This window comes from Lycium barbarum, chromosome 3 (assembly GCF_019175385.1).
Source record: "Lycium barbarum isolate Lr01 chromosome 3, ASM1917538v2, whole genome shotgun sequence".
Classification (NCBI taxonomy): domain Eukaryota; kingdom Viridiplantae; phylum Streptophyta; class Magnoliopsida; order Solanales; family Solanaceae; genus Lycium; species Lycium barbarum.
Window position 1 is genome coordinate 331,068 of NC_083339.1, and position 69,039 is coordinate 400,106.

General features: G+C 32.8%; 4 protein-coding genes, 1 long non-coding RNA gene and 6 other non-coding genes across 13 annotated transcripts; 9 read left to right on the forward strand and 2 right to left on the reverse strand.

The window, feature by feature from the left end:
• Positions 1-8,983: 8,983 nt before the first annotated feature.
• LOC132629804 (protein ORANGE, chloroplastic) lies at positions 8,984-14,028 on the forward strand. The gene is made up of 8 exons (XM_060345170.1): positions 8,984-9,395; positions 11,123-11,240; positions 11,352-11,468; positions 12,023-12,109; positions 12,244-12,320; positions 12,482-12,609; positions 12,907-13,040; positions 13,798-14,028. The coding sequence occupies exons 1-8, from the start codon at positions 9,190-9,192 to the stop codon at positions 13,873-13,875; spliced, it is 945 nt and encodes a 314-aa protein (XP_060201153.1). The 5' UTR covers positions 8,984-9,189; the 3' UTR covers positions 13,876-14,028.
• Positions 14,029-14,600: 572 nt separating this feature from the next.
• TRNAL-UAG (transfer RNA leucine (anticodon UAG)) lies at positions 14,601-14,680 on the forward strand. Its single transcript has one exon. It is a non-coding gene; the product is annotated as a tRNA-Leu (tRNA).
• Positions 14,681-15,564: 884 nt separating this feature from the next.
• On the forward strand, positions 15,565-18,861 carry LOC132629807 (small ribosomal subunit protein uS11y-like). Its single transcript, XM_060345171.1, has 6 exons — positions 15,565-15,723; positions 15,815-15,934; positions 16,024-16,069; positions 17,008-17,093; positions 18,348-18,477; positions 18,607-18,861. Exons 1-6 carry the CDS (start codon positions 15,721-15,723, stop codon positions 18,672-18,674), a joined length of 453 nt encoding a protein of 150 aa, XP_060201154.1. The 5' UTR covers positions 15,565-15,720; the 3' UTR covers positions 18,675-18,861.
• Positions 18,862-21,763: 2,902 nt separating this feature from the next.
• On the forward strand, positions 21,764-26,053 carry LOC132629805 (uncharacterized). The gene is made up of 2 exons (XR_009578437.1): positions 21,764-21,913; positions 25,597-26,053. It is a non-coding gene; the product is annotated as an uncharacterized LOC132629805 (long non-coding RNA).
• On the forward strand, positions 23,330-23,426 carry LOC132634533 (small nucleolar RNA Z266). The gene has a single exon (XR_009580250.1). It is a non-coding gene; the product is annotated as a small nucleolar RNA Z266 (small nucleolar RNA).
• On the forward strand, positions 23,707-23,803 carry LOC132634529 (small nucleolar RNA Z266). Its single transcript, XR_009580247.1, has one exon. It is a non-coding gene; the product is annotated as a small nucleolar RNA Z266 (small nucleolar RNA).
• Positions 24,258-24,354, forward strand: LOC132634532 (small nucleolar RNA Z266). The gene has a single exon (XR_009580249.1). It is a non-coding gene; the product is annotated as a small nucleolar RNA Z266 (small nucleolar RNA).
• On the forward strand, positions 24,612-24,708 carry LOC132634531 (small nucleolar RNA Z266). The gene has a single exon (XR_009580248.1). It is a non-coding gene; the product is annotated as a small nucleolar RNA Z266 (small nucleolar RNA).
• Positions 24,982-25,078, forward strand: LOC132634534 (small nucleolar RNA Z266). Its single transcript, XR_009580251.1, has one exon. It is a non-coding gene; the product is annotated as a small nucleolar RNA Z266 (small nucleolar RNA).
• Positions 26,054-27,075: 1,022 nt separating the features above from the next.
• On the reverse strand, positions 27,076-30,397 carry LOC132629808 (beta-fructofuranosidase, insoluble isoenzyme 1-like). The gene is made up of 6 exons (XM_060345172.1): positions 30,100-30,397; positions 29,430-29,438; positions 28,318-29,333; positions 27,980-28,224; positions 27,706-27,805; positions 27,076-27,474 (listed from the first exon to the last, which is right to left on the reverse strand). Exons 1-6 carry the CDS (start codon positions 30,296-30,298, stop codon positions 27,295-27,297), a joined length of 1,749 nt encoding a protein of 582 aa, XP_060201155.1. The 5' UTR covers positions 30,299-30,397; the 3' UTR covers positions 27,076-27,294.
• Positions 30,398-39,940: 9,543 nt separating this feature from the next.
• LOC132629809 (beta-fructofuranosidase, insoluble isoenzyme 1-like) lies at positions 39,941-53,219 on the reverse strand. Of its 3 annotated transcripts, none has more exons than XM_060345174.1 (5): positions 52,978-53,219; positions 41,545-42,566; positions 41,100-41,344; positions 40,709-40,805; positions 39,941-40,291 (listed from the first exon to the last, which is right to left on the reverse strand). In XM_060345174.1, exons 1-5 carry the CDS (start codon positions 53,174-53,176, stop codon positions 40,112-40,114), a joined length of 1,743 nt encoding a protein of 580 aa, XP_060201157.1. In that variant the 5' UTR covers positions 53,177-53,219; the 3' UTR covers positions 39,941-40,111. The 3 variants fall into 3 exon arrangements, with proteins under 3 accessions (XP_060201157.1, XP_060201156.1, XP_060201159.1); XM_060345173.1 differs by lacking the exon at positions 52,978-53,219 and adding an exon at positions 44,337-44,801; XM_060345176.1 differs by lacking the exon at positions 52,978-53,219 and adding an exon at positions 42,688-43,272.
• Between the last annotated feature and the right edge of the window lie 15,820 nt (positions 53,220-69,039).

The following is a 69,039-nucleotide window of genomic DNA, read 5'->3' on the forward strand; positions in this document are numbered from 1 at the left end:
ATCTTTGCTCAAGTGTTAAAGTCTAATGTTGCGTTTTTCCTTGCTTCCTTAAACCTTTTTAGTTATTTTTGTACTCTTCACCATTGTGAATACAAACTCGTTGATGTTTATCTATGATAATTGAGTGATTGATTATGCAATCCATACTTAAATGGCTGATCTTTTAGAATTGTAATGATTATATAGTGTTTTATCTCTGCCTATCCTTTTGTTTTTTGACAGTTGTATTTAGATACTATTTTTCTGACAGTAGCCTTATGAAGTTTAGAATAGGTCCTACAAAGTATTTGAGTAAAATGAACTTAGATATCTAGCAATTCTGATTTGCTAAGAGTTGAAGTTACAGCAGTTCAATATTCTTTAAATTTCTTACATGAATTTCATCCCCTTATTGTGTTTTTTATACCAGAAACAAGAGATCTTTAGTAGTTCTTGTCCTTCTCTATTCATACATATTGAAACTAAATATCAAGGCTATTTGTGTCCCTCAGTATATCAAGTCTTCCACATCTGGAGATGTTCCCAAGGCTCATTTTACTGTGTATGCTGGGGAGAACTAAAAGAAGAGATTTGTGATTCCCATATCATTCTTAAACCACCCTACTAGTTTCCTTGTTGTATGTGTTGTCTGTGCTCGATTATCCATGCCATGAGTGCATACTAGTAAAGGTATAAGACTGATTGAGACATTCTTCCACTGAGATCCGTCTCAAGCACTTTCTTTTCATAGCCAATAGGAGAGGACTGTTGAGGTCAGTTCATCTTCAATTTTTGCTCTCCAACTGCTTCTTCTATCAATGCAGGTCTATTTGTTTCCTGCTTCTTCATCGCCCTTTTCTTTTGGACCCGTTTCTTTGTTCTTTGATAGATTGTCCTGGCCTGTATATTCTTACTCCTTTTTAGAGAACCGGTTCCTTTATATGGTTTTCCCATATCATTCTTGAGCCAACCTTTATTTTAGGAGTTCCTTCGTCAAGCTGAGGAGGGAATTGGCTTCGACCATCCAATGGGTGGTGGGACCAGGGGCGGTTTAGTGTAAGGCAAATAAGGCCTTTGCCTTAGGCCCCCAATTATTAAGGGCCTCAAAAAATAGAAATTACTATATTATTATATATATAATTTATATATTTGTTATTTAATAAGAAATTTCAAATTTTAATATTTTTTAATTGAGTCGAGGTTGCACGGTTGAACGAGTACATCACGATAATTTTTTTCCTCATTAAATTATATAGTTTTTTCTGTTTTCTCATCAATTCTATTTTTTCTTTCTCTATGTACTCTTGTTTTTCATGTTTTTGACGATGTCACTTTCTAATTTCATCTTAGTTCCTTTCAATTAGTTATTTCTTTTTGTCAATAGTGGATTGATTCATACCTGATCAGAAACACAAGTTATTTTATGTTACATATTTTTAACTAAGAATATACTAGCGCAAGTGAAGTAAAGTTCGAAATTTGGTAAATCATGCTCACCCATTTGTTCTTTTCCACTTAAATATGTTGCGTTTGTATATGAGAGTTTGAAAACGTGATGTATGCCTAACCATACACCACACTTTGTGTTCTTGCAACTAGATCGAGGTCATGTGGGCTTCGTTCTCTTCTCATTATTATATGAATTTATTTAAAAAGTGTAAGACCTTTTATATATTTTGGCTTTAGGCCACCAAACTCGTTGAGCCACCCCTGGGTGGGACAATTACATGCAGTGAGGATGTGATCTCACATCTCAAGAAAGTGAGAGGGAAACTAATCCCAATTTTTTGCTTACATAGTTTTGTAAAGCTGTAAAGCAGAATCTCTAGTGTGTAAACTTTCAGGAGCTAGAAGAAACACTATATTGATGTTGAATGAAGAGACTAGGTAGACTACATGAATATAGCTCCATTAAGAATGGATGTGATTCCCCTATCTCATGACTAAGGACTATACTTCAAAACAGCAAGTACTTCAAAACAACAGGTACTTCTGTGGTTCCGTTCAGTTACATATACTGATTCAATTGTTCATTTCAATAGAGAATTTATGCTCAAGTTTCTTGGTTTTCTAGATACAAATTAATGCAGCAGAAAAACTATTTTTAAGATGTGATTGATAAAAGCAGCTAAGCTTTGTGTCCGGTGAACTTATTGCAGATATGCACATATGAGCAAGTACATGATAACTAACACAAATTGTAATCTATTTCACAAATTGTACAGCATCTTTGTGGATAAAAGGAGACCACTTCCCGTGCCTCTAAAGATAACTCGTCCTGATTGTGCTATGCCGTCAAATTAAGCAAAAATCTGTTCAAGCAATTCAGTCAGCAGGAAAGTCATATCAGTAAACATTGGATTATATACAACCTAGTGAACATTATAACCTCGTAAACCAGGCGAAGGGCTGGGGCCATAGGTTTAACTTTTTTGGCTCATAGGATCAATGTTTTCTACTACAGAAAGAAACAAAAAACGAAAAAGAAGGCATCAAAGTTTCAATAGATGAGGGATCAGTCAAAACATAAAGCAGTATATATCAATTGTCTATATAACCAAATAGGCAGATTCTGTTTTCTCTTTTCTCTCTTTTGACTTCTTTAATATTCATTTTCCTTTCTTTCGGGGACGGGGGCGAGGGTTAGGAGGGGTAAGTGGGTTAAAGGAGTCTCTAGGTTGAGAGTAGGGTCTTGGAACATTGGGACGTTAACGGGAAAGTCCATAGAGCTAGTTAAGATTCTTAAGAAGAGGAAGATTAATATAGCTTGTGTCCAAGAGACTAAATGGGTAGGTCCTAAAGCTAAAGAGGTAGACGGGTATAAGTTGTGGTTCTCTGGTAGGTCGAAGTATAGAAATGGGGTGGGCATTTTAGTAGATAGTGATTTAAGAGACCAGGTGGTAGAGGTTAGGAGAGCCACTGATAGGATGATGTCGATTAAAGTGGTCGTTGAAGGACTCACTTTGAACATTATTAGTGCTTATGCGCCGCAAGCGGGCTTAGGCGAGGAGGAGAAGAGGCGCTTTTGGGAGGATTTGGACGAATTAGTGGGAGGCATACCGCCTACTGAGAAGTTATTCGTGGGAGGTGATTTCAATGGGCACATCGGGCCTATTTCGGGAGGTTATGATGATGTGCATGGAGGCTTTGGCTTCGGGGACAGGAATGGAGGAGGAGTCTCACTTTTGGATTTTGCAAGAGCTTTCGGGTTGGTGATAGCCAATTCGAGTTTCCCAAAGAAGGAGGAGCACTTGGTAACCTTCCGTAGTTCAGTGGCTAAGACCCAAATTGACTTTTTACTCCTTAGGAAGGACGATAAAGACCTGTGCAAAGACTGTAAGGTCATTCCGAGCGACTATCTTACAACCCGACATAAGCTCTTGGTGATGGATCTAGGGATCAAGATGCCGAGGAAGAAGAGGGTCGTGGATGACCGACCTAGGATCAGATGGGGGAGTTTGACCACGACTAGTGCCGTGGAGATGGGAGAGAAATTGAAGGTTATGGGCGCCTGGGATAGCAGTGGGGATGCGACAAGTATGTGGGATAGGACGGCTAGTTGCATTAGGGCGGTAGCAAGGGAAGTGTTGGGGGTCTCGACAGGTAGTCGTGGCCAGCATCGAGGGGACTGGTGGTGGAATGGAGAAGTTCAAGGGAAGGTGGAAGCAAAGAAGGTGGCGTATGCGAAGTTGATAGAAAGCAAGGATGAGGTGGAGCAGTGGACGAATAGGGAACTTTATAAGATGGCGAGGAAGGAGGCGAAGTTGGCGGTTTCGACGGCAAAAACGGCAGCTTTTGAACGCCTTTATGCTGAACTAGAAGAGAAAGGAGGGGATCAAAAATTGTTCAAGCTAGCCAAGGCGAGGGAGAGAAAGGCACGTGATGTGGTTCAAGTGAAGTGCATCAAGGACGAGCATGGCAAAGTATTGGTAGAGGAGACTCTCATTAGACGGAGATGGCAGTCATACTTCTCCAAACTCTTAAATGAAGAAGGGGACAGAGACATTGTGTTGGGAGATCTAGAACATACTGGAAGGCGTCAAGATTTTGGGTATTGCAGGAGTATTAAGGTTGAGGAGGTTAAGGGTGCTGTTCGTAGGATGCGCAGGGGAAGAGCGACCGGACCTGACGAGATTCCTGGGGAATTTTGGAAGAGTGCGGGCCCGACAGGTTTGGAGTGGCTGACTAGGTTGTTTAATGTCATCTTTAAGACGGCAATGATGCCTGAAGAATGGAGGTCGAGTGTAATGGTCCCTCTATACAAGAACAAGGGAGATATCCAGAGTTGCAACAACTATAGAGGTATCAAGCTACTAAGCCATACTATGAAAGTGTGGGAAAGGGTGGTGGAGATGAGGGTGAGGAAAGGCGTGTCTATTTCAGAGAATCAGTTCGGATTCATGCCGGGACGCTCAACTACAGAAGCCATCCATCTTGTGAGGAGACTGGTGGAGCAGTATAGGGAGAGGAAAAGGGACTTACACATGGTATTCATTGACCTAGAAAAGGCTTACGACAAAGTCCCAAGAGAAATCCTATGGAGATGCTTGGAGGCTAAAGGTGTACCTGTGGCGTACATTAGGGTGATCAAGGACATGTATGAGGGAGCCAAAACCAGGGTAAGGACAGTAGGAGGAGACTCAGAGCACTTTCCAGTTGTGATGGGGTTGCATCAAGGATCAGCTCTTAGTCCGTTCTTATTTGCCTTGGTGATGGATGGATTGACGCGGCAAATTCAAGGTGAGGTGCCATGGTGTATGCTTTTCGCGGATGACATAGTCCTTATCGATGAGACTCGTAGCGGAGTTAACGCTAAGCTGGAGGATTGGAGACAAACTCTGGAGTCTAAAGGGTTTAAGCTGAGTAGGACCAAGACAGAGTACTTAGAGTGTAAGTTTAGTGAAGCACCTCAGGAGGCCGGCTTGGAAGTGAGGCTTGGTACCCAAGTCATCCAGAAGAAAAGTAGTTTCAAGTATCTTGGGTCTATTATGCAAGGCAGCGGGGAGATTGACGATGATGTCACACATCGTATTGGGGCAGGGTGGATGAAATGGAGGCTTGCTTCCGGAGTGCTATGTGACAAGAAGGTGCCACCACAACTTAAGGGAAAGTTCTACAAAGTGGTGGTTAGACCGACTATGTTGTATGGGGCGGAGTGTTGGCCAGTTAAGGTTTCTCACGTTCAAAAGATGAAAGTTGCTGAGATGAGAATGTTGAGATGGATGTGTGGCCACACCAGGAGTGACAGGATTAGGAATGAGGATATTCGGGACAAGGTGGGAGTGGCCTCGGTGGAAGACAAGATGCGAGAAGCGAGATTGAGATGGTTTGGGCATGTGAAGAGGAGAGACACGGATGCCCCAGTGCGGAGGTGTGAGAGGTTGGCCATGGATGGTTTCAGACGAGGTAGGGGTAGGCCAAAGAAGTATTGGGGAGAGGTAATTAGACACGACATGGCGCAGTTACAGCTTACCGAGGACATGACCTTAGATAGGAGGGTTTGGAGGACCCATATTAGGGTAGAAGGCTAGTAGATAGTCTCATTACCCTGCCTTATTAATAGTCGCATTATCGTAGTATAATTTCTTGTGCTCTAATTTATGCTATTATGCTATTATCTGTTATTTCCTGTGCTTTGATTATTCTATGTTATCTGTGTCGCTTGCGTTACTTCATTTCCATATCGCTTTGAATCTCTTAGCCGTATCTGACCTCTTGTTATGTTTTTTATTGAGTCGAGGGTCTCTCGGAAACAGCCATCCTACCTTGGTAGGAGTAAGGTCTGCGTACACTCTACCCTCCCCAGACCCCACGTTGTGGGATTTCACTGGGTTGTTGTTGTTGTTGTTGTTGTTTCTGATGATACAAACTACAAAAGTGTCCGATTTAGCAAAGCCTTTCTCATGGAAAATGCAAAAAATCGCAGACCAAAAACTCGAATAGTTGGTGTTTTTTGGCAGAATGTTCATCAAGATGGCTTACTAGTTAAAACTTTTTATTTTACAGGTTGATAAAGTTCCTCCTGGCGCCAGAGTTTGCTTTATTACAGTTGAAGATGCTCAAACTGAAGTGATTGCATAAATAGATTTTATGGTTTTCCCTGCTACCAAGAACTCGCCCCCAATATTTCGAGCCATACGAAATGGACCTTCGAGAGATAATGCGCCTCCCGGAGAGCCAAGAATTATGAGAAGCCTTTTTAGGTGCTCTTCAGAAGTCTGTTGAGACTTAGACAGCTAGAATTTAAAAGTTGGAACACTTTTTTTTTTCTATTCCAAAAGAATGTTCTTTCTTTCAACAGCCCTTTATGTATAAAAAGGTTTCCACTCTTTAAATTCAACGGGACTTCACTACAAGTGTATAATACATACTTCAAGTGGAGAATCTTGAGAGTATACATAGGCAATGTTTGCAGTTAACTTGAAGAATGGCACTTCATAAAAACAAAAAACAAAATTAACTTGAAGAAAGGCATGCAAAAATTTATGAGAATGAGGACTGCTCGAGTTGATTTTTCATACGGTCAACTAATATTAATTATCACGAAAAGTCACTTTTTTTATTTTGTAATAGAAAAATCACTCAACTAATGGTAATTATATCATGAAGTCACTTTTCTTTTATTTTGTAACACAAAAATCACTCAACTATTGTCATTTCACCGATAAAGTCACTCAACCTATCCAGGTGATATTTTTGATATATATTATTGGGGTCAAAAATTTTTAAACCAAACTTTTAAAAATTAAAAAATCTATCAAGTTCAACTTTTGTAAAACAAATTTTAATACTACTCAAAAAACTTGCCTTTTTTTATTTTTAAAAATTAAGCAATTTTTTTCTTTAAAAGCTTGGTTAAATAACTCGACTTTCTAAAAGGTTAGGCAAAAGGGCTATTAGACAACTCCAGCAAGTTAGTTAGTATTTGGTATTTAACTAGTGAATAACCTCAATCCTAAATAAATTGAAATGACTAGTTAACTTTACTTATTTATTTACTAGTGAATTTGTTCGTGCTTCGCGCGATTATGGAAACAATAATAAGTGTGTGTGTATATATATGCATGTATATATTATTTGTGTAAATTGATGAAATCAGTAATAGAAGTTATTCATGAAAGCATGCATACGACCCAACTTTTATAAATTGACTATATTTGTATAGTTGGTATGTATTTTCTTAATCAGTTAACTCTTTGATTTCTTAAAATGTTGATGTTAATTTGTATCATTTTTATATAAATAATAATGTGTTTGTAAATATATAGTATTTAATATATGCATATCTTAATCAGATGTCTCGACTTTTATAAATGGACTATATTTGTATAGTTTATAGGTATTTCTTAATCAGTTAAACTCTATGGATGTTGATGTTTAAAGTAAATTTGTATCTTTTTCTATATAAATAATAATGTGCAATATACATTTAATATATGCATATTTAAGTCAAGGTTTTTAAATATTTTCCAATAGTTCCTCCTTACATAAAAAAATAATGTAAAATAAATAAATACAATTTTATATATACCACCCACCTAGCCGTTTCTATATAAATCCCATAAGTACAATTGAATTCCATAAAAAGGTTTAGAATTCATATGTGATTACTCTTTTATGAGTGAGAGAACACACTTTTTATTCTTATAATTTACACCGATTTTAAAATAAATCACATAAGTACACAATTTCAATTTCTAAAGTAAATGAAAAAAGAAGAAATAAATAAATCTTTAAATAAAACATAAATAATTCTTCATCATGCATATAAAACAATTTAAATTACCTTATTCTTCCTCCCCTATATAGTTTATATTCATCAATTTTCAAGCTTTGTATATTTCTTACTGATTCTACAAACTTAAAATAACAAACACCATGTATTTCAATGTTTAAATTTCTTCCATTTAAAAAATCAATTATAAATTTTGAAACTTGCTGAAATGCAACATGTTGCAAAGAAAAAACCAGCCATTCACTCACTCTCTCAACATTTGAAAGAGTTTTATTTTTTCGAAAACTTGCTGAAATGCAACATATTCCCCCTCTTTTTGTTGTCAAAATTCATGAGTATACATTTAGTTCAAACTTCAACACGAGGCATGCACCTATACCTATCTAACCAGTAAGATTCCATGCATGAAATGAACTTTTTTTATCAGACTGTCAATAAAAAAGGTTAAATGTAACACAAAAATTGAAAAGCTTCTAGCAAAATATATTTCAGCGCTTTCAATTCTGAAAGAAGATGGCCAACATGAAAATTTAAGATAAAGTTTAATTCTATAAATATTCAGGATGGTGGAAAGTTTCACTTGAATATAAACTTAACCACCCTATGCATTTCGTTGTTATTTGTTAGTAACAACAATCACAAGTCGTATAAAAGTTAAACTAAAGAGGTATTATAGAGAACATACAAAAAATAAATTAAGAGGAAAATACTACAAACACATCATTCTAACAAATTTAACCATAAAAATATAAAAGAAAAATACCAAAGTAGATGCTCCAGATTCTACCACACTGTCATTATGTAATAGCAAGAAATAGTTACCATTTAGGATGGAGCAGAATTTGGATGAAAGAAACCATAGATTTGTGAAATATAAATCCAAGAAAGCAGATAAAGGAGGAAAGTGGTAATTAAGAAAATTTAAGTAGTGTCTTTTGGGTTCAAAATTTAAAGCAAATAAAGAAGAGAAAAAGATAACTGCAAATGGTATCAAGTGCTACAACTACGTGGGCTCTGTTTAAGAAAATGAATATCATCCTTTATTTGGCTACTTGGGCTTTATTAGGCAAATTAAACGGATGAAACATTTTCTTTCTTTTTATTACTCCATTTTGTGTCAATTAAATTGAACGAGAATTTTTTTAAAAATTCAAGAAAAAAGAAAAAAAAAAAAATAGGAATGGAGCTTATAGACAATGCCACATCACATTGTGTACCTTTATATTATATATACATTTATTTAAGCTCAAATGCATATGAATGATCATATCCATAGCTGTGCCCCAATCTTGTTGGTTCCAAAAGGGAAAATATCTGCCTAAGTGCCTAACTAAAGCAAGTTGGCTTAGGTGAGCATTTTGGACTTTGGCCATCCACTTCACAAAACTTTGATTCTCAGTGTAATCTTCCAAAGACCCCATCTTCTTTTTTTTTTTTTTTTTTTGCTCTCACTCACTTTTCTGGAAAGTGTAAAGATGGGTTCTATGTTTTTTTGCTTTCATCCATTAATACACACTTCTTCTAAGCTTGATTCCTCAAAGACCCTTGTTTTTTTAAGCTCCTCTGTGAGTTCAACTCCAAAGAACCTCTCTTTCTTCAATTGCAAATCAAGAACTCAACTTGTTTGTTGTTCTTTATCTAAGGATAATGGACCTGAATCTTCTGAAGATAATAATTCAAGGTGGGGTTGTCAAATTTCTTATTGAAGTCTCCAAATTTGTTACTTTTTTTTTTTTTGTTGGTGCTGATTTGATATTAATGATTATGCTTGGTTGTGACATATAGGGTAATTTTTAGTTGTTGAGTTTGGTAAAGGTGAATACTTTGGTCTCCCAAGCTTTAGAAATTGGAACTATTGTCTGTTGGATTTAAGTAAGAATAATCCTCATTTGACAGTTTAATTTTACCATTTATATGGCTGAAATGTTGATATGGGAACTGTATATATATGGCTGAAGTATTTCTTGTTGATTCTCTAAAATTTTCCCTTTATTTTAATTTGGTATATTTGTGTTGATTTGCCCTTAATGATTATTCTTGGTTGTGAGATATTGGGTAATTTTTAGTTTGTTGAGTTTGGCAAAGGGAAATTCTTTGGGTTGTCAAATTTCTTGTTGATTCTCCAAATTGTTGTCTTTGTTTTAATTTGGTATTTGGTGCTGATTTTTGCTTGATGATTATGTTTGGTGTGAGATATTGGGTAATTTTTAGTCTGTTGAGTTTGCTAAAGGTGAATTATTTGGTCTCCTTGCTTGAGAGGCTTTAGTTTTAGAAACTGGACAATCCGTCTGTTGGATTTTAAGGTAGATTTCTTTTGACAGTATAATATGACTATGTATATGGCTGAAATATTGATATGGGAACTGTATCCATGTTCAATGAAGTTTGCAACTTTAGTATCTGGCTTCCAGAAATTTTTATTTTTGCATGGTTTGCTCGAAGTTCTGATAGTTAAGTTAAAGAAAGAAGATCATCATGAAGTATTTTGCTACATATGGTTTTTCTAGAATAATGTTTTTGGACTCATAACTCGGATGTATGTGAATTCTGTAAAGCATAGCCATCTCAAGTCGGGGTAAATGAGGAGTGTTATAGGTTGAAGGCTATAAAAAAACAGTTTCTAACTATGATGAACTCTTGAAATACTCGACTCATTTGGATGTTGAACCTGAATAGAGCGGAACTGTATATATGTTTATAAGTTTGTACTTTAGCATCTGGTTAACATCCTTTTTGGTTCTTATTGGAGACTTGGTTTCCAGGATTTTTGACCTTTTCTGAATGGCATTGCTTTACTCGAAGTTGTGATTGTTAAGGTTGGTGAGGTGAAAGAGATCATTATGAAATGATGGTTTTGGACTGATGTTTTGTGTGAATTTTGTAGAGTATAGCCTATCTAAAGTCCGGGTTGGGCTATTGTAGGTTGAAGGCCAGTGTAAAAGTAGTTTCTAACTAACATGAATTGTCTGAATGCTGAACTCACTTGGACGTTCGACCCAGTGGCGGAGCTAGAGTGTAAGCTACGGGTTCGGTTGAATCTAGTAGCTTTGCTTCAAACCCTGTAGTTGTCTTAAAAATCCATTGAATATGCTTAAATTATTAATTTAGAACCAAAAAGGCAGCCCCGTGCACTAAGCTCCCGCTATGCGCGGGGTCGGGGGAAGTGCCGGATCACAAGGGTCTATTAATTTAGAACCCAGTTACTTAAAAAGATTAGAATTCAAAACCCTTAGCTTCAAATCCTGGCTCGGCTTCTTCACTTGGACCCACATAGAGTGGAATGGATACACAAGATTCATACAGCCAACAACTTTAACATTGAAGAGTGGTTGATTGTTGTTTTTGGACTCATAATCTATAAGCTTTCATTCTTTTGAGATAACTAATGTTGGTCCATGTTTGTTTTAGTAATTTCTGCATCATTGAAGGACCAGAGACCGTTCAAGATTTTGGACAGATGCAGTTTCAAGAAATCCAAGATAACATAAGGAGCAGGCGCAACAAAATCTTCCTCCTCATGGAAGAAGTGAGTTTTCTCAAGTTCTAACGTACTAGAATAATAGTTGAAGGAATAACTTATTAATTTCCTAAAGGTTGTACTGTCAAATAGCTTCTTAATTTTCGGAATAATTTTCAGGTACGCAGGCTAAGAATACAACAAAGGTTAAAGAACTCGAACACAAGAGTTGAGACTCATGAAGATGAATATGAGATGCCAGATATCCCTTCAACAATACCGTTTCTTCCTAACATGGTAACTTGCTGACTGCTCTAGTTACAACTGAATTATACTAGGTCTTTAGTATGTTTTGGTCCTTTTGGAGGGTATATATCTTTTGTCATTAAGAAACTTCTTCTGTTTTCTGAAAGTCATCCTTAGATGTTATGACAGGTTATGTCTGTTATAAAATTGTTTCATTGGAGTATGCTTGTTGATAAAGACCTTCTGTTTGATCTGATTAGCTTACTTTTCTTACTCTGGAATTAGAAATAGTTTTCAAGCTACCCTGGTGTTGAGAACAAATAGATGTAAAGTCTCGGAAAGGTTCATCACCACTGCAATACTTTATCGAGATATGGAAGTTTGCTTAACTGACTCATAAGGAACGAACTACCTGTATCTGATCTGCGAGATAATCTGCTTTTTAGCCGCAAAAGCTGCTGTTATTGCTTTATTTATCAATTGGCATGTCTTTTGATATTTGTTTATATTTGTCATCTGAAATGATATGTACCTGTTCCTTCAACTTACTTCTTTCAAGTCTACTCCTTTAGCAGTAACTTCGTGTATTCTTTGTTTTCAATTAGACTCCAAAGACACTGAAGCAGCTTTACCTGTCAAGCTTTTCGTTTATAGCTGGGATTATGGTCTTTGGTGGATTACTCGCACCAATAGTAAGCTCATGGACTCAATTATTCTTCTCCTTATTCTGGTGCTGAGTTACGGATATCACGAATTTGATGTTATTTCATTTGATTATTCCTAAGTTACAAAGCCTTCAGACTACTGAACCTCTTTGGCATGGCAGCTTGAGCTGAAATTAGGCATAGGAGGCACCTCATATGAAGATTTCATACAGAGCTTGCATTTGCCTATGCAATTGAGGTATGTAGACTGAAACCAACTTCATTTTCAGGTAAAGAGAAGGTCGTAGAGCTGTTCCTTACAAACATCTATGAATTGTCTTGATCTTTATTTCTCAAGGAAATGAGGAAATGATAACAAAAGAAATTACATCGTCGGACTTCCTTTTCTCTTCTTTTCAGCCAGGTCGACCCCATAGTAGCATCCTTTTCAGGTGGGGCAGTGGGAGTCATCTCAGCCCTCATGCTAATAGAAGCTAACAACGTGGTCCAACAAGAGAAGAAAATGTGCAAATATTGCCATGGAAGTGGTATGGCCGTGCGAAACTTATTACATATCATCGCACAATATCTAAATCTTAAACTCTTGAATAATAGTATCCCTTTTTGATTATTTAAGTTCATGTTACTAGATTTAAGCCGAGGGTCTCTCGGAAACAGCCATCCTACCTTGGTAGGAGTAAGGTCTGCGTACATTATACCCTCCCCAGACCCCAAGATGTGGGATTTCACTGGGCTGTTGTTGTTGTTGTTGTTGTTGTTGTTGTATGTTACTAGATTAATCATGAAAAGTAACCATAATCTCATTTCATGGTCCTTGGTTGTAGGGTACTTGGCATGTGCACGCTGTTCAGCAAGCGGTAAATGCCTTTATACTGAACCGATTTCAGTGAATGGTTCTTATCAATCGTTGCGTGTACCATCTCTTAAAAGATGTGCAAATTGCTCCGGGACAGGAAAGGTAAGAAACATTATGATCTCCTAACTTCATGCACCTAACAGTCTATCTTATATCAGTCTAAAAGTAGTAACTTTCTGTTACATCACAAACTTATTCTTCATATCATCCAGCTTACTCTACAAGAAAAAAAATCTTGTCGGAAGAATCCGTCATAGTCCGTGAAATATTCGAGCATCGCAAATTTTGTGACCGAAGAATAAAACCGTCATATTTGTCCACATTAATGAACTCCATCATAATACAGGACCAAAAGGAGACCTGTCCTCGCTAGTTGGAATAAAAACCTCAACAAACATGCTCTAGTTGAACCCCTTCTTTCCATATATTTGCTACCTATGAAACGAGTCCCTCAAGACCCTCTTTCATTCACTTAAGAAGATGCAACTGATAGATGGACCAGTCGGTCAAAAATATTCCGTCACAAATAGTACTTGTTTTTCTTGTAGTGTAATAAATATTCCGTCACAAATAGTACTTGTTTTTCATGCTTCTGTCATCGTGTATTTCGACTACTTCGCCTTATCCTATATGTATGCAGGGGCGGACCCATGTGTAAAGTTTGGGTGCTCCGGCACCCATTAAACTTAATCACGGAGTGTATAATTGTATAGAAAATATAAAGGAAACAGATATAAATAGTTAATAGAGCACCCCCGAACTCAAAATTCCTGAGTCCAGCACCCCCGAACTCAAAATCCTGGGTCCGCCTCTGTGTATGCTAATGGATTTTGTTTAATATTATGATTTGTTTGTCTAGGTAATGTGCCCGACATGTCTGTGCACTGGGATGGTGATGGCAAGTGAACATGACCTTCGTATAGATCCATTTGATTAAGACATACAACCCCTTGACATAATTCTCATTTTGTAACTGACATGCAGAATACCTTTTGATTATATGTAAAAATAAATTGCTATCTTTTTCCTTTGTTATAAATCACAGTGATATATGCAATATCCTTGTTAAGGTCAGGCCTTTGGTGATGAAGATGATAACTTCTTATATCTTTTATGAGCACAACAACAATTATGCCTCAATCCAAACAAGTCGGGGTCGGCTATATGAATTATCACTTCTCCGTTTAACTCAACTCATGTCATCTTTTTATGAGTAATTGTTGGATTTTAAGAATACTGATTTGTACATAAGTGGTCGGAACTGTAAACAATATGTCACAGTCGAAAGTGTGAAGGGCTAGATATCTTAATAGAGTATTTAGAGTTAGGAAGAGCAAATATATAAACGGATTTAAAATTGTAACGAAGCATCGCCTGTTAATATTATGTGAATTCCTGTTAAGTAGTTTTTCATATCACCAAGTATTTCCTCTGGAGCTAGAAGGTAAATTTTTGGTATAGTAATCCTGGAAAAACTTCTTTCGAGGAAAGGGCCATATCATTCTTAAGAACAATAGCTACAACTCCTAATACAATCACTTGGATTTGGAACCTTCACAGAGAAAAGAAAGTATATCCAATTTACTCAGTGTTATCTTGTTCATAGGAAAATTTTTCATATCAAGTAATTATTACATAAAATACACAGACACACTCATGTAAGACAGTTTGGCCGAGTGGTCTAAGGCGCCAGATTTAGGCTCTGGTCCGAAAGGGCGTGGGTTCAAATCCCACAGCTGTCAAATTTTTTGAATTTCATTTTATTTTTGAAAATTTTATTTCTAATGATAATATTTTATTATACTATAGTTTTTCATGTTCTGAGTTATTATATTGTAAAAACTATCCAATTTTCCTCATGATATCCTTGAAGACCAAAGCGGGTCTATCCGTGCGAGGCCGACACACAGTGAGATGTCAAGGGCAAGTCCACGATACTTAGACGATGCATAGTGACATGTCACAATTCGAGATTTTTTGGGTTGTGACGCGCAAGACCGACACAGTGTGACATGCTAAGGGCAGGGCTCATGCCCAACGACACTAAGCATATGCAAAACAAAGGCAATACTTGTATAGACTCATCATAACTCTAGACTCGTTCATTCATTAGATTTTTCACATCCATTTAATCAACCGCTTAAATTGATATATTGGTTGAATAATAATGTAGAGTTTAGATTAGTTATTACTCAATCAATATTTTCGAGAAAATAATACCTTCTACATTACTTGTTTGACCATATATATTTGCATGCGCATAAAGAAGGTAGCATGTCAAGCTCAATTCTACATTATAAAATGTGAAAATAACTCTATTCAAGAAGAGTGTTAAGCTGAGTGACATATAGTAGTGTTCTAGCGGAGTATCGTGTTCTAACTTTTACTAGTGATTTTTATATGAAGTTTTTTTTTAAAAAAAAAAAAATCGAAAAATTAACCGAATCGTACCGATACTGAAGAAAAATCGAGATGATGGACAATTTCGAAATGTCTAATACTAAATAAAATAACTAAAAAATCAGTATGATATTAATTTTATAAAATAACCGCTCGAACTGTACTATTGACGCTCCTACCAATTAGTGAGAGTGGTAGGAGTACACTTAATCCGAACTACAGGGGCCACTCACGATCAAAGTATAAAAAGGAGAGGCCAATATATCACAAAAAACCTCATCCCCAAACCCTAATATATTACCCATTTTTCCACTTTACACCACAAACTAGGTTTTTTTTTTGCATTCTCTAAGCTTTGTCACTGCCAAACTCAGCCGCCACCATGGTAAGTATTTACTAGAAATGTCTATTATTGTTAGCTTGATTTGTAAATCAACAACTTATTATTGATGGTATTGTGTGTGTTTGTTTTGTAGTCTAGGAGAAAGACTAGGGAGCCTAAGGAAGAGACAGTTACACTTGGACCAGCTACAAGGGAAGGTGAATTGGTCTTCGGTGTTGCTCACATTTTTGCATCCTTCAATGATACTTTCATTGTGAGTTAAATGTTTTTTTCAAACTGTAGAATTGGTTTATTTATTTGTGTGTATGTTTTGTTGAATCATGGTTTATGTGTTAAATGCAGCACGTGACTGATTTGTCTGGAAGAGAAACTATGGTTCGCATTACTGGTATGTTCTTACTGTGACATTTTTTTATATACTTTGGTAGTAGTGGCTGATGGATTGGTAGCTTTATCATTTCAACAACAACAACAACAACAACCCAGTGAAATCCCACAACGTGGGGTCTGGGGAGGGTAGAGTGTACGCAGACCTTACTCCTACCAAGGTAGGATGGCTGTTTCCGAGAGACCCTCGACTCAATAAAAACATAAAAAGAGGTCAGATACGGCTAAGAGATTCAAAGCGATATGGAAATGAAGTAACGCAAGCGACACAGATAACATAGAATAATCAAAGCACAGGAAATAACAGATAATAGCATAATAGCATAAATTAGAGCACAAGAAATTATACTACGATAATGCGACTATTAATAAGGCAGGGTAATGAGACTATCTACTAGCCTTCTACCCTAATATGGTAGCTTTATCATTTAAAGTAGTTAATTTCGACGCAACAACAACGACAACATACCCGGTATAATCCCATCAGGTGGGGTCTGTGGAGGTTAGAGTGTATACCCAGACGTTACCCCTACCTTTTGACGGGTAGGGAGGCTGTTTCCGATAGACCCCGCTCAAGGAGAGATGAAAAGGCATCGGTAATAATAAACAGTAGTAGCTGCAAGATAATAGGATGACGTATTAAAGAAAACGCAGGTTATATGCATGTACCTAGATTAGTGATAGAAAAATGTAGAGAAACTTCTAATGTCAGGGGGGGCCCTTAATTTGTTCGAGACAACAAATTTTTGGTATTGGTGAATATGACCAGTTTCAAAAAAAAAAAAAATTGGTGTTTGTGGAATGAAATGGTTTTGAGTAGAGGAAAATGGATATTGAGGTGTCTTATAGCGAACACCATCATGTATGGAGTTAACTTGTAATTGCTGTTGATAGTACGGAGACGGCTTTCATCTCAATTTTTATACACTGTGGTTGCAGGTGGAATGAAGGTGAAGGCTGACAGAGATGAATCTTCTCCATATGCTGCTATGCTTGCAGCTCAGGATGTGTCAGTGCGATGCAAGGTTGTGTGTTGTTGACTTTTGATAATGTATTATTTCATTAATTCTACTCAACTGTTAGTTAAACCCGTCAAATATGAAGTTGTCTAGTTCATGTCTTCATCCAGGCCTGTGCATTATAAACCATTTATGTATGAAAGAGGGTCTTTTTGCCAAGATGGTATTGACTAGTTTACATAGATTGAATATTAGCTTCTATTTAAGAAAAAAGGACATAATTTCACTGAAAATTGATGTAAATGTAGGTATCCTGGATATTGCATTCGGTGTATGTGCAGGGTGCATTAACTAGTAAAATAGGTGCCAGCTCAGATTTAAATTTTCTATGAGTTCAATGTGTTATTTTTTGTGGTCAATATTTAGCAGTTAAGAACATCAAGACCTTTTGGAGCTTCTGATTCCTTTTCTAGTAGAAGATTTCCTAAACGTGTCTTAAAGCTAATGACATTTTTCTGTTGTCTAATGATTCAAAGATGGCCTTTGCTTCTCTCTCTCTCTCTCTCTCTAGAAGGAAGGGAGGTGTGTAACATTGTTTTGGGGTCCCCTATGTCCCATCAAACATACTTGTTGACCCGTAGATTTTATGTCACTTGGTTGGATCTAGTATGCTTTATTCTAGAAGAAGATGCCATCCTGAGGGCTTTGTGTTTCAAATAAGGGAGAGCTTCAGAATATAGCTCTGAAATACTTACAGATTTTCTGTGGGGTGCCCTGCAAATCTAAAGCCTTAAACAGCAAATGAGAAATAGCATCATAGTACGGATTTATTGCAGTTCTAAGTGAGCTTTTGCTTCCTAAAGTGATTGTTGTTCCTCTTTTTTGATACAATTTTTGCTTTTCAGAGGCTACCCACTTAGACTCTTTTGTTCGCAAATTCGCCTCCAAACGCCATTACATTTTATTTTATTTTGACTTGTTCTTGTTCAAAAAAAGAAGATTCCATTCTGAAGTGATGTGTACCTTCCATTTTTAGACACTTCTAGTCTCTTCCACTAACAATTGCATAATGGTTGATGATGCTTGAACCGTGGAAAATGTGTACTTCAGATCTGTTTAAACGTTAATGTTTTTGAATGTTCTGCAGTTTCGTAAATTGATTCCATGTTAACTGAAGTCCAGCTATAACAACCTTAATTTAATCGAAGACTGAAGCTCTCGCATCCTTCCATCTTTATCCATTTGGTCTAATATTACTATTTGATGTCTCATCTCTCTTGCTAATCATTTAAAATATATTCATTAATTTTTTATCTGCAGGAACTTGGAATCAATGCTCTTCACATTAAGCTTCGGGCTACAGGAGGCAACAAGACAAAGACTCCTGGTCCTGGTGCCCAGTCTGCTCTCAGGGCTTTGGCTCGATCTGGCATGAAAATTGGACGTATCGGTAAGACTCCTAGTGTTTTTTCTATCCATGGATAGAATGATCAAGTTCATATGGTGCTCATATTTTGTTGCGTTGTGTTATGTTATGTTAAAATCATTTCAAGTAATTCTTGCTATTTTGTTTTTGCAGAGGATGTGACTCCAATTCCCACCGATAGTACTCGCAGAAAGGGTGGTAGAAGGGGAAGGAGGCTGTGAAGACTCTCTTTCTTTTCGGCAGCATGCTGCAAGTTGGAGAATGTTGTTGTCGAGGATGCTTCTTTCAGTATCTATTTACATTTGATTTCTAAATACTTTGTAGCTGAGCACTTTTTGTCCCGAACCACCTTCTCTTTTGAGTTGGCCAACTTTGGAAGATAGTGAAGTTTTCTTGAATTTGGTTTTATTGATGTTTTTCTAGGTTGAAGGGTGACAGAATTTAGACCCTCTTGTTATCTTAGAAATCTGTTGCTTATAAAACTAATTTCATCAAATTTAGAGATCCAATTGGAATTTCTAATGTAATCAAAAGTTAAAAGCCTGTGCCCATCATGTGACCCCAAATTAATTTGGGTCATGATAATCCTTCCCGCTAGAAATCGACCTTGTGCCAAGGTCACTTATGATACAATCAGCTGTTCAAATGAAACATTTTCAAGCTTGTCATCAAAATAGCTAGCGTTCTCAGCGATCGCATTTGTGCAGTCATGCTTTAACCTGACAACTTCTCCCTGTAACGTCTCAAGCTCTTCTCTAGTCAATTTTAACTTGTTTTCCCCCGTCACAATCTTGTAACAAGAGTATGATATCTGATTTGCAAGCAAAGGAGTTTTCAATTCCTGGATCATGCTTTTGTCCATCTCAAGATCATAATTTTGGATCTTTACCTCATTTTCAACTGAATCAAGCTGCACATATGGTAAATGAGAAAAATTTCCCGTAGCACCCATATACTACCAGAGAAATGCCATAGGAGATATTCCAATAGAATGAGCTGTTCGATTGAAGTAATCCAATGTGAGCTTATAGAAGAACTAATCATGTCAGTCTGAACTTTGTTTAAATCCATACTACAGTCTTGATCAGTGACATCTCTTCCTACAAGTACTGAAATGCCCTCCAAGTTGCCTCTCATATGATTCCCATTTCCCATAGCCAAGAGCTTTAACGACGCAATGAAGTATTGGTCTCAGACTTAGGTGGTGAGTATAATTGATTGCAGCAGCTAAATTATTAGCCCACAACTGTTTCCTTCCAGCATAACTCTTTGATGGTCCCTTTACTGTGAGATAGTTCCATGTCCATGCAACTTTTGCTCCCAGTTTCTTTAAGACAACATTAAGGTTGAAATAACTTTGTAAACTGAGTGGGTCACAACCTTCAATAATGATAGTTTCATTTGTGACAACTACACCAGCTAATAAAAAACTACCATTTAAACTTTCAACATCCAGAATGTTTTGTTGTATTCACCCTGAGTATGTTAGAAACATGGAGCTTTGCAGGTGTAGAATTGTCTAGGACAAGTTGAGTTTCTTTCTTGAACTCTCCATCCAGAATTCCTTTATCATGAGATCCATAGCAATGGAAATCAAACAAGTCTTCTACCCTGAGTCTGTTAGAAGCTTGAAGCAGCAACCCAAGTCCATCCAATGAATTCTTAATCGTACCTTCGTTTGAGTAATCATTGAATAAAAAATGCAAAGTTGAAAATTGAATGCATCACTGTATTGCACCTTCAATGCCCGTGATACTAAGAGAGTATCTGTCAGGTTATCATTCTCAAGGGCTACAAAGTTAAAGAATGCTTTAGGACATTTCTGATTGGTCTTCTTGCCTCCCCTATTATGCATTTTCACAAACTCGTGCATCCGGAATATCAAGTACAAAGGCACCATACCTTGCTCATAGAACATTAGACAATAATTCATTTCCGAGGTCCTTAAGGTTGTAGGAGTAATTAACAGCAAAATGGAAGTGACTACACCATTAATATTGCCGCATCCAAGCAAAAAACCAGTTGAAATCACTTGAGTCGCTGGTGAGTTATTTATTACTTCTGCAATCTCAATCCTTGTTTTTTCATTTTCGTCTTCAACCACAAATACTCCTTGTTGAGAATTAGCTGCTGCTATCATCTTGGAAGTAGATTGCGAGGAACTAGCTTTTAGCTTACTGTTGATTTCCACCCTAAGCCCCTTGATGAAACTAGATAAGAAATAAGCTTTCCTTCAAAGCAGAATTTCCGTCCAACATTTGAGTTCTTAGTGTTTTAAATTCCTCTAAATAATCCTCAACACTTCCCTTTTGAGTCAATTTATCAAAATCTTCTTTAAGGTATCTATTGTCTGCAGTGTATGACTCCCTTCCCCAACTCCGAGCTTCAATCCCTCTGTGTTGTCTTCTCTCTATGGCAGTCAAACTAATAGAGATTTTTTCTAACAGAGTTTGAATTCTAACCTGTGAATTCTCTTGGAAATGAGCCGCTTCCTCAAGTCTTTGGTTAGTTTGCTCGAGTAGTACCTTTTGTCGACTTATCCACTCGTCCAATGCCTTAAAAGGCTTACCCTCAGCCATCGATCAGTACTAGGGTCGCATAATCGAGGCTCTGATACCAATTGTCATGATCCAAGTATGGATCTGAGAATTATTAATAGGAAATTAAAATACAAATAATTTTGGGACAATTTTCTGTTTTATATAAATGAAAAAATGGATATCGATTACAAGATCGTAGAATGTTGAAATAAACTAGACTAATTATCGAGATTAAGTCTCCATAACCACTGAGAAGAGAATTGAGAAGAGAAGAGAATGGGATTGAGAGAGGAGAAATTTGAAAAGAGAAGTGAAACCTGATTTTGGTTCTATGCTCTTCCACAATAATTTCATTGTATTTAAATTGTAGCGTGACTGCATGTGCCCCTCATGTGATCCCAAATTAATCTGGATCATGACAAGGTTCCTCTATAACTTAGAGCCTAAATATTTCAACGTTAAAGAGTACATGATTCATAAAAAAGAAACTGAAAAAAAAGTGATTAGTACACCAAGCATGTATAGTGCACGTGTCCGGAATGATGCTAGCTTGTTACAAATTTGAAATAAAGAAAAAATGTATTTGTTCTGTTTGAAAATTGAGCAATTTTACTCTATCTTAAACTTTTGGTCTAATGTTATTTCTGTGGTTACGTAGAAGTCTTGTGTTTACTTTTGACCTCAACTACAGCTCTTACGTGACAGTAATTATAGTTCACAATCCAAAGTTGAGGGATGAGTTTGGAAAACAAGTTACATTATGGGCCTTTACATATCTGTTCATTATGGGCCTATATATGTAACTGGTCGGCCCATTATTAAAGCTCTGCTAAAACCCTAAACTTTCAAGTCTATAAATTTCTGTTTTCAACTTCAACAATTTGGGGTTCAGCCCCCCAAAGTAGACAAAACGATGTGAGGTTGAACTTCTTGTCCATTGCTGTAATTTCCATGTGTTTTGTTTCAGTTCTTGTGAAGGTTTCTTTTTCTCAGTATTATGTTTTGAGTTTTAATTGGGTTTATAACTAGAGTCTCCTATGCAATTTTTGTATGCTAATGGGAATGTTATAATACCCTTATAGTTGTTGCCATTCTCAACTTAGTCAGCTGTGTTTCTTCTGTTGCAGTTGATTATCATGACTGGTAAATTTTACACCTTGAAAAAAAAATCTAAACCTTTGATATGAATTGTGGTTACTGTGCTTAATTTGGGTTTTTTTCTTACATTATTTGTTATTTTTATTTATGGGGTTCAATAGTTTACACTTTAATTGTTTACTTGTAAGTTTTACTCCTTGTTTGACAAAAAAAAAAAATCTTTGTTCTGAAAGTGGTTTATGTGCTTGTATTTTTTTTTATATGGAATTTTTATGGGGTTCAGTAGTTTACCCTTTAATTGTTTACTGGTAAATTTTACACCTTGTTTGAAAAAGAAACGATCCTTCATATATGGTTAATGAACTTCTTTTTTTTTTTTTTAAAAAAATAATAAACTTAATTTAAGAATTTTATGGGGGTCAATAGTTTGCCCCTTAATTGTTTGTAATTTAATGTTGTGTTCCTGAGGGACTATATATATTATTTTCTCTCTTGATTTTTAAGTGCATTTGAGATTGGATTTGGTTCCTAAAATTTATTTCCATTCAACTTTGTCAGCTGTAATTATTCTTGCAGTTTGATTTTCATGGATGGTACAGTGCTATTATGCACCTATTTTTGCATATTAATTACTAATATATCACCACTGCATTTTTCTTTTCCCAAAATATAAAGATATGTTTTTTCTTGTTCCTGTGATAGTGAATTAGGTGAGAATTGTTGATACAATAACACATAAAAAAGTTTGATATGTATGTTGCTTGGATGTTCTAAAATGTAGTCGGGTGTGTTGAATTTTATAACATTTATGGTTTTATGAGTATATGAGCAACATAAGAAAATAGCTGATATTTATATCTCTAATCTTTATATATAGTTCTCTAGGAATATATTTTGTGTTGTTGGTTACTTTGATTTTGATGCGCCGCCCTTAAGATCGCCTTCCATTATGCTCCATGGAAGCGTTTTGAGTCATAGCTGCGCTATAATAACTGTATATATACACACTCTTTTTATGTACAATGTATATATGAAGGGTGTGTTATATGCGGGAGATTCTCTCAAGGGTTTTCCTTTAGAGTATCTCTTCTTGCCTTGCCTAATTTTGTTGGGGTCATATCCTTTTTTGGTTCTATCTTTCCCATATGGGATTATAGAACCAAAGACACTGTAAATGGCTCTGGTTTAGGTGCGGTGTACATTATATTGAAAGTTTTATTAGGAAATTTACGCATTTGTTATGGCAAGAGTGATGCAAACAAATTAGATGTGCGAGAGGTGAATTCCTCTATGAGCTCACTTATCGAGGCATATTGATAGTCTGACTTGCCTTTATGAAGTACTTTCAATTTCATTTTAGAAAGAAATGAAACTTTTGAAACTTGTGTTATTAAATATGCTGTAACATTTGTGTAGTTGTAAAAAATGGAATTTCTCGTTAGAGTCTTTTCAAATTTAGTAATGTCTATTCTTTTGGAATTTTCTAATAAGTAAATAGTGCCTATCTTTTGGGGTCATCTCCCTATTTAGTTTTATCTATCCCATATGGGATTATATAATTGAGGCTGGGTGTACATTCTATTGCAATTTTTTTTGTTTGTAAATGTACTCTTTGTTATGGCAAGAATGATGAAAACAAATTAGATGTGCGAGGGGTGAATTCCTCTATGAGCTAACTTATCGAGGCATATTGATAGTCTGACTTGCCATTACAAAGTACTTGCCATTTCAATTTAGAATGTCTTATTTGATTAGGCATAATGTTTGAGAAAGAAAATGATGACCTTTGAAACATGTCATCTCAAATATGCTATGACATTTGTGTAATTTGTAAAAGTTTGTCAGTAACAGTGGTGTCATATTCCTTGTTGGTTCTACCTTTATCATAGGTGATAGGGTATTGTAGAACCAAGATGCTTTGAAGGGCTCTAGTTGAGGTGTGGGGTGTACATTATGGTATTATATTTACTTTGTTATGGCAGGGATGATGAATGAAATGAAAACTTTTGGTATCAAATGTTTACACTTGTGTAGTTGTAAAAAGATAGTATGTTCAGTAACTTTCTCTTCAAAATTAGTACAGAGCTAGTGCCTTTTTGGGTAATACTTTAAATGGCTCTACTTGAGGTGGAGTGTAGCTTTTTTTGCTTGTAAGTTTACTCTTTGTTGTGGCACGAATGATGAAAACAAATTAGATGTGCGAGGGGTGAATTCCTCTATGAGCTCAATTATCGAGGCATATTGATAGTCTGACTTGCCATTACAAAGTACTTTCCATTTCAATTTAGAATGTCTTAGTTTTGTCATTAAGGTTTAATGTGATGTTCAAGTTAAATTGTTTTGAAATTTTGAAAGGTTGGGAATTTACTAATAAGGAAATAGTCGGTATATTTTTTTGGGTCACATCCTTTGTTGGTTCTCCTTTTCTCATATGATATTATAGAGCTAGTAACACTTTGAATGACTCTAGTTGAGTTGGCTTGTACATTATAATTCTCATTTATTTGTAGATTTACTTTGTAACGACAAGAATGATGAAAACAAATTAGATGTGCGAGGGGTGAATTCCTCTATGAGCTCAAATATCGAGGCATATTGATAGTCTGACTTGCCCTTACAAAGTACTTCCCTTTTTTGTTTTTGCTATAGGAGTAACATTTGTGTGGTTGCATAAGTTGTCACAAAGGTTAAAGTAGTATGTTCAACTTAACTTGTTTTGGAATTTAAAGAAGCGTCGTCTTTTGGGAATTTACTAATTCGGAAATAGTTCCTAGTTGTTTTTATCTTACCCTTGTGGGATTTTGTAGATCCAAAGACACTTTGGTGGATGGCTCTAGAGTGTGTGGCATTATATATCTAGATTCATTTGCAAATTTACTACTACTATTTGTTATTGCTAGAGTGATGGAAAAAAATTAGATGGGCGAGGGGTGAATTCCTCTATGAGCTTAAACATCGAGGCTTATTGATATTCTGACTTGCTTTTATGATTTACTCTTTTTTTGTTTATACGACATACTTTGTCATTTTTTGGACATTTTAATTCTTATGCAGGTATAGGAATGATGAATATCTATTGTGTGAAGGGAGAACTCCCTGTTGAATCTTTACACTAACCGCTTATTGATATTCTGACCTCACTTCTATCATTATTTAGTAATCATTATTTATAAGAGTTTTATTTTCACCTTTTCCTTGTCTTGGTGGTAAGAGCGTATTCACTGAACTTTGTTGTAGTTACTTGTTTGACTTCTGTGTTTTCATAGCATAAATCATATATATTTCTTGCTTGTCAATGGTAAGAATGATGAAAATACTATGTGCAAGAGCCAGCAAATGACTCCGTGAGCTCCAATAGTTATGCTAATGTATTCTGACTTACCAAACTTGTTTCATGATTTTATTTCCTTTGTCATATTTCTTTTTTATTTGTTTTCGTCATCTCAAATTGAAGTTGCTCGATTCCTGGTATTTTATGAGAACATTGTCATTTATTTTTAATCAGGTTTTGTAGATTTACCTTGCTGAATGGGTGTTGGCTCTGCGTTGATGTTTAAGATGACGCCATTTTGAAGTTGAATATGGTTCGTGAAGCATTTGGAGTAATCTACATGATTGCCATTTATAGCTTGGAATAATCTGTTTTCCCGGTCATTAAGCAAGTGTACATGAAAACCAAGTACAGCTTGTAACAATTTAACTTCTGGGCTATACGATTATTCTTCCACGGACCTGGGTGACTCAATGATGTTATAAGATTGTCTTGGAGAATGTTACGTAAAGCAGTAGTTGCATATATTGTTAGATACAAATTGTTGTTATTTTTTGGGTCAATTTGAGCTTGTTATTAAATACAAATGATTTTTAAGTTTTGTATACTTTAGCCTGTTACTGATTATATTGTTTGTCTCTCCTAAACTAAAATGCACCGATGAGTTAATTTTAAAGATGAATTTTCCATCTCTCAAGTAGCTCTCTTTAATCATATTCTCATTGTAAATGCTAAGGAGAAAGAATGTAGAAATATTAATGGTAGCACATTTCCAAGACAGGGAGCTAATCGAACTGTTTTTGCACTTTGGCAAATGTTATGGACTATTAATGATCTAGGTAACAGAAAATGGATGATTCTAAACTCAAATATAGTGAACTATTTTGGACCTTTTCTCTACTATGAGCTCTCCTATTGTTACAATTATTTGATTGTGAACTTTCTAATCATTGAGTTGTTACTCCTTTCATTTCAATTTTATGCGACAAGTTTGACTCGACACAGAAACTTAAGATTATATAAATTTTAAGGGATAATTTCAGAGATTTCCTCAAAGATTTTGCTCTGTAACACTAACTTCCTTGTGGTTTACGATATTACACATACCTTCCTTATTTTTAGGAGTGGGCGTTCGGGTCGGATTGGATATGAAAAATTCGGTTTGGATTTTGGATTTTCGGATTGCAGAAATTACAATCCAAATTCAATTCAAATAAGTTCGGATAGCTTGGATTTTTTAAGTTTGATTTTAGATTAATCGGTTTGAATATTTTAGATTTTCGGTTTTGACTTTTGGGTCTTTAAGATAGGCTTATCAGGAACCAAATTCGTTGCCCAATTACTAAGTTATACGTCTTAGCATAATGTGAACCAAAGATGTGGATTCAACAAAGAATTGTTACCAAAAAAACTAAAAGGTATCAAGTTACATAGTTCAATTCTACATTATTCCCACTGTTTCATTGGAAGCTGTCTTATTTTTAATGTAGTCTAGTAAACTCTAGTTTTGCAAGCAATAGATTACATTCAATTTAGTATAAAATTCTTTATTGGACTTTTCGCATATCAATTTGGTGGGAAAGTACAATCTTAAAATATTGTTCAAGGTTCATGCAATTTAAATCTCGATAAGCGAAATGTATCACATAAATTGAAACACAAGAAGTGGTTCTTTATGATGTGCAATTGAACAAAAAGACAAGGAGCAACTACTTTGAAAGCAAGAACATAGAATTATTCCCATAAATTGAACATAGAGGATAAATATTTACAAGTTTTTTTTTTTGCTCCTCGAGGGATATCTAATTGACAGACAACAATAGAGTTGAAACATCATTTTTAGTCTATATGTTTTGGTACAAACTCTTATGTCCATCAAAATCTCAAATTTTCTCCCTTTTTACCATAGTTTCTTTCTCCCAATTTCTTTGTTTAATTTATCTTAGCTTTGCCCATACTCCATGCATCCAAAGTCTCAATTGTGATTGGCTCAGTTCCATTATTGAAGGCAAATAAATGTGCCTTTTCATTAATTGCCAATGTTGGATAAACTCTTGATGTTATGCATGTCTTCCCACCGGCACCAAAACTTTCCACCACTGAATTATCGATCTGCAAATAAATAAATAAATAAAAAGTTACGAAAAGAGTTTCAATAAAGAGAAATGGACATATTTGCTTTTTTAGGTTTTCCATTCGAGGTTTGATTGCCCGCTTTGGGATAAGACTAATTTGAATTTACGCTAAAAGTCCCTATTTGGTAGGTAAAATACTCCTATAAAGGCGATTGCGTTTGCAGGATTCAAACTTGAGACGTATTATTAAGGATGAAAAACAACTTACCAAACTCCTGAGAGACAACTTCTTGTTTGCTGCTAAATCTACATCCACATATCCAGCAAATGAAGGTTTGTACATTGTTTCATTGTGCTTAAGAGTTGACCTATCAAACATAAACAAAATTGATAAGGAGGTTTGTCAATTTCTCAAGAGTTCTAAAATTGTCGAAAATCCGTTGAAATCGTAATCGACCATCAAAATTTCGATAAATTTTTGATAGTACATCCGTTGAAAATTCCTTTTTAAAGTAGTGATATACAAAATATTATATGTATACCTTGTAGCATCAGAGCACATGAGAACTTTGTAATTTTGTTGTGCTTTGAAAACTCTAAAGAAAACAGGTGTGTTTTCTTCCAAATTTTGAGAAGCCAATGTTGCAAGCCCAAACGGCCCAAGCCCACCTTGAACATTTGAACCCTTAAGGGCACAAACATCTTGGGCATAAAGATCAACCCAACTAGGATCAAATGCCTCGGCCTTGTCCAAACTTGCGAAAGAGAATGTCACCTCGACATCAGCCTGTCAATTTCATAAAGTTTAAATTTTGAATCTGTCTCTGACGGCCATGTTACTCGAGACTAATGTTAGTCTAAATAAGTAAGTAAATAATACCTGTGCGGGTGTGATTCCTGTAACTTGAACCTTTTCCCCATTGGTTAGAACCTTGTTGGTCAATTGGACCTTTTGGGCTCTCAGGGTGTCTAATTCTTCAACAGGCCACTGAACCAGTTGTTTTCCACTTGGGTCAAGCCATACTTTACGTGGGATCAGCTGAATTCCGGCCCATCCTTTGGCGATATCATCATCGGGCACAATATCCGATTCGTTAGCCCAAGCCCAAATAACCCTTCGGTTCTTGCTTGGGTCATAGAACGACTTTGTTGCATAGAAATTTCCATAGTCAAGTCTCAATCCCTTCCAACTATCGACCGAACCGGCATCTGGAATAAACCTATCTTTTTTAGTATCGTATTTACCAATAGTATAGTAGGCGAATCGGGTGACGTCCATATTATTTGTTAGCACATACTTATGTTGTTCGCCATATTGTTCTAGTCCATTAGTGCCTTGCAATGAAACAGGGTAAAAATCAGGGCATTCCCAATTTCCAGTACCATTTGTAGAGTGAAGTGGGTGTTTGGCCTTGACCCATTTCATAAAGTCCTTACTTCTATACATTATGGCTAGCCCTCTCTTTTTTCTTCCACCACCTATTATAATTCTCCAATGTCCATCTTGGCCCATCCAAGCTGTTGTTGGGTCACGGAATTGGGTCTTGTTAATGCTAACATCGGGTACGATCAACGGGTTGTTATCGGGCTTGATCCATTCACGGAGATATGGGTCAGAAATGTTGGCTGGAACAGCATAGCATTGGACTTGGGTTTTGTTCGCATCTATTATTCCAGTGTACAAGATAATGGGCTTGTTACCGGGTAGAATAGTTGCTGACCCGGACCATGTACCGAATTGGTCAAATGGTTTGGATGGGTAAATTGCGGGTTCTAAATTGATCCAATTGATTAAGTCCTTTGACACTGAATGGGCCCAAACAATGTTGCCCCATACTGACCCGTTTGGGTTGTATTGGTAGAATAGATGATAGACCCCATTGAAATACATTGGTGCTGTTTAAATTATGAAAAAACAATAGCATAATTAGGAATAGTTAATTTGTGGTTTTATGTAATGAAAATTAAACAAGTTAAAAAAAATTGACTCACCATTGGGGTCTATTGTATGTTTTGAAGGGCATTGAGAGAGACCATGAAAAAGAAATAATGACAAGAAATGGTTAGTGAAGACCATGGAAATAATTAAATCTATAATTGCACCATCAATGCATGAACATAAAGAAGAAAATCATAACATATATATTATGCAATATCTATAGACACGTTAATATAGTGGACGATTTGTGACAGATATTAACTAGACGTAACATGTCCAACAAAATTCAATACGTCTAATTCGAACTATATATGCCTGGAAAAAGAAAAAAAAAAGCTGATACATCTATAAAGAATAGAACTCACAAACGAAACATACCATGCATTTATAAACACCTTAACATTGTGTATATATGGAGTAATCAGTGATGGATCTCGACTAGACAAACATGTTCGACAAATAAAAGTCACTTCGATCGTCTTACTAGGACTATAGCGCGTGCAAAAAAGAAATTGATACATACTACTATATAAAGAACATAACCCACATACCATGTATCAATAAACACGTTAACATGTTCGATAGTGTATATATGGATCTAGACTAGACGTATTATGTTCGACAAAATTCAATGTGTATAACTCAGAGTACTATACATGTGCGTGAAAAAAATTGATACATATATAAAGAACAAAACCCACAGATCGAGTAATGTATACGTACCATTGATCCAATGTTTTTCGGGTTGAAAATGGTAACCAGTTCTACCAACAGTTTGTACATTTACAGCACTCTCAGATTGCAAGTGAATAAAAACTTTGTGGGAAGCAAACACAACATTATTGGATAGTAAAACTACTAAAAAGCAAACTAAGATAATTGGCAAAGCCCAACGAGAACTGCCTGTGGATGAATACTCCATTTTTTTTTTCTCAATCGAGCTTTGACAAAATAGTTATATTTAAATACATTTTTTTTTGTTATTGTGTTGTCATAAGGAGAAAGAAACTTGGGAATGAAGTAGAAATTAAAATGTGAGGAGTATTTATAGTGATAAAGAAAGGTGGAGTTTGTGTTTTATTGGGAGATTGAGAGTTAGTTTAGGATCTTTTTATGGATAGGACAATTTTTTCTTTTTATTTGCATAATATTTATCTAAAATAACGGATTTAAATGGCTTAGCGGTGGTTTTGGAAAATTTATTGCTTATTGTTTCCTTCCATGTGTATTTTACTATATCTTTTTGTGAGAACTACGAACGAGTCTCTTGCTATTTGCTATTCCTTCTTTTTGTGTGTTTAAAAATAAAGAATTCAAAAAATAATATAAAACTTGGGGATATTCCAATTTCATAAAACGATAAAGGGGTACACTTGACCAGAACGAAAAAAGAAAGAGAAGTTGCCACAAATAATCTTTACTGGCGACTCAAGGGTTGTAGAGATAAGTTATGTACTCTGGCATCTCCACAAAGGTTATCTTTGTTATGACGAGTTTCCTGAATCGCCACAAAAAACTTTTTTTTTTTTTGTGACTAAGAAAGTCACCACAACAAAACATTATTTTTTGTTGCGACTAAGGAAGTCGCCACAAAGGCGTCACAAGAACTTGATTTCCTGTAGTGGATCTGTTGACGTTACCCTGAAAACCCTATCTCTATTCTAATTTGTTTTACACTCCGGTTTATACATGTCTTGAAATTTGGTCATTTATACAATATATCCCCAGGGCAAAAATCCCAAAACTGAATAATGAATACGATATCGTGTATTTAAAACTAAAAATAAATAATTTATGAAGTGCTTTGGAGTGGACAGATTCGAATAGGAAGGCAAGTATTAACTTGATCACTCCTCTTTCTTCTTTGCTTTTACATTTTGTCATTACTTAAGTATTTTCATTTATAATTTCATCACAACGAGTGCGTTATAAATTCTATGATGATTATAACTTATTTAGTTCATCCTCATATATTTTACATGCAAGGCTTGGGTCTCCTTATTTGTACTCTTCTCTTTGAGCTTCTTATTATTATTAGTATCTATATATATAAAAAAGGAGAGGTATAAGCAATGTGGTTAAGCCAAGTGGTAAGCTAATAATAAGCCACTTGGCAATTTTAAGACAAAGTTAATGAGAATTAGGACAAAGCAAATTTAAAGATAAGTTTTACAATTGAAAGATAAAGTTATTAAATTTGAATTGAAAGATAAGCACTAACAACATTAAATTCAAAATCACACTCAATTCAAATTCAAAAATTATAATTAACTTAACAAGTAAAAAGATAAACAAAAAGTGTTATATATGCTGCACATTCATGAAAATGCACGGCCATTGATATACCGTAATAGTAATAGTAATAATAATAGTAGTAGGAATAATAATAATAATAATAATTAGGACAAAGCTCCTAACAATTCTTATCAAGTTCCAAAAACGAAAAATAGTTTTGTGAGAAATAAAGTTTAAGCATTTGTTTCACCAAAAAAAAAAAAAGTTTAAGCATTTGAATTTAAAGCAAACCATATTTATCCGCATTTTGCAAGCTTTGTGCTTTATCCTTAACACATATCACCTCAATAGGATTATACAAATACATCTGTTAAGAAAGAGTTATTTCTGAACCAAATTTCACATTTAATTAAAATATAATTGAAGATAACAATGTGTTAGACTTATCCTTAACAATATCGTAATTATAGGATTATTCAAACTCAAAGATGTCTTTTTAAAAACAAGAGTAATCCATTAACCAAATGCCACAACTAAATTTATCGTAATTATAGGACTATTCAAACTCAAAGATATCCTTGAAAAAAAAAGAGTAATCCATTAACCAAATGCCACATTTAATTTAAATTAAAAGATAAAATGTGGTGAAGTTTATCCGTAGTAATATCGTAATTAACTAGATATGATTTAATTTTATTGGTTTTTCTTCACAGCCTTACGTACATTATTCCATTTTAGTATTCAAAATCAAATTTCAACCAAATTATTTACTTTATTTTAAAACTCTTTTAAGCTTATCCTTCAATTCTATCATTTATCTAACAGCAGATGCCATAATAGTAGTTTTCAAATTCAAAATTTCACAGATAAACTCTTTATTAATAGGACTCTTTTCTATTATTTCATAATGCATTATAGTTTGCCACTATAAAAATGTAACTGACCTCTACTTCAACACAACTCTATCATATTGTGAAATTGATTTTTTTTTAATGTTGTCAAGAAATTTGTTTAGTTGGTTTATTTGTTCTTAGCTTCATTATTTTATTCTTCGTCTGTCCTTACAAGTTTCTTGAAATATTTATGGTATAGGTCGCGAAGATTATATTGTTGGAGCTGTTGACACCCAATTTTGTCCCGCCTCTCTTCCAAAATACCTATTTACGCCTCTAATATTTTTAGAAAAATTAAAATATATATATAGTCATTTTTTACTAAATTATCAACTTCTCATCAATACCGGCACTTTATTATTCTGTTGCAGTTACTCTTATTATTATTATTATTATTATTATTATTATTATTATTATTATTACAGTTCACAATTTTTATCATTTCAGTATTTTACCAGCTTACGCACACGCATCGCATTTATCTTTGCATAATTAAATAATAGTATTTATCTTACTGTGGATTTTCGAAATATTATTGCACGACTATTACGACGCCATTTTTATCTGAGCATTAATGTTTGCATATTTCATGTTGAGCAATATTTTAACACAAGTTATTTAAATAGGTCTCTTATTCAAATTTAGAAGCCAAACTATTTCTTGCACTCGGTCCGTATTTTGACTTACCGGACCCCAAATCAAAGTCCGATTAATTCCTAATGTTTTTTTAGACTAAACCATATTTCTTATCTCAATTTTTGATCAATCCATGTTTAATTCACTAACCCATTTTTTTTTTTTTTTTTTTTTTTTTTTTTTTTTTTTTTTTTTTTTTTTTGACACCCAATTTTGTCCCGCCTCTCTTCCAAAATACCTATTTACGCCTCTAATATTTTTAGAAAAATTAAAATATATATATAGTCATTTTTTACTAAATTATCAACTTCTCATCAATACCGGCACTTTATTATTCTGTTGCAGTTACTCTTATTATTATTATTATTATTATTATTATTATTATTATTATTATTACAGTTCACAATTTTTATCATTTCAGTATTTTACCAGCTTACGCACACGCATCGCATTTATCTTTGCATAATTAAATAATAGTATTTATCTTACTGTGGATTTTCGAAATATTATTGCACGACTATTACGACGCCATTTTTATCTGAGCATTAATGTTTGCATATTTCATGTTGAGCAATATTTTAACACAAGTTATTTAAATAGGTCTCTTATTCAAATTTAGAAGCCAAACTATTTCTTGCACTCGGTCCGTATTTTGACTTACCGGACCCCAAATCAAAGTCCGATTAATTCCTAATGTTTTTTTTAGACTAAACCATATTTCTTATCTCAATTTTTGATCTACTTCCACATCCGTATTATACGGTGCAAATAAATCCACTTCTACTTTCGAAAAATAAATCTGTATCCACTTTCTATAATTATATGTGCATTTTCTTTTGTAATATAAATCTACTTCTGCCTCCTTGCTCACATCCACAATGTAAATGTAAATCCACGTCCACTTAAAATGGTATTGTAGAAAGGTATCCACGCTTATACCCACAACCAATAACGGGTGACCACAGTCAGTCCCTTTTGAAGAAAGTTAAGTCCACGATTATGTGTATTTGATCCATCGAGAAATGCCACGAGCTAAAGCAACTGTTAGTGATAAGGATATGTAAATAGCTGGGTTTGAAAGAATTATACTCACAACCCTTTGTTGAGAAGATAAATTCGTGTCCACTGCTGCGATCGGGATTTCATAACGAGTGGTACGACGTCCACCGTTCATCATAAGCTACCTTTGCATCCAAGTTGAACAATATTTGCATTTTAAAGGAAGCTAACTCTTGGATCATGTCTATAATTTAAAATATGCACCACGTTCATGTTAGTTGAACCTGTCTCATCAAAGAAAAATTGTGAGTTTAAAAGAAAATTGGTTGACTTGTGCATGTTGGGGAACTTGGCCCTTGACTTGATTTTTGTCTCGGTCGCGTCCACGTTCTTCGATGTCTCGCCACATATCTTGCTTTGCCGGGGAGTTTCAGTTATAAAACATATTTTGCAAAACATGAGTAACGAGATTTGTATGACTCTGAGGGGCAATATCTAAAAAATGATTGTGAAGACTTGATTTTTTTGAATTTATTAGAAATATAGATGGACTTTTATTAAAAAACGGTTAAATATTTAAGACAACTTTTATGCTATTTCTAAAATTTTGTCCCAGCTTAAGTCCTGGAGACGCTTGATTCTGGACAATTGAAAAGTAAGAACTTATAATGAAAGCTTTTGAAAGTGATTTGACCGACTTCAAGATTTTGTCCCAGTTTCCAGTCCTGGAGGCACTTGATTCTAAACAAATCGAAAAGTGAGAAAGTTGTAATATTTGGCCGATTTCAAAAATTTGTCCCAGTTTCAAGATACTAAGACACATGAATTTAAACGGTGGGAAGACCAAAATCTTATATAAAAAATCCTTATGTATGTTATAGGAATTAAAATGTTTGGACAAACTGAAAAACTTTAAAATAGAAGGGCCGAACCCGCCTCGGGTTGCCTACGTATCCCAAAGGAATCAGGCCAGACGTAGTTCGTGATAAAAATAAAGACTTTTGAAATTTTTTTTTTTAATAAAGGGGGGGCCGAACCCGATATGGGTTGCCTACGTATCCAAAAGGAAATCAGGCCACACGTAGTTCCACCCATACAACAAAACACTGAAATATTTTGAAAAAGTGGCCGAACCCGATGTGGGCTGCCTACGTATCCAACAGGAAGTCAGGCCAAACGTAGTTCCAACCACAAAACAAAGACGTTGAAATAATTTGAAAAGAGTGGCCGAACCCGATATGGGCTGCCTACGTATCCAACAGGAAGTCAGGCCAAACGTAGTTCCAACCACAAACAAAGATACTGAAATGATTTGAAAAGAGTGGCCGAACCCGATGCGGGCTGCCTACGTATCCAACAGGAAGTCAGGCCAAACGTAGTTCGTTACAAACAAAATGACAGACTCTTAATTTAAAAAAAAAAAGGCCGTAACAAAACATAGAGGCAACATGACAAAAGGAACTAAATGTTCTAGTTGATGCCTCCGGCCTATTACAAAGGAAATTTAAACTTAAATTACTGAAACTCCCGGCGGGCTGGGGCTAAGATAGAAGTTCAATTCTGCAACTCAAGTCCTGGCTCAACAGCCTATAAAGTCAATATTTCAGCAAAGTCTTTGATTATCACAGCATGATCATCTTCATCTTCCACGAACAGGTTCTTGATTCCCTCCACGATATCATCATAGGCAACCTCAATAATTAGATCTGAAGGTTTTGAGAAAGTTTGATCAATGGTAGGAATAGGTTTTGGCAATGGAACCTCTTTCTTTTTATTCTTTCGTGCTTTCTTCACTTCTTCCTCAGTTGGCTCATATCCCAAACCGAATGTAAACTGTTGCGTAGGGAGAACGACTGGCTCAACCCGCCCATTTAATGTCTTCCCTAGCCCAAATCCAGGTTGGTACCCATTTCTCAGCATTTCTTTTGCAACCATAATCGCGGCGCATGACCTTTTAAACTCTTGAGTTTGACAGACTTCACCCACTTTAGTGACATTCACAACCTCCCAAGCGTGGTAAGCTGCTCCGTCGAACCCTCCTTCTGCCTCAATGAATGGGATGGATTGCTCTCGATAGAAAGACGTATCCCCTTCTCCATGTATACATATTTGTTGCTGATCCCACTCGAATTTGACAGTTTGGTGCAAAGTAGATGGTACAGCCCCAGCCAGATGTATCCACGGTCTTCCTAACAGCATGTTGTATGTCGTGGAAATATCCAGTACTTGAAAATCCATAATGAATTCAACAGGACCAATCAACACTTTCAACTCTATTTCTCCAATAGGGCGCCTTTGAGCCCCATCAAATGCTCGAATATTCACATCACTTGTCTTGAGCTCACTAACATTATATCCGATCTTCTTCAGACTTGTTAATGGACAGATGTTAAGTCCAGAACCCCCATCAATCACCACAAATATCCTACCCTGTTTACAACACACAACCAGCATATCGAGCTCCACGACCACCAACATATCCAACTCCACCATCACAAACTCATCATCCAACGTATCCCCAGTGGAATCGCCATACATTAGGAATTAATCGGACTTTGATTTGGGGTCCGGTAAGTCAAAATACGGACCGAGTGCAAGAAATAGTTTGGCTTCTAAATTTGAATAAGAGACCTATTTAAATAACTTGTGTTAAAATATTGCTCAACATGAAATATGCAAACATTAATGCTCAGATAAAAATGGCGTCGTAATAGTCGTGCAATAATATTTCGAAAATCCACAGTAAGATAAATACTATTATTTAATTATGCAAAGATAAATGCGATGCGTGTGCGTAAGCTGGTAAAATACTGAAATGATAAAAATTGTGAACTGTAATAATAATAATAATAATAATAATAATAATAATAATAATAAGAGTAACTGCAACAGAATAATAAAGTGCCGGTATTGATGAGAAGTTGATAATTTAGTAAAAAATGACTATATATATATTTTAATTTTTCTAAAAATATTAGAGGCGTAAATAGGTATTTTGGAAGAGAGGCGGGACAAAATTGGGTGTCAACAGGAGCTACATTACTTGGAAAGGATATCTCATCCTCATTCACTTGATGTTTTCATTATGCAATAGCGAGAGTACACTCACAAGCAGTAGCCCCTTTTCCTACAGGTATACTTGCTACTCTTTTTGAGTAATTTGCGTTCAAAGCATATGCAGTGGAATTGTTTTTTTTTTTTTTTTTTTTTTTTGCCACAGTCTAAGTAATGGAGAACCTCCTAACATAATTTCTCTTTGGAGTTACAAGAAAACAAACAAATTTATTCCATAGTATAAGTATTAGGGAATCCTTCGAAAATGACTATTGAAATCTAAAACTATTAAAATAAGAGAGAATCATTATGGAGTTCCTTTTTTGAAACAATGATATATTGATAGACATGTCCTTTTTAGAAATTTACTAATTCTATCAACCATCTAAAAACTGTTATTAATGTATGACAATCAATGAATTAGGTTTAGGTTCCGATGCCGAGCTTGAAAAGACTTGGTTTGGCTCAGAAGTTAGATAAGTTAGAGGAACGTATATATTGTCTTTCCTTTTGCACAATAAAGCATTTTGCAGGTGTATACTGAATGGGTTTAATATATTACCACAATTGAAGGAGTTACCTTTGAAGCATTACAATAGCTATGAAGAAATACATGTAATATTGCTAATTTTACGATAATATTTACTATGAGCAATAATATAACATACAATTTGAATTGCGATAAAACTGAAAGATAACAAAAGATATTACTTTTAAGTTATGCCTCTCATTATAAGATCTAGGATAATCTCTCCGCTTAGATAGTTGTTAAGACAATTACACATACAAATAAATAATGGAATCTACAATTAATTAAAAAAGAAACGTCACATAGAAATTTATATAACTTAAATTAAACTCAAACTTTATATTGAAAATAGAAAGTATATTTAAAATGAAATACCTACATAAGTGATGCTATATGTTCTAATTTATATATTATTTTAGTAGATTTCTCTAAAATAAATCAGATGTGTAAATAATCTTGGAGTTAGAATCTATAATTGATTTGGTAGTATAGTTCATACCAGTTGAATAAGATACAATTTTATCGGTCTACTGTTTACAATTGAAACATACATTATGATCTACTTAAAAGAGGAAGAGTTCTCCTAATAAATACAAACGAAAGTATTTTGGAAAAGATTTTCAGATTTAATTTTAAGTTGGTGAATATGTATCAAAGATGTTTAGATTTAATTTTAAGTTGGTGAATACATATCATAGATTTTTTGAGTTAATTTTAAGATTTTCAGATTTATATTATACGTGTAATATAAGGAAAGAAATTATAATATTGAGACTAGAAATTATAAAAATTTAGTAATGAATACATATACTCTCTCAGTCCCATATTATTTGTCCACTTTCCCCTTTACACGCTATTTAAAAAATCACAAATAAAAATGTATTTGTACAACATCGCCCTTATCTCTCTTCAATAAATTGCACTCTAATCATTATTGGTTACTTTAAAAAATAATTAATGTTAGGGATAAAATAGAAAAATTTAATTAATTTTATCTTGATTTTGTAAATGAACAAGTATTTTGGGACAAATGATTTTAGTAATATGGACAACTAATATGGGATAGAGGAAGTATTCATTATACTTTTCAATTTGGCTTAATTAATTTGATTTTTGCATTAATAAGCCCATCTTTGATTTCTCTATTATTTTTTTTAGAAGGGAAGGGTCCAACATTATTTGAATTTTAGGAAAAGAAAGAATAAGAGTGATGATGGGAAGTTATGTGTTTTTTGTGAAAGGATTTCAACTTGGTTGCGTCCAAAAATGCATATATATTATTATCGAAATTGATTGGCATTTTTATTTTAAGCAATTTGTGCTCATCCTTTATTTAACAGTTTGAAAATGTAAACTCTAATTTTTCAATATACAAATTTATTCAATTACTAAAGAAACTTTTTTTCTTATTCAATAAAATTTATACTCTTTTTGCTGCTTTACTATGTCAAGGAATATGTGATAACCATATTGGTTAATTATAAGGAGATCTAACAAGTTTCAATCATAATATCTGTATGGGATGTGTGTGCGAGTGTGTAACAATTTTAGTCGAGTGGCTTTTACAATATCAAACGACAAGTTTTGGATAATATCCCATTTACAGGCAATGCAATTACATGGTCTGTGGTTATTTTTTGAATTGAGTGTTTTTTTTAAAATTTTGAATTTGATTTGAAATATAAACCTTTTCAATTGAATGTAGTTAATTCTTTATTTAATTAAAAGATAAAAAAAGTTTACTTTTAGTATAAAAAGGAAATAAGGTTGGAGTAATATTTTTGGAAAGTCTTAAATATTAGAATAGATTTTTCTCAAAGAATATTTTTATAGATTGAAATAGTTAAATAATTGAAAATAATATTTATATAACATAATCGCTATAAAAATAATTTCAAAAGTTTTTTTTCACGTATAAGAGGAGTATAATCACTTATAAAGAAAAAATTGTGATCTGTGCAAAAATGTCAATTTCAAACTTGAAGCAATTAGATATGATACTAAAATAGGATATGACTATTACTGTAATTTATTACAACCGCGCATCGCGCGGGTACGGACACTAGTTAAGAAAATAAGCATCCAACTTGGTAGTATATTAGCTCTAAAAAAACCAAACTTTATCTAACTCTTTTACATAACAACTTGCCAAATTAATTTTACCAAATATTAGTACTACATAAGACCACACATTTCATTGCGTAACAAAACAACAAAAAGTTAAACAAATTTCTTAGTATACATGCATAAGCATGGTAATAGAGAAGTCCATATACATACTCTATGCTCTCTACATTCACCAAAATAAATGAGAGACAATTATGGAGGATTCTTAGGACATATTGAGTACACATATATTTGTAGACATAATTCTTTTCTTGAAAATGTTTTAGTTCATCCTAAGAGTACCCATGCTCCAAGCATTCAAAGTTTCAATTGTGATTGTCTCTGTGCCATTATTGAAGGCAAATAAATGTGCATTTTCATGAATAGCTAGTGTTGGATAAACCCTTGATGTTATGCATGTTTTTCCACCAGCGCCAAAACTTTCCACTACAGAGTTATCAATCTGAAAAACATATAAATAATAAAACAATTACTTAAAATAAAAATAAAAAGATAATAGAGAGATGATAGCTTGTTCTGGGAAATCAGAAGTGTTTTCTTATTGTTTAAAAAAGTACTTATTTTAGAGAGTTGAAGTTTTTGATCAAGTTTTTAGGAAAAAATAAATATTTTTGAGTAGTAGTTGAAGTGTATTTCAGAATCTGAAAAAAGTATCTTCTACCCAGAAACACTTTTTGAAAGCTAGGTCAGGCATAAATTGATGATCTAACATTGATAAAAGTGTTTTTTTAAATTGATTAGTCAAATACAAATCGTTACTTTCGAAAAGTATTTTTTTTAGAAACACTTTTGAAAATAAGCATAACTTGAAAATTTGTTCAAACAAATTATAAATAAAAAATGATGAAAGAAAACTTACCAAACTCCTAAGAGATAGCTTCTTGTCCACTAAATCTACATCCACATATCCAGCAAATGAGGGCTTGTACATTGCTTCATTATGCCTAATGGTGGACCTGCCCATCAATAAAGAAATTAAATAAGGTTAGAGTTTTTAATGGTACTAACGGACAGTTGATGAGTAGGTCTATTTCTTATCATGATATCAATATTGAGTCATTCCAATTTTTGGTTTACTCGATATTGTGCTCATATATTATATTATTCATGCTCTGTAGGCCTAAAAATGTTAGAGTTTGAGATTGAATTACGCCAAGATCTATTTCTTATCAAAAGTAAGTTGACAAGTAACATTTGGTCAAAAGAGACAAATAATGTGAGTTGCAAATAATTAGATCGAATAAACATACCTTTTAGCATCTGAGCACATGAGAACCTTATAATCTTTTTGGGCCTTGAACACTCTGAAGAAAATAGGCGTGTATTCTTCCAAGTTTTTAGAAGCTAATGTTGCAAGTCCAAATGGCCCAAGCCCACCTTGAACTGTCGAGCCCTTAATGGTGCAAACATCTTGGGCATAAAGGTCAGCCCATTTAGGATCAAATTGCTCTACCTTGTCCAAGCTTGAAAAAGAGAATATCACTTCAACATCAGCCTGCCATTTTCAATTGTTTTACAAGTTTAGCCTTAATATGTAAAGGACAACTTATTTAAACGATCTTAACATTTCTAGTCAACTAAAAACAATTCATCTGTCTAGTTGTGTATAGCAAGTGCATACATTTGTACGGATGTTGTGTAGTGTAAAAACTTCTTTATTTATAGTAATGACGTTTAACTATTAAAAGTCTAAACCTGTGCTGGTGTGATTCCTTTAACTTCAACCTTTTCTCCCTTGCGCAACATCTTCTTGTTTAACTGAACTTTTTTCTTTCGTAAGGTCTCTAATTCTTTGACAGGCCATTGGACCAATTGTTTACCACTAGGTTCAAGCCATACTTTGCGTGGAATAGTTTGAATTCCAGCCCATCCTTTCCTGATATCATCATCTGGTAAAACATCAGACTCATTAGTCCAACCCCACACGACTCGTCGATTCTTGCTAGGGTCATAGAATGATTTAGACGCATAGAAATTTCCATAGTCGAGTCTCAATCCCTTCCAACCATCGGTAGAATTTTTATCCGGAATGTACCTATCTCTTTTGATATCATACATGCCAATGGTGTAGTAATCAAACCTAGTGACATCAAGGCTATTTTTAAGGACATATTTAACATTTTCGTCGCGATACGATGTGTCCAAACCATTAGTATTCTTCAATGATACAGGAAAAAAATCAGGACATTCCCAGTTTCCAGTATTAGCTGATGAATGAAGTGGATGTTTGGCCTTGACCCATCTCATAAAATCTCGACTTTTGTATAATATGGCCAGTCCCCTATGTTTTCTCAAACTTCCTATCACAATTCTCCAAAGCCCATCTTGGCCCATCCAGGCTGTTGTTGGGTCACGAAATTCGGTTTTGTTGATGCTATTGTCAGGAACAATCAAGGGGTTGTCATCAGGCTTGATCCATTTAGTAAGATATGGATCAGACAAGTTGGCTGGGACAGCATAGTTTTGGACTTGGGCCCGGTGGACATCTACTACTCCAGTGTATAAAATAATGGGCTTGTTACCGGGTAGAATAGTTGCTGACCCGGACCATGCACCATATTTGTCAAATTTTTTGGATGGATAAATAGCAGGCTCTAAATGGATCCAATTTATCAAGTCTTTGGAGACTGAATGGGCCCAAATAATGTTGCCCCATACTGATCCTTTTGGGTTGTACTGATAAAATAAATGATAGACTCCATTGTAATACATTGGTGCTGTTGGAAAAAGAAAAGAAAAAAAACATGAAAGTCAATAATATGAATTGAGTTATTGGTAATTGTGTGTATATATATATAGTATTAGAATGAATTTTGGAAAAAAGAACATCTAACTCACCATTAGGGTCTGTCGTACATCGAGAGAGACCAATAAGAACAAAAGAATTAGAAAATGATTAGTGAAGACAATTGAATGCATTCTATAATTAAAAAAAATATAGAGAAGCAATCAAATAGTTAACGAATGAAATGTGAAAACACATAAATGTAAGAAATGAAAAAAATAACTATTATACTAGCTTCTCCACATGTTTTAGACTTCATAAGAAATTTTTGCTAGTAAGCTTGTTCGGCACGAATTTAAATTGAACTAGTAAGTTCTAAATACTAGGTGTAAGATAACAGAGATTCATGAGAAAAGATTATTGTGGATGAAAATGAAAGGAAGAGAAGAAAGAATGGCTGGAGAGGCGTGTGGGTGACAATTTGCCTGCCATGGCTTATTTACAGAGGTAAAAAAAAGAGGGGAAAGGGTTACAGGGGAAAGAAAGAGAGAGTTATTATAATTAATTGTATGGTATCTAATTAAGAAATGACACTCGTATATCTTAGTCAAACTTTGACTTATTTTTTTGTTTCACACGACTATACGAGAGTGAGTACACTTGCCGTGTAATTCCAATTCAAAATAGTACAGGGCCGAAGTATAGATGTGTTAGTGGTAATTCGAGACAAGTTTGAGAGTGTTTTTATGCATTTTTCCTTTAATTTATGTATCAGAGTTTAGCTAGGAAAGTAGTTTAAGAAAATATTTTTACAATTGTCTTATACATGTCTTGAGATTATGATGACTATAAAAATAAGTCATTAAGTGTAACATGATAAATTTAAAGTTATTTATTTTCAGATAAGAGATCGAAGTATTATTCTTTTTGGAACGGACTATTAAAAAAATAGTGTCACATAAAACGAAACATATAACGTATTTTTTTTCTTTTATATTTATATATAAGAGACAATTTGTTTGGCTAGTTAATATAAGACCTACACAAGATATGTCATTTTTTTTTATCGTGATATAGTAACTTAGGAGAAAACCAATATGGAAGAAGAAAATGTCACGGGGAATATAAAGGATGCCTCCAAAAATTGATTCCAAGGCCAAAATTTTAGGCCAAAAAATACTTTTCATATGTTGCATGTTTCTTTTTCTCTTTTGCACATTCTTATCCAAAACCATAGCCTTTTCTTGCCATAATAACTAACATAATCTAGGGAATAAACTCGTTTTTAATAAAAAACGTTTTACTCTCTTAGGTAGTGGTATTTTTTTCAGCTAGAGTGCCCACAAGGGGGTTAGCTATCAAGAATGATCAATCTTACATATACGTAGCTACAATAATCAACTAAGCAGCAAAACGAAAATTATAGTTCCTTATGCAAAAGAAACAGCAATAATCTCCTCTTATAATACTTATGAACAAAATATATAAATTAAAAATAGAGAATTTTTCAGAAGTTTCATCTCCCCTATAATGCAATAATCTTAGTAATAAAATAGCACCATCAACGCATGAAATAGAAACAAACAATATGCTAGATACATACAACGACTAAAAATAACACAGCCCTAGAGTACACAAACTCGCATTTAAGTTAGAACTGTGCCAATAAATCGACACTGCTTATACGTTAAATTTTGTGTATGCCGCTGCTCTTGCACACACACAACACAGAAATTAGAGCCAGAGAAACAGATGAACATACCATTGATCCAACGCTTTGGGGGTTGAAAATGGAAACCAGTTCTATGAACGTTTTTGACACTAACAGCACTTGAAGATTGCAAGTCCACAAAAACATTATGAGAAGCAAACACAACATTAATGTTTGATAAAACTACAAATAAGCTAACTAAATAAACTGATACAGCCCAAACAGAAGAATTTTTCTTAAACAACTCCATTTTTTGTGTTTCTTTTTTGTAATAATGTGGAGAAAGAAACTGAAGAATGAAGAAGTAAATAAAGCGCGTTGGAGTATTTATAGAGAAAACCAACTATGATGAGTGGATAAAAAAAGGTCGGTTTTTGGAGTTTTTTTTTCTTTAGTTAATTTGGATAGGAATAGTTTTTTTCTCTTTTTGGATAAACTTTTATTTAATTATAACGATATTGGAGCAGTTGTATTGGAATATTTGCATCTTTGAGTTTCCTTTTTTACTTGCCAGTTTTTTCTTACACGTGCCTTTTGCCATTTGCCACCCTTTCTTTTTTCACTTTATATTTTGAACATTTGGCACCTAATTACACACCCAATATTTATACCAAGCTATGTTGGTTTACCGTGATTAGTAATAAATTAGAAGTGAAAATATGTATTAACTAACGATGATTAAATAAATATAGTAACAATTTTGTTGAACACACATATTATATATTTACTGGATTGGTATGAACAAAATATTTACACAATAATATTGCTTATTAAGCACACATATTATGTAGTTACTGGAAATATTTATAGTTCCTTGTTTTCACCGATGACATTGAAGGACAAGCTTTTCGCCTTTTAAATAAATAGTTTTCTTTTATGCGTCAATATTATAAAATATATTACACAATCATATTCTTATTATGTAATTATATGTAATCTCTTGACAATATTTATTAATAATCTAATATATAAGATAATTAGCTTACAATTAATAGTTAAAATTCACTGACAATGGTAGAACCACCTCATGACCTTTTCTTAATGTAAATTTGATGCTCAAATCCTTTCACGAGTACAAATTACAAAATTAAAATGGCAAACTCCCTTCTCATGATCATGTATGACGTAAACTCAAAAAGACAAAATTAATATGTCGTGTTCCTCTAAATTTTACGAGTGTTAGGTTTTGGAATCCAATGGTATGTTATATATATGTCCTAACTTTAGTATTTTTGCCCACGTTCGGTATGTTAGAGGACCTTAGCTATATAAGTATACATGGTTCAATTTTCACCAACATAACCTTTTAACTCTTTTAATGTTCATGTTTTTCTTTCCCCTCAACATTGTTCCTTACAAAAACATAGAAAAATTTAACAAAAAAGTTAGGCAATGTGAAAGATCGAGAAAATGAGACCTAATGCCAACCTGCACCTAACTATATATATTCACATAATAAAAGTTTGCCTAATGTTAATTACCAATTATAGTAGCAACTATATAAGCACCACAACTTGTGATTGTTACTAAGCTTTATCTCAAAAAAATCTAGAATGTGACAATTAATGAAAAGGTAGAGAAGAACAGCGGCTACTTTTATTATTTTGGGTTATGGACCAAACTGATTGTGTAACAAAAACAAAAAGTTTTTTTTTAATTCACAAATTTATACACATATATCGTGGAAAGCCATACTCCACGCCCAAATTCACCAAATAAATGAGACAATTCTCGAGCTAGTAGCTTAATCGGTGCAGTTTAGACTAAAACCCAGAGAAATCTGCTTTAATACCATACGAAAGAATTTGTTCAACATGCCTAAAATGTTAAAATTACAGGTGGAGAACATCTTAAAACTGTTACACAATTGATGCGTTATAGTATATAATACAAATTTAAACGGAAAACATAGTGAGTGAGAATTAGAGATGTACAAAGTAAACCGAGAAACCGCACCAAACCGATAAACCGAGTCAAACCGAGAAAAAAACCCGACTAGTGGTTTGGTTTGACTTGGTTTGGTGTTGAAAAAAAAACCCGATCATAATTGGTTTGGTTTGGTTTTAGCTAAAAAAAGTCAAACCGAACCAAACCAACCCGACATTATATGTATTCAATTTTTAAAATATTTTATACATAAAAATATTTATTTGTAATGTAATTTATAAATATTTCTTAAATTATTTCGTACCTTTTTCTTTTTATCTATTATCATATTATTCAAGCTTGAACTTAGAATTTTGAATGTCAATAAGTTTTATATCATATGGATGTTAATAACTCAAATAAAGTCCAAACCAAAACCAACTCAACACTAATGCAAACAAAAGAAATTCAATTTACCACTAGGAATGATAATAATATTGGATATCTATTCTTTAATTTTGCATAACTGGTTTACAGAGTGAAAATACATAACTTAAGTTTTTTTTCTTTGTTATGTAATTTGTACTTATTAGCTGTACTTATTTTAGCATGACTTAGTATTTTTAGATTATGGTCATTTTCTTTATGGCTTATTAATTAGCAATATTTATGTTAACCGGTTTTATTATCTTTTGTTGAATATTTTAATACAATGTCATCACTCTTCTCACATTTTGTGTTATTTTCTTAAGAAACACCTTAATTATAGTTGTATCTTACTAGGACTAAAGAAATATTTGAAGTAAAAGTGTATATGTTTTGCATCAAGACTATTCTGGAAAAAAAAAACTCGAAAAACCCGAGAAACCGAATAACCCGAGAAAACCCGAGGTTGAAAAACCCAAATTTTATTGGTTTGGTTTGGTGTATAAATTTAAAAACCCGACGCAATTGGTTTGGTTTGGTGTTTAAAAAACCCGAACCAACCCGGTCCATGTACACCCCTAACTGAGAATGCATATAACAGATCTTAACTCGTTTGAAATTGAGGTATAATTTTCACTGATTGATCTTGCATCACGGACACAAATATTAATATGTCTATGTGTATATCGTAGTGCTCGAGTCCAAAGATTTGATCTGTTACTACTAAGTTTTTGAACAACTCACACAATCACAACATTTCAAAAATTTATAATGATTTGGCAGTCGTGAAACTATGAGTTTTACTAAGGTGTTCACGGTTTAACACATATATATAAAATATAATTTTTAACCTATATACATGAAATAATCTTCTATTTGCTGATCAATATAATCAGCTACTTTTTTATATATATATATATATATATATATATATATATATATATATATATATATATATATATATATATATATATATATATATATATTTGAGCTCTTTAAACTTATTATAATTAGAAACACTCATAAGTCATAACCTTATAATTATTAACATTATAATAAGTGGAGTAACTCAATGCATTATAAATTCCTTTGAGAATCTTACTCAGTGTGAGATAAAATCTCCAACACCTTCCAACACTTAATGCGATTCTAAGCTAGCTTTTCATATGGACTGATTTTTTTCCCTTTTTAGAAAAAAAAATGAAATGCCGCAAGTTGAAGTACGAGTATTAAGCAAAGAGAGTAGATTTTAAGAGGCTATCTAAATTAATGTGCGCGTAGTAAAGTTAATCCTACTTCATAACTAATTAGCGACGGATAATGAAAAAATCTTATTAGCTATGTACTATTTAGCGAATTAACTAAATAAAATAAAATTTAGCAACAGATTATTAGCAACAAACTTTATTTTATAGTGATTAAAAAAAAAAGACAACCCACACGGAATAGACGCGGAATAGATGAATTTATTTTCATCACATTCAGATAATATGTAATCATGATGTTTGAGGCTCAAAATAAAATGGATAGGACCACGACCACAGTAATTGTTGAAAATGTAACTAAATTGGATCGATGAATAGGTGCTGACTAATGAATATGCATAACAAGAACAAGTGCATTACGCATCACATTTACTTAACTTTTCCAAGATTCCTAACCAATAAAATCAGCATAAGTGTTTTGACTGCCTGTGGAAAATTGGTTGATAAACTTGGCAAAAACTTTTGTCTTTCTACTTTCCGTTTTCATAGATATGTCTTGGAACATTTGTACTTAATAGCTGGCTGCACAAGACTTTTTTTTTTTCTTCTTTTCAAATTGCTTTTCCACCTTTGAGTTCTTAGTGGGTTCGATTCATGCCAAATATATGGGTGAATTCTTGTGGAAATGAGCTTAGACACTAGCTAACCGTGAACAACATATAACATGAAGCTCCAAAATTGGGTAAATTAATCAGGGTAAAATAAAAAAATAGCAATCTTCCACACTTGTAATTGAAAAATAGCTACAGATTCAAACATCATTGAAAAATATATGATTTTTGGTATCCTTGACAGTCTCATGGATTTCATAAGTCGTGAAAGTATCCCAGACTTTATTCTTGTTTAAGTTCGAAATACATGATAATGTGATGACGTTTCTATATTAAAAGTGATTACTTTTCAACGAAATTTCAAACACACGCTATTTTCAAAATCGGCCCAAAAAGTGGCTAGCCCATATACTTGTTATATAGGGAAATTTGCACGATTGCCCTTCTTTGGGGGTGGTTTTTTATTTTTGTCCCTCAAATTATTGGTCTTTAATTTTGTCCTTCGCCTAAAATACCACGAGGTTCTGGGTTCGAACCCCGACTTAGTCATAAAAATAAAAAAAATTCACAAGGCAAGGCTTCGCGAAAAGTCTGCCTTCTGCGGCAGATTTTGTCTTATAAGGCAAACTTTTAGTTATGCCTTGAGGCAACATTTGCCGCATAAGACATACTTTAGTTATGCCTTAAGGCAAACTCTGCCGCATAAGGCAGACTTTTTGCAGAACCTTGCTTTGCGTTTTTTTTTTACTGAGCGGGGTTCGAACTCAGAACCTCGGGGTATTTTCGGCACCTTTTTAAGCGAAGGGCAAAAATTAAAGACCACCAATTTGAGGGGTAAAATTAAAGACCAGTGCTATTGAAGGGCAATCCGCACAAAAAAATGGTTATATATGGTAAATCAAGAATATGTTGTGATGGGTTTAACTCTAGTATCATGTGGAAGAAAATGGCCTTAGGACCATAGACGAATGACTCAGAAATTTTGACACAAACCATGTATATGTATTAAAAAAAATTACTACATAAGTACAGAAAATATACTACGAACCCTATAAATCGAATGGGTGAAAGAAATCCGAACTCAAACAGTCAAACCTATAATTATGTTCAGCTCTTGGATTCGCACCGACCTTAGGCATATATCATTCACAATAAAACACCAAGAAAAATTGATGACAAACTTCCTACATGCACTTCCACTAAGGTTTTGCTGACTTGATGACATGTTTCTACTATATGCTACAACAACTTTGCAAGCGTCAAAGGTACATTCTTAGCACAATTTGGTGATACCTTGGAAAGAACCAAGTGTAGGATATGCACACGGTAAGTGTAAATTGGCAATATATGTAAAAAGGATAGCTACATTATCAAATGAAGTGCACCTCCAAAATTGCTGCAACTTTTATGTTCCACTAGAATCCCCTACGGCCCTACCCATAAACACCTAATTTTTAGAAGGAAACAAAAAATCTATTTCCCATGTCGACCTGACTTATAATAAATAATAATCATAATATTGAGAAATAAAGATCCACCTTTTGATATAGTGCCAAAAATATCTTATTCCCTTTAATTATTGACAAAAATAAAGCACAAAATATCTCGTTAAGTCCAAAGATCCACCTCCGTCTCAAGCAGAAAAATCTAAAAAGAAAAATGCATAACTCCCTAACCCGACAAATTCAGATTTGTAGCATATAGGACCCTAAAGAGGGAAGCATCGGTATAAATATTTCATATCCGGAACCTCCTGACCTGTCTAATTCATATTTGCCCCTCGTAGGTCCCATAAAAGGGAAACACTTCTTATCGAGAGTTTCTTCATTCTCAAAGGTCAAATATCTTTTCTGTTTTATTCTTATTGAGCTACATTAACAACAAATCTTTTCTTTTCTGCGGCGTTGCTTCTACAATCTTAGGATTCTACACTGGCCGTCATGACCCAAACTAAAGTAAAAAAGACTTCTAATTCTTTTTTAAGTAATTATTTTCTTTTCCTTCTTTTTACTTGAGAATCCAGGAGCTTTTTTTGTGTGCAACCTGTTTCTCATGGTTCAGACAAAATAAACAAATAAAACTATTGTTTTGACCTTGCACTCTAGAAACAGCCCCACCGTTTTCAGATTAAAAGATTAGGTAAAGGGAAGATGTTTGTTGTGGTTGTCAATTAGTAAATCTTGATTTTATATTTTATAATCATAAGCCCATAAATGGAAAGAGGGGTTTGCATTTGTTTTGAAGTTTTACTTTAAAGTGTGGTGGAGAAAAAGTGGATGTTGATGTCATAACAATAAATAATAAACAACATCTTATATATTTAGCCATGTGTTCATTCTTGGACTTATAGATTATAAACAATAGGTTGACACTAATTTGAATAATAAAAAAGGAGTTTGAATACTTTTTGGATTTTCTTGAAACTTTAATGATAGCTAGACAAACGACACAAAGAGTGAATGTTACCGAGCACCTTTTTATTCGTAGTTGAAAATTTTGACTTTTCATAGATAACGTATTTGTTGACATTTTATTTTCAATTTCGGGTCACATAATTTAACATGTGCTAACAAAGTAAACAGAGCCCGTTGTTTAATTCTTATCGCGACCATCATCAAAGAATTTCTATGTTTTGATCGAAGGGAAAATTTATTTAATGCGGATGTGAGAGGACGAGTTGAATATTTGTATATATATATGCACACACTAAATTATTATGGTGAGATATTATTATGAGCTTGTGTTTAGTGTCGTGATTATTAAGTCCACATGGACAAATATAAATGTTAAATCAAGAGTTGGATGCCAGAAATTCACAAAATCGACTATAATGATTTTTCGTGTGAAATAGTTATAGAAAAGTGACATCTTTGACAAAATAAAGAAATACGATTCTACTACATAAATTTTCAATAGTTGAGCGATCAATTGAATAATAAACTCGACAAATTGACTTATTCTTTAGTATGTGCGCGCAAGTTGTTCTTTTGCCAAAGTTGTATAAGGCAATTGTCTTGAAATGAAAAGATGTTGCTCTTATTCATATTGTGGCGACAAAAATTGGTTGCCCCAACTTGACAATAAGAAGGCACAATGTATGTAGTAGTCCACGTGGACTGATATAAATGTTAAATCAGGAGTTGGTGTAAAAAATTCACAAATCGACTAGAATGATTTTTCGTGTCAAATGGCTATAGAAAAGCAACTTCTTAGACAACATAAAGAAAGACAATTTTACTACATAATTTCCAATAGTTAAATGATCATTTGAGTAATGAACTCGATGCATCAACTTATCCTTTGTGTGTGAGCGCAAGTTTGTTTCTTTTGCCAAAGTTGGACAAAGCCATTGTCTTTTGAAATGAAAAGATGTTGCTCTTATTCATGTAGTGGCCTCAAAAAATTGGTTGCCCAACTTGACAATAACAAGGCACAATTTATGTAGAAACTGCTAATAAGTGTTAGTTTTGGCAGCTTTCACTTGGAGTCCCATAAAGTAAAATATTACTTAGCTTCTTGTACAGTATACCATTGTTGAATGTATATTTTCTGACTTGTCCGGTCTATATATGTATCAGAGTTTAGCTAGGAAAGTAGTTTAAGAAAGAGAGAGAAAATAATTTTTGGAACAATTGTCTTATACATGTCTTGAGATTATGGTGGCTATAAAAATAAGTCATTAAGTGTAACATGATAAATTTAAAGTTATTTATTTTTAGATAAGAGATCGAAGTATTATTCTTTTTGGAACGGACTATTAAAAAAATAGTGTCACATAAAACGAAACATATAACGTATTTTTTTCTTTTATATTTATATATAAGAGACAATTTGTTTGGCTAGTTAATATAAGACCTACACAAGATATGTCATTTTTTTTTATCGTGATATAGTAACTTAGGAGAAAACCAATATGGAAGAAGAAAATGTCACGGGGAATATAAAGGATGCCTCCAAAAAATTGATTCCAAGGCCAAAATTTTAGGCCAAAAAATACTTTTCATATGTTGCATGTTTCTTTTTCTCTTTTGCACATTCTTATCCAAAACCATAGCCTTTTCTTGCCATAATAACTAACATAATCTAGGGAATAGACTCGTTTTTAATAAGAAACGTTTTACTCTCTTAAGTAGTGGTATTTTTTTCAGCTAGAGTGCCCACAAGGGGGTTAGCTATCAAGAATGATCAATCTTACATATACGTAGCTACAATAATCAACTAAGCAGCAAAACGAAAATTATAGTTCCTTATGCAAAAGAAACAGCAATAATCTCCTCTTATAATACTTATGATCAAAATATATAAGTTAAAAATAGAGATTTTTTCAGAAGTTTCATCTCCCCTATAATGCAATAATCTTAGTAATAAAATAGCACCATCAACGCATGAACTAGAAACAAACACTATGCTAGATACATACAACGACTAAAAATATAATAACACAGCCCTAGAGTACACAAACTCGCATTTAAGTTAGAACTGTGCCAATAAATCGACACTGCTTATACGTTAAATTTTGTGTATGCCGCTGCTCTTGCACACACACAACACAGAAATTAGAGCCAGAGAAACAGATGAACATACCATTGATCCAATGCTTTGGGGGTTGAAAATGGAAACCAGTTCTATGAACGTTTTTGACACTAACAGCACTTGAAGATTGCAAGTCCACAAAAACATTATGAGAAGCAAACACAACATTAATGTTTGATAAAACTACAACTAAGCTAAATAAATAAACTGATACAGCCCAAACAGAAGAATTTTTCTTAAACAACTCCATTTTTTGTGTTTCTTTTTTGTAATAATGTGGAGAAAGAAACTGAAGAATGAAGAAGTAAATAAAGCGTGTTGGAGTATTTATAGAGAAAACCAACTATGATGAGTGGATAAAAAAAGGTCGATTTTTGGAGTTTTTTTTTCTTTAGTTAATTTGGATAGGAATAGTTTTTTTCGTTTTCTTTTTGGATAAACTTTTATTTAATTATAACGATAGCGGTGCAGTTGTATTGGAATATCTGCATCTTTGAGTTTCCTTTTTACTTGCCAGTTTTTTCTTACACGTGCCTTTTGCCATTTGCCACCCTTTCTTTTTTCACTTTATATTTTGAACATTTGGCACCTAATTACACACCCAATATTTATACCAAAGCTATGTTAGTTTACCGTGATTAGTAATAAATTAGAAGTGAAAATATGTATTAACTAACGATGATTAAATAAATATAGTAACAATTTTGTTGAACACACATATTATATATTTACTGGATTGGTATGAACAAAATATTTACACAATAATATTGCTTATTAAGCACACATATTATGTAGTTACTGGAAATATTTGTAGTTCCTTGTTTTCACCGATGACATTGAAGGACAAGCTTTTCGCCTTTTAAATAAATAGTTTTCTTTTATGCGTCAATATTATAAAAAATATTACACAATCATATTCTTATTATGTAATTATATGTAATCTCTTGACAATATTTATTAATAATCTAATATATAAGATAATTAGCTTACAATTAATAATTAAAATTCACTGACAATGGTAGAACCACCTCATGACCTTTTCTTAATGTAAATTTGATGCTCAAATCCTTTCACGAGTACAAATTACAATATTAAAATGGCAAACTCCCTTCTCATGATCATGTATGACGTAAACTCAAAAAGACAATGGTATGTTATATATATGTCCTAACTTTAGTATTTTTGTCCACGTTCGGTATGTTAGAGGACCTTAGCTATATAAGTATACATGGTTCAATTTTCACCATCATAACCTTTTAATTCTTTTAATGTCCATGTTTTTCTTTCCCCTCAACATTGCTCCTTACAAAAACATAGAAAAATTTAACAAAAAAGTTAGGCAATGTGAAAGATCGAGAAAATGAGACCTAATGCCAACCTGCACCTAACTATATATATTCACATAATAAAAGTTTGCCTAATGTTAATTACCAATTATAGTAGCAACTATATAAGCACCACAACTTGTGATTGTTACTAAGCTTTATCTCAAAAAAATCTAGAATGTGACAATTAATGAAAAGGTAGAGAAGAACAGCGGCTACTTTTATTATTTTGGGTTATGGACCAAACTGATTGTGTAACAAAAACAAAAAGTTTTTTTTAATTCACAAATTTATACACATATATCGTGGAAAGCCATACTCCACGCCCAAATTCACCAAATAAATGAGACAATTCTCGAGCTAGTAGCTTAATCGGTGCAGTTTAGACTAAAACCCAGAGAAATCTGCTTTAATACCATACGAAAGAATTTGTTCAACATGCCTAAAATGTTAAAATTACAGGTGGAGAATATCTTAAAACTGTTACACAATTGATGCGTTATAGTATATAATACAAATTTAAACGGAAAACATAGTGAGTGAGAATTAGGGATGTACAAAGTAAACCGAGAAACCGCACCAAACCGATAAATCGAGTCAAACCGAGAAAAAAACCCGACTAGTGGTTTAGTTTGACTTGGTTTGGTGTTGAAAAAAAAACCTGACCATAATTGGTTTGGTTTGGTTTTAGCTAAAAAAAGTCAAACCGAACCAAACCAACCCGACATTATATGTATTCAATTTTTAAAATATTTTATACATAAAAAAATTTATTTGTAATGTAATTTATAAATATTTCTTACCTTTTTTTTTAATCTATTATCCTATTATTCAAGCTTGAACTTAGAATTTTGAATGTCAATAAGTTTTATATCATATGGATGTTAATAACTCAAATAAAGTCCAAACCAAAACCAACTCAACAGTAATGCAAACAAAAGAAATTCAATTGACCACTAGGAATGATAATAATATTGGATATCTATTCTTTAATTTTGCATAACTGGTTTACAGAGTGAAAATACATAACTTAAGTTTTTTTTCTTTGTTATGTAATTTGTACTTATTAGTTGTACTTATTTTAGCATTACTTAGTATTTTTAGATTATCGTCATTTTCTTTATGGCTTATTAATTAGCAATATTTATGTTAACCAGTTTTATTATCTTTTGTTGAATATTTTAATACAATGTCATCACTCTTCTCACATTTTGTGTTACTAGTATTCGTACCCGCGTGATGCGCGGACAATATTAAAAAAATTATTCCTAATCATTTTAAATTGCTACATCATATCATAATTTGATATATTTTTTGTTTGAGAATATTTGATCATATTTTCTTAAAAAAGTTCAACCACTATATTATTTCTCCATAAAAATTATGCCCCCAACACCACTCCCTAGTGATCAAACCTATATGAAAACAAAGATAACGAATTATATAATTATCAAATAACTTTTATGTTTCATATATTTTTTTAATTACATTGTTCATTATTTAAAATTATTAATATAAGTTTGTATTACCTTATCACTTGGCTTAATTTACCTATGAAGTGTTCTCCTCATTAATATAATTTTTCTTACTCGTGAATTTTAATTTTACTCTGTTGTTTACAATTATTCAATTTCTTAAGTTTATGAATATTTTGTGTATAACTATATTATTTATTTATTCTATTATATTCTTAAAATTAATTAAAAGGATAAATAACCTCATTTATCTCTACCCCCCACCCCCCTCCTCCCACCCCAAACTCCCACTCTCGTTGAACATATGTTGCTGTTGTATTTTAATCAATTTTCTCTATTTAACATTTTTACGTATAATCAATAAGTAGGGACATTGTTTTTGCATTAATTTTTTTAAGAAAATCACTCATCCATTATTGTAATCGATATAATGGTTGAAAAGATATAAATTATTCCTGTAGAATATGAAACAAATTATTCCTGTAGAGTTTTCTGAAGTCACGACCCCCCCCCCCCCCCCCCCACCTAAATTCATATAATTTTATTTTGTCAGTCATATGCTTACATGATCAAAGAATATTAGTATGATATATGATATTTCATAGTTTGTATGTTATTTAATATTTTTCTCATCACCTCAATTTTTTTAAACTTAATGTAACATCTCTACTTTATTTCTAGATGTTTCAGTTTCAATACATCTTAATTTGATATGCTCATTATACACACACACACACACACACGCATACTTCGTCAATAATGCTTCATTGTGCAATTCTCAATATGCAAAAAGCAAATCTAAGGGACAAAAAACTCATCCATTTACTTATATTCAAATTTAAGAAGTTGCTTATTTACTGTTTCTTTAACATGAATGCACTATAAAAAAAAATCATATACTGGTAAACAATAGAAACATATACTATATTTTTTCCAACTATTTTATAATTAGCAGTTTATTCCCAATTAATATTTTACCTATAATCCAAATAATTCAACAAAAAATTATGAATTGCATCTCTGAATTCGTACTAATTATAAAAACAGAAGTTTTTTTTAAAATCATTTTCCATATAAGTGCAATAAAAAAAATAAAATTTCGTTATCTTCTATTTTCAAAATAAATATTTGAGTTTCCCTACTATGATTTTTTTTTTTTTGTTTGTTTTTTTTTTTTTAGAAATTTGTAATATATTGTATTTCTTGTGTGTATAAATTTTGGTATGCGGAAATATATGTTCAAGATTTTATCATAGTCATTATAAATATATGAACGTACCTAAAGAACATATCTAAAATTTTACTTGACTTTGGTAAATATAACTTAATTAACTTGTATATAACTAATATACCCAAATAATCATAAATTCTTTGCTATCATGATAATTTTTGTTTATCAGAAAAGTTGTTACAAACCTGCAAGTGCATAATGGTTGACGAAGGCATGAAGTTATTACTCTACAATTCTTCTTTTTTGGTCCTTGCGCCAAACTTCCAGTTCTGTTGTATCCTTGCAGATTATAGTCAACCTCTATCACCATTAATTGTATCTGATTATCTAGTTCATATTGCACCTATCGGTTCAAAGGAAGAAAAAAAAACGCTTATCAACCTTAAGCAAGAATATGGAAAAAATCATAACAAATAATAAGAAACCTTTTGTTCATCCTAATACAATAAAAGAAAATTAAAAGGATATCAATTTTATGTCGTCATATCCCGTAATACGACTATCACCATCTACTCATAGAAAATGAAAACGTTAACATAGAAGAAATCTTTGAAAATAAAGAATAGGAGAAATGCGGTAAATATAAATTCACAAATATAGCTAACGATTAATAACAAAAGAGGAGAACATCTAATATTATGTATTACTCAAGGGGTATATACATAAGAGGTTAAGAAGTTGGAACTTTATTCTAACTCAAATTTTATTTGAATTCAACTATCATATCAATTTGTTAGAGATAATTTTAAAAAATAATATAATGTGTGTTTAAGAAGATAGATTTCTAAGATATCTTTTATCTCATGAGATCAATTCAAAATATTCATACGAAACAGAAGAAGATGCAGTTACTATTCCTTATCCTTGTTTTACCTTTTCCTTACGTTTTTTCCTCTGTTTTTTTTTTCATTTACCTTCTTTTCTTTCTTTATATATTTATAAATTTTATTTTCTAACATAAAAGGATAGGTTTCTACCACATTTATTTTATGTTTCCTACGTGAGAAATTCACCATATTTATTAAACTTTGTTTGATTTTTTTTTCATTTTTTGTTTTTACTTCTGATTTTATCTTTTATTATTTCAGCAACATAGTCTTATTCACATGATGCTTTATCTTTTATTTTTTAATTAAAAATCTATATATAAGAACATTTATTAAAAAGCTTTATTTTTGAAGTTTAATTTGATGTGCTTACGTGACTCTTTTCTGATATACATAAGATTGGATAAAAAATGTATTTATCTAATGAATTAGTTTCCTTTTTCAGTTTTAATAATAACAAAAGAGAATGAAAAAAAAGTTAATGGGATATTCTGTTACGTTGCAATTTAATTTGGTATTTTCCATGAAAGTATTAGCATGGTTTTTCCATCTCTTGTAAAACTGATACTTAAAGTTGATTTTATGACCATTGCTTTTTTTTGTTAAACAAAATAAATAAATAACAAAACTTATTTGTTATCCGTTAAAATCACAAAGTTAGTTATACTTTATCAGAAGAAGCAAATCCTTATCTGAAAATTCAAATTCAAACTCAAATTCAAAAACTAACCATAAACAACTCAAACAAATTATTTTTCTATTAAATTTAAAATTAACCATAATATAATAATCCGTTTAAACTAAAAAACTAATAAATTCTTATTCAAAATGTTATATTCAAAAATCTCCATATTTATGTCAATAATTAGCTAGTACATTAGTAGGAGTAGTATCTGCCGATAATATCTCCATCTTTATCTTTAAGATTAACTTCCATTCATTATTTTTCTTTTCTTTCCGTTAATTAACAAAGCAAAAGTTAATAGGTGCATGTATGAGAATGTTTCTGTGCTGATATTTGTTTTCAATTTGCTCCAGTTAATTAATATCACTATCTAACAACTTGCCACTTGCCTTAATTGCATGACAGGCTACCCTAATTGTGATATTATATAGATAATATAATATAGATACAGTCATATCGGTATAAATATATATTTATTTTGTCTTAAGCTTTTTTCTTTTTGTGAAAATACTCTTTAATTTGCTCACTGAAATACATTTCAATTGCTTAAGTTTAAACTTCCAAATCACGTTAGCTTAAGCAAAAAAATTATTGTAAATTGATAGCTTTTAACTTTCAAAAGATACTTATCTTTAAATTCAAATTCAAATCGTTTTATCTCTCCAATCAAATTCAAATTTCTATCTCAATTTAATTTTTTTTAATTGGTGCAACAATTTAAACACTTTATTACATTGCTTTTTGATATTGTCTTAAAATTGTCAAGTTGCTTGCTATTAGCTTGCCACTTGGCTTAACCACGTTGCTTGTACCTCTCCTATTTTATATATATAGATATAGATTATAAAATATCATTAATTGGCTTATTGAAAGAGATAGTTTGAATTTGAAAAGTCCTAAAATTACGATGCCAATGATAAAGATGAGTAGTTGTTTTAGGTAATTATGCTAGCTTTATATTAAAAAATTAAAGCTTTGTTTTCAGTTATAAAATTAATTCATCAATTAAGGAATTTGATAATAATTATAAAAACCTTTGTCCTAATTCTCATTAACTTTGTCTTAAAATTGCTAAGTGTCTTGTTATTAGCTTGCCACTTGGCTTAACCACATTGCTTGTACCTCTCATTTTTTATATACTAGTATTCGTACCCGCGCGATGCGCAGCTGATGTAGAAGAAGTAATCATATCAAATTTTATATCTCAAAGTAGAAAATATGTAAAATTGCCACTGTTGAAGATCTAAACTAAACTATTCACCTGCTACAATCTTTAATTGGTATTTTTAATGATTGTTTATCCAAGTTATATTTAAAAAGAAATTTACTTATGTTTGAAGAAATAGATGCATTGCTGTAATTTTTTTATTTTATTATTAATTTGAACTTTTAGACCAGTTTTGATGATTTTATATAACTTTTATATTTTCCGGTAAGCTTAATCAATCTTTTCCTGTTTATTTCTAGACTTGCTTGAATGGTTATTGTTAAATAATATGCAAGACATTATAAAGGAGGTCAGTTCACTGTTTAAATTATCCATTTAATTAGCATATCAACTGCAGATTAGTTTCTCAAGAATCAAAACACGAATTATATGATTTTCGCAACTATATATTTGAATATATTTTTGTGCGTTTACTCCTTGTGCTTAAAATGTAGAATTTTCATTCACATTTAGTTGATAATAATCGATTGGTGATAGAGGAAAACACTTAGTTAAGACAATGTTTGAGAATAAAAGTGAATTTAAAATAATGAACTTAACACTTATTTACGCAGTTATCCTAATTTCTAGCAGTCCAAGGGTAATAATTTTGACTTCAAGTTCCAAGCTTAACGGATTGTGCAAAAAAAATAATTGAAATGTATAAGAAATTTTACTTACACGATTTATTGAATTACACCAAATACTATTATGGGAATGCTAATGCAAGATACATACTATCTTATAAACTGATTTGAAACTCATTCCAACTTAAATCACTTACACCTGTCCATTATCATTATCGGTATTAGCACCCATGTGATACGCAAATAATATTTAAAAATATTTACATGGACAATTATTGTTTTGCTTGTTTAAGCACATTCATTAGAGCTATGCATATGATATCTTAAAGGTCATCTTATTCTTTATGAAATGTATCCAAACAAAAATTATACGGATTAATTACTGATAACAAATCGTATAACCAAATATTTTTTGGATAAAATCAACAACATGAAATATTACATGATTCAAAATAAACTAATGAGTAATAAATGTTTCTCCAATGAAATTACAGAACATATATGTTACATTTTTTACTTTAATTGTTACTTGTCCACCATCATCATAAACTAAAATCACAAACTCTTTTCATCTTTCTTACCTGCGAAAAAGTAGCAAAAAAGTTATTCATTTTTACACATAGATTTCTTAGAAAATAACTCAATATGAGGTAATGATTGTTCCTGTATGTCTTTTATTAATGGTAATGTCAAGCGATAATGCAATTCAAAATATCTTTGCTGATATTAACTTGAAAAGTATTCTAACATTAGATGGAATTATTATTTGAATTAACACGTTTTCTCCAACTATATATCCTAAAAAAACATTGGCTTAAGTAACTTAAATTTCAAATTTTGTAATGATCAACCTCATACATTACCCTATATTGCAAATATTAGAGCAGTAATTTGCGCTTATTCAATACTCTAAAAATGTGTTTTTGGAGAAAAAATATTTTTTAGCTTCCGGAAAACAACTTTTTTTTTACTACTTCAAACTTTTTTATTTTTGTATCACATGAAATTAAAAAATTTACATTCTTCTCTTTTATTTACAATAATAATTTTGAGTTTTAATTTTAATTTTAAATTATCTACTTTGTCGTTGGGAAAAAATTTATCCAATATTTTAAAGTTGATTTTTTTTAAAAAAATCTTTGTTCCTTGCTTGTTTTTATTTGCATTATTCATTACTTAATATTGTAATATTCCCATCAATTATTTTTTAGATTGAAACTTAACATAATTAATGTCCATGCTTATTATCCACGTTTTATTATAAGATAAATCAAATGTATGTTTCTTACTCGTAAAATATATAGAGTCAAATTCAAACAATTTTTATATTTCAATTTAAAGTATAAATAACTTTACTCTAACCATATTCTCCTAATTATACATATTTTCCCTACTATCATATTTTAATTAATTATTATCATTTAGTATTCTGTTATAATTCATGTAATTTTAATTCTAAGTTATAATATTGAATTAGTCTATAGTAAAAATTGATAAGGCCTATGATAATTTTGTTCTAAAATCTATAGATATTCTTAGTAAAGTTTTCGAATTAGGCGAAATTAGCAATTAACAACCAAAAAAAAAAAAAAAAAAAGAAAGAAAGAAACACATTATTTTTAGTCAAGAGCAAAATTTATAGCATCACACACTATGATTTGAGCAAATAGATCAATGCCTGATTTCAAGGATCAACCATAGTAATTAATGTATCGAAAACATTACTTGAACTGTTCAAAAGCTCCTCGGAGATCTGACAACCAAAAAAAAAAAAAAAAAAAGAAGAAGAAGTAGTTCAAGAATAAAGAAGTTCAATTAAAAAGAATAAACATACAGTGAATACAACAAAGTAAGCTTTTTTAAAATAATAATAAATAAAGAAAATAAAGGTGAGTAAAAGTATCCAACCTTGTAGACTCCTTGAAATTCATAAACTCATATCGACACAAATTATATGAAAGAATTGAATTACATATCGACATATGAAGAGGAAAATGAGCTGTTGTAATTATTATCTTTTGGCTTTGGAGAAATGAACTCAACCATATCTTCTTCAATTTCTTTTGAAATTTTGCTTGAAGTTTCAATGGATCCACTTTGCCAGTTACTGTGTAACTTTATATTTTACTAGTGAATTTAGCCGCACTTCGTGCGGTTTTGAAAAAAAAAAAAAGATAGAAAAATGTTAAAGAGGATGATAGGTTTGATTTGCTACCATTTTATGCATCTCTTTAGACAAACATATGTGATTCACTATTTATGAAGCGATATTCTATTCCATCCCATTAGGATAGATTCTTTAACTTTTTTTTATATCAACTTTCCTTTTTCTCTGTTAAGAGACAAAATTGAAAAGAAATAAGAATTGAGCAACCTTATATTTAACAAACTTGAGGTTTTAACAAAGAATAAATATTGGGTAACTCCTCTATTTCTATAAGTACATCTAGCTTTGATGCAATGAGTTTTTTGACTATTTTTCTTTATTGCTAATTATTTTTTTCTTCCTTAATTTCCCTTTTCTTCTCTTTTTCGTTTGTTTGCCAATCTCTTTTTGTACCTTTTTTTCCTCACCCATTACCTTTCACATTTTTGCAAATTTAGAGGCCCTTTTTACGTATCTAATTTTCATCCAAATTAACCAAAACAATCTATACTTTCCTCTAATTTTTTTTACATTAGTCTCTATAACTGATTCTTTTCTGAAATATATTCTCATACCTTTTCAACATTTTATCACTCTCTCCTGTAAATTTAGGACAAAGGATTACCTTGAAGACTGACGGCATGGACAATTATACAGATAGTATGATTAGTTAAATTCAAAAATCTTTTGACATCAGACTTATAGCAGTAACATTAAGTATGTTCACTGAAACAAACTTCTAAGCCTCCCAAGTAAAAACGTTTACCTTCCAAAGAATTATTGGAAAAATTCTGTTGATTCCATTGATTAGAATCTTGAAATATAGATGAATGTTGAACATTATACCATCTTGCTTTGAAATAAAAAGAGCCCCACAAAACACAAGTCAAAATTACAAACTGAGATGATTAGACAGAGACTTTTAGACACATGAAATACCTCAGTCGAAGAATTCATCCATGATCAGAAAGTCGTAGTCATCAAGCCTGAAAATTTTATTCTCGAAGAATTCGTCAGTTCAATCAAACTTATATTTCGTCCAATTTCACCAAAGTCTCATCCTTCGGAGCTCCGTATTACGCGAACATTAGTAATATTTAATAATTGAAGAAGCACGCAAATGGATTAGTAAAGAAATATTCAAACAAAATACGATCAATCTATATACTTTTCAAATTTGTCCAAGAGAATAAACCAAGACACGCACATCCCTTTGTCCATGTAATTGCACCACAACCTTTGTCTGTAATTAAGTTCTTCAAAATTTCATTTATTAATTTTTCTTTAATGGTTAAACTGTATATGATATTATACTCTCATAAGAAGGTCCTCTTTTCCTCAAACTGTTATAGCAAAGCTAAAAAATTCCCACATCCACGTAAGGATATATAAATTAATAGGATACAGAAGACCATGTACACATAATATGATAACTTAAAGACTAATGTAAAGACTTGCTGAACGGTAAATAAATTCATATGGACAACACTGGAAACAAAAAATGTAAGCGACTAAAACTTTAATAGGTACAGTTTTAAATAACCGAACTCTATGTAAATCAATAAGAGAAAATATAATTAAATAGTTTAATCACCATTAAAAAGAATGTGTGTATAGCCATCTTTGTCTTCTGGCATTGTCTCCGCCCATGGCAAGGAACTTTTTGCTTCTTTTAAGTGCAGAGCCTTTTTAGAGGAACCTTTCATATTTATAGAGTAGAAGTGTAGAACTAAGAAATGGATGGATGGTTAAGTAAATGGAATAAATCAAAAGGCCGTTCATTGTATTAAGTTATTTACGTTACTTTACGTTGTCTCTTTCTCTTTTATTGTCACGGACACCAATTATAATTAAAAGTAAATGTTGGGAGATGAAAAGTATATAAAGCATGACTTTTTAAAAAAAAAGGAACGGTTAAGCAAGATAATGGATAATTAATGTAGCACATAAGTGAAAGAATTAAAAAGAGGAAAAATTGAAAAGATGATAGAAAAATTCAAAAAAAGGAGAAAAAAGATAAATAGGATTCTTGGCCAAAGAGATGTGCCACATCATCTCTTTATTGCCTAGCTTTATATTATATATAGATTTTCATTTCTTCGACGTCCATCGACTTGATACCTCTAATGTAGATAATAGAACAATTTATTTTGTCCATCTCCCACCCGTTTTTACTCTCTTCTTTCTTTCATGCATTTTGCTACTGCACATTTTCCACGCCGCCGAGAAGATTTATGCAATGACCTTCCCGAAAGTGTTTTAATTCACAATCACAATGCATTTGCATCAATGCATCAACAACCCCTACATCCAGAAGCATCATATTGATAATTAAACCCGACATTACAAATGGAGTGACACCACTATTCTTCGATAGGATGTATAAAATGGAAGCTAAATGATTGACGACTTGGCGAGTAGTTTACCTACTGTTACCTCATTTTTGAACTCTTTTATGCCTGGTCTTGAGTTCTTGGCAAGTCTTTTAATCTAGTACTCTTGAGTAGCTGCATGTGAATCAACATAAACAAAATGAATCTCGAAATCCAAGAGTTCAAAAATGCATTCTTACGAAATTGAAGAGATGAAAAGACAAATATATAGAAAAAGAAGACAAATAAATATCACTAATCCATTAAAGTACCACCAAAATTAAAGCTACTAAATATCAAGAGCATGTACACAACAAAAATTGAGCATAACTTTAAGAGATGAAACATGTAATCTTACAACACTGATTTTCCTCCATCCATAATGAAGTACAACGAAGGTAGAAATTTAATAGCAATAGAAATTTTGATCTAGTGTTTGTTCTCTTAAAGTTAAAATTGTGTTGTATTATATAGAGCTTCAAATATATAATGTTCTTTTTAGTATTTATGTTAGTATACAGTAGCATATCTTCAATTTTGTTAGATAAAAGAAGACTCCATCGTAATCCAAATTGTTAGAGGTTGTTATGATTTTAAATTCAAATTTAAATACTTTTAGATATATCGTATAAAATTTGTAATATTAAAGAAGTTTTGCGTTGAATAAAAGAAATGATAAAATCAAATAAATATTGACAGAAGACTCCAACATTATCTAAATACCCTGGATTTTTTTTTAATTTCCTTTTTGTTCGGATAGGTATATAAGATTAGGTCTAGATTTGATTTATCTAACCAATTATATCAAACAAATAACACTCGAGTTCCATCCTGCATTTCAAATTCAAAATGTTTTAACCTTTTTGCAGATAAGTGTTAATAGAAGCCAATGTTATATCGTAATCATAATTCCAGGAGGATTTAAAAATATTATCTCTAAAACTCCATCTTTTAATTCATTTTTTATCTATTCATTTTTTTTAATCTTTTAGTCAAAATCAAAAGTCTTATTACAATGCTTATTAACTTTGTCTTAAAATTGCCAAGTGGCTTGTTTTTAGCTTGCCACTTGGCTTAACCACATTGCTTGTACCTCTCCTTTTTTATATATATAGATATATAGATTTTCTTAAGAAACACCTTAATTATAGTTGTATCTTACTAGGACTAAAGAAATATTTGAAGTAAAAGTGTATATATTTTGCATCAAGACTATTCCGGAAAAAAAAAATTCGAAAAACCCGAGAAACCGAATAACCCGAGAAAATCCGAGGTTGAAAAACCCAAATTTTATTGGTTTGGTTTGGTGTATAAATTTAAAAACCCGGCGCAATTGGTTTGGTTTGGTGTTTAAAAAATCTGAACCAACCCGGTCCATGTACACCCTAGTGAGAATGTATATAACAGATCTTAACTCGTTTGAAATTGAGGTATAATTTTCACTGATTGATCTTGCATCACGGACACAAATATTAATATGTCTATGTTTATATCATAGTGCTCGAGTCCAATGATTTGATCTGTTACTACTAAGTTTTTGAACAACTCACACAATCACAACATTTCAAAAATTTATAATGATTTGGCAGTCGTGAAACTATGAGATTTACTAAGGTGTTCACGGTTTAACTGTAATAACCCATATATTTTTTAAGGCTTAATTGGTAATTTAAATAAAAGAAGGAAAAAAAAAAGAGGGAGAAAAAGAGAAGAAAGGAGAGGAGAAAAATAAGAACTTTCACCCCAAATCATCAAGATAATTACTCTAGTCCTTTATTTAAGTTTATTACATAATTATGGGTAAATTTTTATGATGAAACTATGGGGATATTTTGAGGAATTGAGAAAGTTCAGCCCTAGGGTTGTTCAACCTAAATCATTGATTTGGAAGGGCAAATAGTGTCGGATTTTAAACTTCTATATATTGTTGGAATCCTCTCGTTAAGGCCTTCCCGAAAACATAAGTCTTGTCGGGTTTTGAACACATTGACCAGAGGGCGTTTTCGTCCTTTAAAATTTGACTTTAACCGTTTAAGCCTCTAAAAATATAAAAGTGGTTTACCCTAAGGGTTTTGACCATTCTAAATCCGTTTTTGTGTAGTTTGAGGCAATCCGGAGACTCGAGAACACAGTTTTGATTTATTGGGAAGTGTGCTTGAATTGTGAATTTGAGGTAAGTGAGACTTTAAGCTTTGGATACTTGCTTTTCAAAACCCGTTTTAAAAATATGTTTTGTCTGCCTGGTCCATGTGTTGGGGCGAGCGTGTGCTTGGCAGAATCGGTGGTCCTTAAGGCCAACCGCATATACTTTATTTTCAAATAATCCAAAACTCTCTTTATAAATTATTTTGTGATGTAATATAGCTGTGAGCCATGATATTGGGGCATTGTGTATGCTTCCCTTAGCATTTTGTATGCTTCTTGATGATATTGGGGCATTGTTTATGCTTCCCTTAGCATTGTGTATGCTTCTTGATGATATTGGGGCATTGTGTATGCTTCCCTTAGCATTGTGTATGCTTCCTGACATATTTGGCACATTGTATATGTTGCTATGGATTCATGGTGTTGATTAATTCTTTAACTGCCACTTATGACGGTTGTAGTGTAAATTGTGTTGAGATATATAATATATTTGATAAACAGTGGTTTGGACCTTGGTTGCTATTATATAGTTGTGTGTTTGTATTTTCTAACACTTGTTCCAGGGGTATTTGAAGTGGCGGGTCGAGGATCTTACTAGGTTATATTTATGTATAACTCACTCCTTACCTGCATGTTCATGCAGATACTGTCGTTGAGAACGAGGCTGGTAATTGAAGACTTCGTGAGTGGATTCTGTTGCTGAGGTGAGCCACCGCATTGTTCGTGGAGGCAGCCATTTCAGCTTTATCTAGTTTATTTGTAGTTATTTCTTTTATTTTGGGTTTACATGCCCGACACTCAAACTCATGTAACTCTGTTAGATGCTCCATGGTCTTAGCGTGGGATGTGGGCTAAGATTCTTTTTATCTTAGCGTTGATTGGTTTTCATAAATCGATTATGGATTTGGTTGGCGACTATTTCGCATTTTTATCATTAATAACGTGGTTGGACCTGCACTTATTTTCTTTTAGTGCTTTTGTAAACGATTAAGAGTATGATATATGGTTCGCCTGGCGGGTGGTGTTTGCTGGGTGCCAATCACGTCTAGCGGGTATTTTGGGACGTGACATTAACACATATATATAAAATATAATTTTTAACCTTTATACATGAAATAAATTTCTATTTGCTGATCAATATAATCAGCTACTGATGTATATATTTGAGCTCTTTAAACCTTTTATAATTAGAAACACTCATAAGTCATAACCTTATAATTATTAACATTATAATAAGTGGAGTAGCTCAATGCATTATAAATTCCTTTGAGAATCTTACTCAGTGTGAGATAAAATCTCCAACACCTTCCAACACTTAATGCGATTCTAAGCTAGCTTTTCGTATGGACTGATTTTTTCCCTTTTTAGAAAAAAATGAAATGCCGCCAGTTGAAGTACGAGTATTAAGCAAAGAGAGTAGATTTTAAGAGGCTATCTAAATTAATGTGCGCGTAGTAAAGTTAATCCTACTTCATAACAAATTAGCGACGGATAATGAAAAAATCTTATTAGTTATGTACTATTTAGCGAATTAACTAAATTAAATTAAATTTAGCAACAGATTATTAGCAACAAACTTTATTTTATAGTGATTAAAAAGAAAAAAGACAAACCACACGGAATAGACGCGGAATAGATTTACTTACAAAAATACCTTTATATTCAGATAATATGTAATCATGATGTTTGAGGCTCAAAATAAAATGGATAGGACCACAGTAATTGTTGAAAATGTAACTAAAATGGATCGATGAATAGGTGCTGAATAATGAATATACATAACAAGAACAAGTGCATTACACATCACATTTACTTAACTTTTCCAAGATTCCTAACCAATAAAATCAGCATAAGTGTTTTCACTACTTGTGGAAAATTGGTCGATAAAATTTGGCAAAAACTTTATCTTTGTTATAAACAGCTTGTAGCTATTGTCCGCTTTGGCGCACCTCACGTCTTTAAAACGCGTCTAGCAGGTAGGGACCAGCATGGACCACCCATGGGAAGCCAACCTGTAGAGACTGTCCGCTTTGGAGACTTCAGGCTCCTCACGGTTTTATGCGCGTCTACGAAGGAGGAGGGCCACCAGGCACCATAGCTCACTTGTAGAAAC

What these genes read in the sequence shown, in the direction of transcription:
- LOC132629804 (XM_060345170.1), top strand. Translation starts at nt 9,190, where the DNA reads ATGGGTTCTATGTTTTTTTGCTTTCATCCATTAATACACACTTCTTCT. An exon ending in TACCGTTTCTTCCTAACATG is followed by an intron (nt 11,469 to 12,022) that starts GTAACTTGCTGA and finishes GTTTTCAATTAG; the next exon opens with ACTCCAAAGACACTGAAGCA. An exon ending in ATTGCTCCGGGACAGGAAAG is followed by an intron (nt 13,041 to 13,797) that starts GTAAGAAACATT and finishes TTGTTTGTCTAG; the next exon opens with GTAATGTGCCCGACATGTCT.
- LOC132629807 (XM_060345171.1), top strand. An exon ending in ATGTGTCAGTGCGATGCAAG is followed by an intron (nt 17,094 to 18,347) that starts GTTGTGTGTTGT and finishes TTTTATCTGCAG; the next exon opens with GAACTTGGAATCAATGCTCT. An exon ending in CATGAAAATTGGACGTATCG is followed by an intron (nt 18,478 to 18,606) that starts GTAAGACTCCTA and finishes TTGTTTTTGCAG; the next exon opens with AGGATGTGACTCCAATTCCC.
- LOC132629808 (XM_060345172.1), bottom strand. Translation starts at nt 30,298, where the DNA reads ATGGAGTATTCATCCACAGGCAGTTCTCGTTGGGCTTTGCCAATTATC. An exon ending in CAGGAATCACACCCGCACAG is followed by an intron (nt 28,225 to 28,317) that starts GTATTATTTACT and finishes TGAAATTGACAG; the next exon opens with GCTGATGTCGAGGTGACATT. An exon ending in AGTTGTCTCTCAGGAGTTTG is followed by an intron (nt 27,475 to 27,705) that starts GTAAGTTGTTTT and finishes ATTTATTTGCAG; the next exon opens with ATCGATAATTCAGTGGTGGA.
- LOC132629809 (XM_060345174.1), bottom strand. Translation starts at nt 53,176, where the DNA reads ATGGAGTTGTTTAAGAAAAATTCTTCTGTTTGGGCTGTATCAGTTTAT. An exon ending in AAGGAATCACACCAGCACAG is followed by an intron (nt 41,345 to 41,544) that starts GTTTAGACTTTT and finishes TGAAAATGGCAG; the next exon opens with GCTGATGTTGAAGTGATATT. An exon ending in AGCTATCTCTTAGGAGTTTG is followed by an intron (nt 40,292 to 40,708) that starts GTAAGTTTTCTT and finishes TATGTTTTTCAG; the next exon opens with ATTGATAACTCTGTAGTGGA.